The sequence below is a fragment of the Lotus japonicus genome, chromosome 5, assembly GCF_012489685.1.
Source record: "Lotus japonicus ecotype B-129 chromosome 5, LjGifu_v1.2".
In the NCBI taxonomy this organism is placed as follows: domain Eukaryota; kingdom Viridiplantae; phylum Streptophyta; class Magnoliopsida; order Fabales; family Fabaceae; genus Lotus; species Lotus japonicus.
Genome location: NC_080045.1, coordinates 7,196,023 through 7,268,111, shown reverse-complemented (window position 1 = coordinate 7,268,111; position 72,089 = coordinate 7,196,023). Strand labels below are relative to the sequence as shown.

At 37.7% G+C, this 72,089-nt stretch overlaps 5 protein-coding genes, 1 long non-coding RNA gene and 1 pseudogene across 8 annotated transcripts in view; 3 read left to right on the top strand and 4 right to left on the bottom strand.

The window, feature by feature from the left end:
* Window positions 1-1,412, bottom strand: part of LOC130718077 (putative uncharacterized protein YDL057W) — a 3,613-nt gene extending 2,201 nt beyond the window's left edge. The window contains exons 1-3 of the mRNA XM_057568535.1: window positions 1,154-1,412; window positions 882-964; window positions 1-58 (exon numbers count right to left, since the gene is read on the bottom strand). The exon at window positions 1-58 is cut by the window's left edge and continues 64 nt beyond it. Of these exons, the coding sequence (XP_057424518.1) occupies window positions 1-58; window positions 882-964; window positions 1,154-1,282 (270 nt within the window). The 5' untranslated portion in view covers window positions 1,283-1,412. The remainder of the gene's footprint in view (window positions 59-881; window positions 965-1,153) is intronic.
* A 1,688-nt stretch (window positions 1,413-3,100) lies between these two features.
* Window positions 3,101-6,696, bottom strand: LOC130718076 (protein indeterminate-domain 7-like). The gene is made up of 3 exons (XM_057568534.1): window positions 5,988-6,696; window positions 5,147-5,546; window positions 3,101-4,433 (listed from the first exon to the last, which is right to left on the bottom strand). The coding sequence occupies exons 1-3, from the start codon at window positions 6,166-6,168 to the stop codon at window positions 3,440-3,442; spliced, it is 1,575 nt and encodes a 524-aa protein (XP_057424517.1). The 5' UTR covers window positions 6,169-6,696; the 3' UTR covers window positions 3,101-3,439.
* A 16,322-nt stretch (window positions 6,697-23,018) lies between these two features.
* LOC130720425 (beta-fructofuranosidase, insoluble isoenzyme CWINV3-like) lies at window positions 23,019-27,067 on the top strand. Of its 3 annotated transcripts, none has more exons than XM_057571072.1 (7): window positions 23,019-23,344; window positions 23,494-23,502; window positions 23,844-24,706; window positions 25,281-25,443; window positions 25,552-25,780; window positions 26,547-26,637; window positions 26,724-27,067. In XM_057571072.1, exons 1-7 carry the CDS (start codon window positions 23,281-23,283, stop codon window positions 26,925-26,927), a joined length of 1,623 nt encoding a protein of 540 aa, XP_057427055.1. In that variant the 5' UTR covers window positions 23,019-23,280; the 3' UTR covers window positions 26,928-27,067. The 3 variants fall into 3 exon arrangements, with proteins under 3 accessions (XP_057427055.1, XP_057427053.1, XP_057427056.1); XM_057571070.1 differs by having other exon boundaries at window positions 23,491-23,502; XM_057571073.1 differs by lacking the exon at window positions 23,494-23,502.
* Window positions 27,068-35,321: 8,254 nt separating this feature from the next.
* Window positions 35,322-38,387, top strand: LOC130720426 (beta-fructofuranosidase, insoluble isoenzyme CWINV1-like; annotated as a pseudogene).
* A 229-nt stretch (window positions 38,388-38,616) lies between these two features.
* Window positions 38,617-46,145, top strand: LOC130719001 (beta-fructofuranosidase, insoluble isoenzyme CWINV3-like). Its single transcript, XM_057569653.1, has 3 exons — window positions 38,617-38,627; window positions 38,929-39,019; window positions 45,718-46,145. The coding sequence occupies exons 1-3, from the start codon at window positions 38,617-38,619 to the stop codon at window positions 45,919-45,921; spliced, it is 306 nt and encodes a 101-aa protein (XP_057425636.1). The 3' UTR covers window positions 45,922-46,145.
* Window positions 46,146-57,403: 11,258 nt separating this feature from the next.
* On the bottom strand, window positions 57,404-58,190 carry LOC130720427 (glutaredoxin-C6-like). The gene has a single exon (XM_057571074.1). The coding sequence runs from the start codon at window positions 58,051-58,053 to the stop codon at window positions 57,559-57,561; it is 495 nt and encodes a 164-aa protein (XP_057427057.1). The 5' UTR covers window positions 58,054-58,190; the 3' UTR covers window positions 57,404-57,558.
* Window positions 58,191-59,183: 993 nt separating this feature from the next.
* Window positions 59,184-60,366, bottom strand: LOC130720428 (uncharacterized). The gene is made up of 2 exons (XR_009013052.1): window positions 59,885-60,366; window positions 59,184-59,545 (listed from the first exon to the last, which is right to left on the bottom strand). It is a non-coding gene; the product is annotated as an uncharacterized LOC130720428 (long non-coding RNA).
* Between the last annotated feature and the right edge of the window lie 11,723 nt (window positions 60,367-72,089).

Here is a 72,089-nt window from a genome sequence, read left to right as displayed (position 1 = left end):
TCGCAGGTCCTCAACTTCTCTGTAATAGTTACCATACTGAAATGAACCTTCACTTTCCCTAGAAGACAATAATGTGAGCTTTAGCGAACAAATCAATATTTACTACTAAATTAATTTTTTTTTCAATATTAGACAAACAGGCACACCCTTAGATTACATCCAAGGTAGAATTCCTTTTACATTCACTTCTATAAAAGACATGCTACTTAGTTTTGAAAGTGGTTTCATTAGTTTCAGTCCCATTTTCTTTGAGAAAAGTTTAAGACATGAATGGAAGACAATATATTTTTTTATGCATAATAAGACATAAAACAAAATATGATATTATGATAGCAATTTGATAAATATGCTACTATTTGATATAATTGGTTGTAGCAGTTCACTCATGTATCTAATGAGATTTCTTTGGCACAGTAACTGGCTTAGGCTAAGGTTAGGAATTAAGCGCCCGACAGATATCTTTCGCGGGACTGCGCAGCATTACTTCGTTGAAGTTTTCTTTTGTTCTTTGTTGTTTCTGCTTGTTAGAAATGTAATAAGTCGGTCCGGAACCTTCACCAAACTGCTTCAACTTTAAGGATAGTTCGTCAATTAAGAACCCTCAACCTCCAAATTCATTAGTAAATTTCTACTCTAAAAAATCTAAACATTTCCAAGATTCATATCATATTTGTACATATATTCAAAAGTTAAAAAATCTCAATAAATGACCATTCTCGGAGTTCATGCCGCCGCAAGATATGAAAGAAGAATAATTTAATAGAAAAGACATATCATCTACAACCAAATTAAACTAGCAAGAAAAGAATGTACACATTCAATCCCTGAAAAAATCAGTAACTTATAAGCTAATGTTGATTTTCCACTGCCGAGGAACTTACCCATTTCCAGCAAAGTCGAAGCGGAAAGCACTGATTCCATCTTTCTCCAGAGCAGCAGCAAGGTTCACCATTGGGATCTTTTCCTAGAGATAAAATCACACAACAAAACCCTTCAGTTCAATGCAACCAGTTTCAACTTCAACAGATAAAATCATACAATGAAGGAAAATTACAATCCATGATTAAATGATTCTAAAACTATAGGGATTTCAAAAATTAATTAGCAATATTTACAAAACAAAAATGAGAAGAGCAACAACAACAACAACAACCTTGGAAGATTGGAAACCGTGGCACACGACAACAAGTGCAGTTGAAGCTGCATCATGTAAGATTCCGACAAGGTTTTCTCCATGGTGGTTTCGCACTGTGATCCTCCTTTGTGAACGAGAATCGCTCATATCAACCAGAGTTGGTTCGATAACGTGAAATTCCGATACGAATCAAACAGCAATAGCAAAATCTCGTGTCGTAACGCGTGATGATTTTCGATCAAAGGAATTGTCATGCTTTTGCATTTTTTAAAATTAATTTTAACTGAACAATTAATTTGGTGGACCTCTCATATATCTATCTCAACCATTATTTTAAAATTCGGTTCGATCATTAACTCGGCATAGGTACTCAGTCAATAAGTTATTGGTCGGACCAATAAATTAATGACGGACCGCTTGGTTCGATGTATATTAAAATATTTTATCTGTTGAAATATTTGACCCCATAGTAATATTACAGTCAAAATTCACCAAATCACGCGTATATTATTGTAATGATAAGGAAAATATTTAATTTCCATCTGAACAATAAATTGATGTATAAATCACATTACAAGCGACGATGCGTCCTTTTCGACCGTTTTCAAACGTAACTGAATTTTTTAGCAACGCTAAGAATGAAACGCGCGTGAAATTAACTTTGACTTTTATGATCAAATTATTACTTCAATTGGATTAAATCCATCCCCCTAATCATACATAAAGATCATGCCATTAAGGAGCAAGACACAAAATCAGGAAATTAACTAAGTTAATTCCCCTCTATTAATCATGGGTCATACATTTAGCATCCAACATTAGTGTCGGCAACGACACCAACCTTAGCTTTGTTGATTAGCATCGATCAAACCGACACAATGCCAAGGTAAGAAGGGAAAAAATACTCTTTTGTTTACGCCGATGCTAATTTACGTCGACTAAGTAACATTTAACTCTACCACTAGACACAAGCTTTACTTTTATCGTTAACCTTAGCATTGGCTTTAGCCGACGCTAAGGCCCACATGTGTACGACTGGTTTCATGGACGAGAACTCAACGTTGGGTAGATTTCTCTGACAAAGCTTCATTATAAGCTTCTCTCTCTTCAACATTATCCAAAACTTCAATTTCAACATTCCTCTCACCCTTTTTCCGCCGCGCCGATTCCTTGCTTCACCCCTCCTCTCCAACCACCCTCCGGCACCCCTTCCCCTTCACCCTCCTCCGCTGCCCCTTCCCCCTTACCTTCCTCTACAGCCCTTCACACCTAACCCTTTTCGTAGCCCTTCCTCAAACCCTTCATCTGACGTCCCTTAACCCTCACCATCCTCTGCAGCCACTCACCTGACTCACACTTTCGTTCGCCGCCCCTCACCCTCTTCCGATTCTATGAGTCGTCGCCCTCTCTCTTCCTCTATCATTGCCACTCTCATCCTCTCCTTTGGCTCTTCCCTCATCCTTTTCCCCCTCACCTTGTCTCCCTCAGCCACCGGATCTATCTTACTCCACCTCCGCCTCCCGATCTCACTACCGCACTGTCGCTCCACTACCGTTCTGCCACGAGCTACCCTACTGGGTTTTTATCGGGAGCCACCATCCCACTTCCGCTCCCCAGCGTGTAACCCCACAATCGCTTGATCGTCGTTTTTTTTTCCGTGTTGTGCCTAGTATCTCCTCGGCTCATATTCTGATCTCCAAACTCGTTTAACTTGGGAGCCTCAACAGTTTCTGCTCATCTTACATAAAAAAAGTTGTCCAAATGGTACCGAACCTACCAAATTAAGGTTGGTCGAGAGAGAAAAAAATTATTAAAAAAAGGTTCTTTAACTTTTAAAAATGGTTTTAAGATGAAGAGAGATGATGTCCACCTTCCAGTTCTACCAATAAAATTGTGTCATATTGGTATGAGCATGAGATAAATACATGCATGAAAATGATTGCAGTCCGTGTTTTTATATGGTAGTGAATCTGATAAGGAGTGTTTGAATATTGTTTCGATGTTTGAAATGAAAAATTGAAAAGTAGACTTTTATGACCGGTAGTTTCTGGTAGCCAATTATGGCACCTTAAAGGCCAAAGTTGAAGATAATGAATCCATTTTGATCAACACGACTTCTGATACCGAGGTTGTACTCCATCTTATTGCCACGTCAAAATGCAGATCTTTACTCTTGAGGGCCATTGATGCCTGCCATAAGCTTCAAGGATCCTACTCTTTGATGGCAGTCGCCGAATGAAAGTTGTTTTTGTCTATTGTGATTTTGTCATATTTCACCGACATGCATTTAATTTACAAACCCGATTAGCCTTGCCATTGTGCATGGTCATGATTTTGCTTGCCATATGATAAAGAACCCAAAGGATCAAGCCCAGACATATGAGAAAACGCTCTCAGACTCAGAAAATCCCTTGTCATTTCATCATCACCGGCACCACCTGAAGAAACCTTGTCACTTTTACTAAACTGGGGTTGTGTTGATTTGGAAACAAGTTCATATTCGAAGTTACCATCATCAGCATCTCTTGTTGGGTTAAACATTCCCCTCATAAACATCTCTTGAGTAGATTCTGCTGGTTTCGAACCGAGGACCTGTTGATGGGAAACCCTCATAAACATATCCCTCTCATAGGTTTGAGGCACAGTACCACCCATCATATCATGGTAAAGACAAGATGCTTGATCAGCTTCAAAGTAGCCAGAGGTGATTGCAGCTTTATTCCCATAAGAAGCCAAGCCATGAGTAAAATAACCACCAGTTCCTATTTCATCACGTGAAGGCATAACTATTCCAGAAACAGCTGAAGATGAAGCCATAACCATTTCAGGCACGTGAACCTGCTGCTGCATCATCATGTGGGGTCTAAGCATGAATGGTGATGGTGATGGTGTTGTTGTTTTGCTCACTGTTACACCTATTTGTGATGCCTTTTGCAGGAAATCAGTGGCTGACATGTGAGGATAATTCGAACTAGTGGAGTTGTTGAGATGATGAGGAAGCAAGGTTGTACTAGGGTTAGGGTTTTCATGGTGGATAACAAAAGACTGGTCCAAATGGGTTTGGAGTAATGGTGGTGGTGGAACTGATGTAGAGCAAGCCAACCATGAGGGAATTTCTGGTCTTAGATTGAAGTCTTGCTCTCTTTTCACTGGTGGTGCTTGAAGGCCATTGCTACTGTGCATGTGGCTGAGAATTTGAGTGTGAGAGGAGAGTAGAGGGTTCAGTGCTGTGATTGCACTAGTGCTGTCATGTGCTAAAGCATCACAGAAGGCTCTGTGAGTGATAAAACTGTCCCTCCTGCAACCACAAGAAACAAACAGTAAAAAAGACAAAATGGATAGGTAACCTGATTATCCAATATTAGACCCTTGAGAAAGGAAGAGAATAGAGAGCGGTAGTTGATATGATATATAATAAATGTGATAAAAATATTGATATATGGAGAAAAATTAGTCATATATGTTAAACGTCTACACTATTTGTATTTCTAATTATGATTAATACAAAATGGATAATAATACTTGAAGCACTTTTCACCGTGGAAATTGTTGGGGCAGATCCCACTCAATGAGTGTATAGTTTAGAGTGAGAAATTATAAAAAAAATAGAGAAAAATAATAAAGATGCTGTGATATAATAAAAAGTGATAGACAGAGAAAAAAAATGAGGAATGTATATATATCAATTTATATACAGTTTGTTTTGAAATCTAATATTACCTAATTAATGAATAGATTTGGTGTAAGAACTAGGAAGATGAATGTATTTTGTCTGGGAAGAAGTGATTCAATTCTAAAAGATTTTACATGCTTTTTAAGCTTAATTATTTTGAAAGTTTTTCTCACTATTCCTTATGAACAAGTGTGTATACTTACAAATTTTTATATATATGATACTTTAAGCTTATTTTAACCCATTTTTTTCTAATGAAGTTATGAATAAACATTACTGATATGAAGATTTAATTATGCTGTGTAACCAAAATTAAAACTATTGAGATTAATTGTTACCTGGAGAAGAGGGTTCCACAGTCACATCTATACTCTCTGGTGCCACAAACTTTGGAGTGGGCTTTCCAATCTGATTGAACTGCATAACGCTTGGAACACTTCTCACACTTCCATTTCTTCTCCCCATGCTTCCTGAAAAAGTGCTTCTTGATTCCAGTTAAGTCTCCAAGGGCCCTTGATGGGTCATGGTGAACGCATGTTGGCTCTGGGCACACATACACTTTCCTTCTTATTGGTTCATTGCCATTTCTTTTCTTCAGCTTCCATGGCAAATTATGCCCTCTTCTATGAAGCTGCAGATTCTGATCTCTTCTAAACCCTTTGTTGCAAATCTCACAAATGAACCTGTTCGTTGCCATGAGTGTCTGGGGACTCAAGGCCATCACTTCAGCCTCAGGATCTGAAAGGAACAACAGTTGGAAAAAAAAATAATAAAACAACATTATTCATTTATAAAACAATTAATATGCATGTTTGGAAATCTTGCTCCAGTTGATTCTAAAAGAAAAACCAATTCTATGAATAGCTTTTGAGTTCTAAATTAATTTTGATGAACGAAAAATTGATCTAAACATGCTAATGATTGAGTAATTATAAGAAACAAATGTTAATTTTTGCACCAAACAAACCCTTTACGTTCATGTTTGAAAACTCGTTAGGAAACCGCGGTAGAACCAAAATCTTGGCTTGATAGAAACAATTTCACTTAACTTTTGCTTCTGTCCACGATAGTTTTTAGCTTTACGGTGGTTTAATTATTTTTCGAATGAGTTTCCAAATATGGACTATATTATACCATCAATTAAAGAAAATAAAATAGAGTATTGGTCTGATTGATTACCTGGGTGGCCTGGAAGGCTTCTCTTCCTCTTGGGTTGTGGTTCTTGATTTGTAGCATTGGAGGAGTAGAGCTGAGGATAGAGAGAACCGTTTTCATTCCTGATTTCTGAAGAAGCACTTACTTCACTTGATGCTGATGTCAAATTGGACATATTTTCATCCACCACCATACCTCTCTTCATCTTTTATGTCTCAAAATTCGGTTTGAAGGAGAAAATGATTATGAAAAAAATTACTAGCTAGTAGTAGCTTTTATAAAAAGGAAGTGAAAAAGATTAAAAGTGGATCTGAACTAGATGAGAAAGCAAACTAAGGATCTGATCTATATTCTTCAACCTTTCAGATTCTAGATAACACCAGATGGAGAAAAAGAAGAGAAAAAACTGAGAAAGGTGAGGATGGATCCCGAGATGGATATTATCTTCAAATCTATTCACAACCAAATCTAGAAAGCTAGCTAGCAACACTAGGTCTTAAACAGTCACCTCTTTCTTGTAACTAGCTAACATCCAAGTGTGCTTCAAGAGGCTGTAGAAATTTCAGTTGACTGTACTGTGTGTATGAAGGGGCTGGGGAGATACAGAAGAGCATAGAATAATGTGGATGAGGAAATGATGCTTTTGAAGCTCCCACCTACAAGACCAAAACACAAGCCAAAACAGGCTTGTTCTAGTGCACTTTCGGTCTTTTCCTTATTTTTTCTTTTCTATATCATAAATTATAAAACATTCAAACAATACTAATAGTTCAATTATTTGATTGCCGTCTACATCAGGGAATGCCAAGAATCCTTACTCTCTAAACCTTCTTATTATAAGAGAATTTTAATACATTCACATTTACAATTACTTTATATTACACATATCATTTTAACTCACTTATTTCTTCTATATCTCTACTTTTTTTTCTCTACCGCATCATAAGAATATCTCATTTCTCTCTTCTCATCATACATCTAAAGTTGCAGCTGCATAAATAAGTATTGACAAAATATTTTTCTTTATAAAATTTTCGTTTTCAATAATTGCATTATATTACAGTGTGATGATTTTCTACCCATGTGTCTCGACTTTAAACATTATTAGTTGTATATATAAATATAGCTAAATAGTTAATCTGTGACAATGATTGGTTTGTCAAGACAACATTCTCCTCCCTTAAAAGTAGAGATAAAGTAAGAATATATGGTCCATGACCATGAGAGATGATGAGTGGGTGATTATGAACTTTTAACATCGCGGGTAAAAGAAATAAAAACTAAAAAGCAAAACTGCTTTCCTTTCTCGCTCTGCAGTCTCACAGACACTGCCACGCATAGTTCGTAATCACAGATTGGAATCAGCGATGGCAGACAAAGCTCATATGCCCAACAGTTGTCCATTATTCAATAACATTTAGAATAGTTCATTACAAAAACATTAGTTTTATTATCAATAAGGAATAAGCAAGTAGCTAGATAGAACGAGAGTAAGAGATGCAAGAGATAGAAAAATACTCACATAAGATACCCTGCCTGCCAGAGTGAAGTTGTTGGTTCACAAATGAATCCAACAGGCAAATTTGGACTTGATTAGATTCTGGGGTGTGGGGGCATTTTTATTTGATGGATTGATAGTTATCCCAAGTGTAATACCCCAATTTTCAGATGTTATAATAATGACTCAAAAGTGAATTAAACATGTTGCTTATCTTGCCAAAACATATAGATCTAGGTTTTTTAATTTCCTTTCTTTTCTAAAAATATGATCTTGACTTCATGCATTACATATACCCCCATACCTCCAAATATAATCTATTACAATCAACAACATATACGAGCCATATACAAACACAGGCTTTTGTACCATAGTAGTATAGTTTTTTTTGAAAATTACAGCTTTGGGGTACTTTTTTATTTATTTACCAATCTAGTATAAATCGCCATTGTCAGTGGCGATTCTATTTATTTTTTTAAAGAATCGCCAATAGCATTGGCGTTTTCATTTTTTTTTTCGTTTTTTATATAAATCGCCAACCATGTTGGCGTTTTCTTATTTTTTATTTTTTTATTTTTGTTTTTTCTGACAATCGCCAACATAGTTGGCGTTTATTACCTTTTTTATTTTTTTTTAAATCGCCCACACGTTTTTTAAATTTTTTTTGTAAATTAGTAATTGAAATAATATTTAATCAATTGATGCTCACACACAATTTTATGTTATTACTCACTTTTGCAGCACTTTGATAATAAATTATTTGGTCTACCGGCAAGTTCTCGCACTAAGCAGAGGATTTGGCATGCAATTGGGACCTGAGTAAGATGGCCAATACTCTTCATCTCCAACTAAACTATGTAATGCATATGTTTATCTTTAAATATCGGTTTAAATATTTATGATTAAAGTGCTGCAAAAGTGAGTAATGACACAAAATTGTGTGTGAATATCAATTGATTAAATACCATTTTAATTACTGATTTAAAAAAATTAAAAAAATGTGTGGGTGATTTAAAAAAAAAACAAAAAGGTAAAAAAGCCAACATAATTGGTGATTGTCAGAAAAAACAAAAATAAAAAATAAGAAAACGCCAACATGGTTGGCGATTTATATAAAAAACGAAAAAAAAAATGAAAACGCCAATGCTATTGGCGATTCTTTAAAAAAATAAATAGAATCGCCACTGACAGTTGCGATTTATACTAGATTGGTAAATAAAAGAAAAAGTACTCCAAAGCTGTAATTTCCAAAAAAAAAATATACTACTAGGGTACAAAAGCCACAAACACACTCATGCTCAAGTACACTTCAGCGTCATGGACGAATCCTCTCTTTACTCTTGTCTTCTGTTTCAATCATAGGAACTCATCCCTGAAACGGAGATCACTGCTTGTGGATGATGCCCCAATAACATCCACATAAAAGAGTGCATGAAGTTTCCTTTATTTCCTTTACTTCCCCACAGAGTACTGCAGAATTGTTCATATGAAACCCACAACCTTGTTAGGGCTCTCATTGTCCTCCCGCATAGCTAAAGACCTGCCAAAGATGTCATCATGAACCTCATTAGTGTCTGTTTTGATAACTCCAACATTGAGAACTGTAGAGTATTTTCAGTTGAGCCGCCCCCTGAATGGTCATCTTATCTTATTCTTAAGGAATATTTCCCTAAGGAAAACCCATGGTGAACCTTGTAAAAGAACTTCTCTCGTGGGTGGAAAACACATGAAACTTGATATGTCTGTAATTGCCAACAAATCCATTCACTTCATTTTTGACACCTCCAACTCTTTTGGTATGAACAACATATACTCTCAACAATACATAAAGCAATGCATGTCCAAAGGAACACCACAACGACCATGCACAGTTGAATCTTTGCCATGAACTATGTTGCGCGTAGCGGTTGACTGAGAAGAGTTGTTTAATTTCGTTAGTTAACTGTTTTGTGTGAATTGTATAAACTTGTTACTTATATCTTTTCGATGATTAAAGAAGCAATTCTTAAATCGTGTGTGTTTTATCTGTGATTGAACGTTTGATCGAGTTGGAACGTTGATGATGCTTTGGTTTGTGATAAGGGAAGTAGATTATGGATTTCCGAGTAAGGATTTGAATTTGGAAAGGTTTAGTTCGGATTGATTAAGTTATGTCGAAAGTCTGATGTTGGAGAGTGTCTTAGGATTGAATCTTGAGTTTTAAGAAGTTTATGTGTTTTTTATAAGTAATTGATTTTAGCAGATTAAGGTTTGAATCTTTGGAAGTTCGATGACTTTGATGTTATTAAGTGATTAATCGAGGACAAGAACTTATGTCTTGAAGGTTGAATATGGAAAATGAATGTTGTAATCTCTTTCGTCTCAGGTGATGCATTCATGTCGAATCTTTGTTGAATGACTTAAGAGAATATAAGAGTTGTCGCTTAGTGTTTCAAGTGTTGTCTTTGATCGCCCATGATAATAGTGCATACGAATGGAAGTGATGATTATCGAATGGAACGTACATTTTTGAGACTAGACTAGATGGATTACCACATAGTTAGACTCTAGAGGAATAAGTGATGATCAGACAATGATTTTGAATAGATCTTATTTGATAACGATTAGTAAATCGATCTATGAGATGTAAGACTGTGGAACTAGAAGTGTGTAGTTATATTATTTGATCAAAGGATGCACGAGAATCAAGATGTGCCATGTAATTCTCACTGGTGATTGAGGATAGGTTTGTAAGAATGGAATATGAGAATGAATGCTTGATTTGAGGGTTAGATTATAAGAGTGACGTTCGAGGCTTTATGTTGTTATAAGTGATTTGTGGAGTAAGTCATGGAGATAAAGAGAACTGTGGAAGAAATCTTACAAGAGTTTAGAGTATTTACCTTTGGATGATTGTGGAAAGGAAAGGGAAAACACACACGATTTAAGAATTGATTCTTTAATCATCGAAAAGATATAAGTAACAAGTTTATACAATTCACACAAAACAGTTAACTAACGAAATTAAACGACTCTTCTCAGTCAACAGCTACGCGCAACATAGTTCATGGCAAAGATCCGACTATGCATGGCCGTTGTGGTGTTCCTTTGGACATGCATTGCTTTATGTATTGTCGAGAGTATATGTTGTTCCTACCAAAAGAGTTGGAGGTGTCAGAAATGAAGTGAATGGATTTGTTGGCAATTACAGACATATCACTTGGAGATGATGTGTTAATCGCTTTAATGAAAAGATTTGTGTGTGTATTATTGTGAAAGCCTCAATGAGTATCCTAATAGAGACTGAGAACTCTAAGGAAAATAAGAGGAGTAAGTGTTCTTCATTTACATCTTCTATTTTGACAAGGATATAAAGATTTGGTTTTAAAGTCGATTTACTAAGTCAAGAGCTTTTGAAGCATTGAGTATTGTTATTGTTTTGTTGTCATTATGACGACTTGTCTTAATTTCTGAGATTGATCCTAATGGTTTATAACCATTACAGAGATTAAGTTTGACTTTTGTTTTCTTCGAGTCAATTGCTTGAGGTCGTAGCTCTAGACTTGAGGAGTAAGTAGCTGATTAGTGATTTCGTTAAGTATGCTTGCGAAAGGTATGATGAACGGAAGCACCTTGCGTCGAAGCTACACAACGGAAGGAATCGAGCCGACGCATGCAAACAAAGATGTGATCGGATCGGAGTTGAAACTTAGTAAGGAAAACACCTAAGGTGAGGGCAACTTACTTGCTAGTTAATGGTTTAGGCGTCGATAACTTCGACATGCTTATTGCATATGATTCTGGTTATTGAGCTGAATTGGGAAAATGTTTTATGAGGCTTAGACCATTGTTAAACCTTGAGACCTGTGTCTCCATTTTCTGAGGCTTCGGCCATTGGATATTGTTGAGGCTTCGTTGATATGACTTGTGTTGAGCTGAGTTTAATGTTATTATTCATGTTGAGTTTTATGATGTTTTGCATATGCTCTATTGGATTGTACTGACTTGAGAAAATGCATATTTGACGCGATTGCGGAGTGTGGGAAGCTCTAGTTTATGTCATGTTAATGACATGGTTTTGAGAGGAAATCCTGGGCAGGTTCTGACAAGAGGTCTAAGCCTTAGCCCTATTGAGGTTCAAGACTTTTCTTGGGGATTACACTTGGTGGGATTTTGGGAATATTTGAGTAGTTATAATTTTGAAACTAAGAGATAAATGGAACTCGGATTTTGACAATAAAATATATAATGAACTGATTCAACTTAGAACGCTTTTAATAATCAATGAGACCCCTTTAAGGAAACTTAGGAGTTGCAAATGAGTTTGAAAAACGAGAAAAGTCGATGTTCCAAGAGTTGAAGAAACTTAAGTGCGAGTAGTACTTTCTTTTGCTTGTTGAGCTATTTGTTTGGCCGTTAAGAGGACGAGACAATAAGACTAGAACAATCATTAAGTACGGGCATTACTTTCTTTCGCTCTTGAGGAGCTTGTTTGGACATCACGAGGATGAGCCATAGCTTCGCTCTTTGAGTAACTTGTTTGAACATCACGAGGATGAGCCATAGTGACGAGATAAGTCACTGAGTACGATCAGTACTCTTGCTTGTTGAAACTTCAGTCGTAGAGTCGACATTAACCTTCGAGTTTTCTTGGAGTCAATATTCTTAGCTAGACACTTTGTGTTGTGAGGACGATACATTGTTTGGCTAACCATATTGCATCATGCATACATTCGGGGTTGATACAATCGAAAGATCAGGCTTCAGTGAAGTTGAGACGGTCGAAAGATCGGGCTTCACGAAGGTTGAGATGGTCGGAGGATCGGGCATTCACTGAAGAACACCAAGAGTGTCTCTTCGGCATAGCGACGGAAAAGGTTAAATCTGGAGGGGTTAGGGCTGATCCGACTATGTCAGGGATTGTAAGTGACACCCGATCGGAAAAGGTAAAACACTAGGCCAGTGTTAGGACTGACTCGATGGGGCCCAACTCATTTGTCCGAAATGTTTTTAGTACAATATTGCATGACATATCATGCACCTAACTATATTTGTTGATGTGTTGAAGATTGAATTGTTATTGGTGATTTGATAACATGCTATGTATATACACTAAGATAGATCATGAAGAACCTATATATGTATATACCCCCTTATCCTTACATGTTGTTTGTATTATCTACATTATTCTATGAGTTGACATTCACACTTGTCTTGTTTGTATTGTTTGTGTTTGGGCGGTCGACAAACTAGCAGACGACGATAGGTGGCGAAGTGAGCAGATGCTACTCTATGTGGAAGAACTATAAAAGACTCGAAGAATAGAGTCGGGTGTAAGGCTAGAGCCTTTTTGGATATGGAGCTTACCGTTATTGGTTATAGCTTACAAGATTATTTTATGAGTTTATATTTGAGGTTTTGGGTAGGTTTCGATGCATTGCTCTCTTGTGACTCTCTGATGTAGGCATGGCAATGGGTAGGGTCTGGGTAGGGTACTATAGTACCTATCCCCATACTCGGGTTTTCAAAAAGTACCCGTACCCGTCCCCATACCCGCGTGGGTAGCGATCTGAATGCCCGTCCCCGTATCCTATGTGTAACACCCCAATTTCTCAACTGAGGAGTCACATTAGTAACCTAACAAAGTCTAAGGACTAATCTGCAATCCCTAAAAACCAAGGGAATTTTTTTTCTGTAAAACAACTAAACACTTCGGCTAAAAGGTTGGAAACATACCATAACTTTATTTAGATAACTTGTTTCCCGATATACAGTAATAATAGTTTACAATACCATAAGTAAGGTTCAGAATAAACATGCGCACTTTAACAGTGGCGGAAGCAAGACTTTAATAACAGAGTTCTCATAAAGTAAAAGAGACTCCAACATAATCCACAAGAAGAGAAGCAAAGCTGCTTCTCATACCTCTACTCCACCGCTTACAACTCGATCTCCAACTCGAGTAGCTATGCCTCGGCGGAAGGATCTCCATCGCCTAATAGCGTTAAGCGCCCAAACAACAAGTAGCAAATAGAAAGGGTTAACTCCATGCAATTACCATGTATAAAAGAGAAAAATCATGCTGTTCGAATTTAATTACCTGGCATGGTAAATAACTAGCAACATAACTCAACTCATATATCAACAACTTAAACATAAATCGGACTCAGATAATAATAACCTCAACAATGTAACATCAAATCAGATATCAATAAACCAATACGAAAATCCAACAACATAGGGTCAGGTGTTAGTTCCCTATAATGCAACTATATGCTGCTAACAAAATGGATCGATCAATATCGTCTCTCAAGACGGGACAATGATAGGACACACCTCCTCATCGCCACTTATAACGTCATACATGACGGGACAATCATAGGACACACCTCCTAATCGCCACTTAACGTCACACAAGACGGGACAATCATAGGACACACCTCCTGATCGCCACTTAGCACCTCGCAAGATGGGACAATGATAGGACACACCTCCTCATCGCCACTTGACTCAAGCCCTATATGCCAAGTCAGACAATAACAAAGCCCACCCAAGGACCAATCCAAAGTAACCACATGTTCCATCCACTAGGAAGCAGTAACGACAGAAACCAGTAAACGGCCGAAGCCTCTCAGAAAGCATTTTCCAAATTCAGCATAATAATCATAATCATCTGCCAATCAATATAAACATCTTCATCTCAAACACAGGCAGTGCGATAAAAGCATGCAAGACTCAAAGACGCTCTAAAACCGAGTTACCCTTACCTTCGTGAGTAGAAGTTGGGCATGGAAATTGCGAACCTAGAACAAAGAAAACACAATCATCAACACAAGCTTCACTAGGAGCAACACGATCTACTAATACTAATCGAAATCGTAAAGAAAGCCTCTAAAGCTTCAGAGTTCCTATTTAGGCACAAATTGACAACGGAGACTTCGTTCGCTAAAACGAGCATAACTCGAGCTACAGAACTCAGAATGACACGAAACCGGCGCCAAAATTTCGACAATTGAAAGAGCTACGCAATGGCTCGGGTCATAGAGACCCAAAAATTATTTTTGGACACGGTACCCAAGCAATAAGGTTTCGGCCACTATGGAAAATAGGGTTTTCGAACTTTTTCTTCGATCTAAATCAATTCACAAGGTAGTTTTAGGGTAAAACTAAGGCAAAGAAATTGTCGGAACAATTTTCGGACAATCGGGTCGAAATACGACTATCCAGGGGCATTTTGGTCCAAAATAAAGGCTCAAAACTTCAAAGTTATCAGTTCGGAAAACAAATTTGACAGCATTGATCCTCATGACATCCGTGACAACAAATCCTAAAGGCACGAAGTCAGATTACAGCTTTTCGACAATAAAGTTTCGAAATGTGCGACTAATGGGGTTTTGAATCAATTTTTCAGATCTTGGACAACTGAATCGCAATCGGCGATTACTGACAGAGGTTTTAGACTCATGGGAACATAAGGAACATAACCCAACCAAGAAATCAAGGAAATCAGACAATTTTAGAAAAAGCTCAAAACTGTGAGCACAGAAACGACTTCAGAAACGCAACAGAAACAGTAAACAGAGGTAGGATTCATGCTAGTTACCTCAATACCTAGAAGTAGGGACGAACTGCACGAAGATTAGTCAAGTTTTCGCGAAAATTTCTCCTATCCTCCTCTCTCCTTGCTCGCGGCCTTGAATGGGTGAGAATGAAGAGATTTTGCTTTTTCGAGCTATTTATAGGCAGGTGAAATCGCGGGAAAATGAAAATTTCGCGATTCCGATTTTTGCAGCACGTCCACCGAGGAATTCTAAGAGAGATTCTGGCGTCAGAATTCCAGAACTCAAAACAATTATCTATGATTTGGGAAAAACGATATCTAAAATCCCAAAGGCGGTGTAAGTTAATCTGTCCCGTTAAACTACTTTTTGCTGTGATGCTCAGACGACAAAACTTCCTTCTGAAGAAAGATTGGAAATGTCGAAAAAAATCTGGCAACGCGGACGGAAACTTCGTTAGAAGTCCCGAATAGAAAAAGTCTTCATCCATCGCTCGAATCTAGGGTTTCGAAGCAAGGAAATTAGCGTCGTCGGACTTCCGAAAAGTGAATACTATCGTGCGTACAGTCTAGAGTTCCGAAATGAAACGCTGGTCGAAGGAAAAATAAAGAAAATCTTTAAATTTTCCAAGGATTCGAAATCTCACTTAAAACGTTGCTCTAAAGCGAAATTAGCCTATTCTGGACACGCTTGCCATAAGGCGGGTGTGCAGACGACTCGCTCTAATTCCTAAAATGACTACGCAACATTCCTCAAGAAATTCCTGAACTTTCTTCTTCATTAATCTTTCTCAAATATCAAACTCCTGTCACGCTTACACTGATTCTACGCGTGAGTCGGAAATTAGCTTGTTCTGAAAATCCAGGTCTTACACTATGGGTGCCTATATGCCCGTACCCGTGCCCGTTACCCGCAATTTAGTTCATAAAAATTTAACTTTCTTCAATAGAAAATCAAAATATAACTGTTATTATAAAATAAAAATCATTAATTAAAATAAAAATGATCATCCGAGTAATTAAGAAGTAAAATCATTTGAATAAGTATAAATTTTATAAAAAATAATAAGTGAGAATTGAAGCTTTAAATTTATAAATTTAGATTATTAATAAACTCCTAAAGTTGTCGGTTAATAATTTATTTTAAAAATAAGTGAGAATAATTATGGATCATATATATAATATAAAGACTTCACTTACTTATTTTTTAAGAGAAGTTAGGAAGTTATACTTTAAGTTTATTAAAATATACTATCAATTATGTGTATATATATGTATAATATGTGTGCGGGTATGGGGCGGGTTGGGTACTATAGTACCCATACCCTCCCCATTAATTTTTGCGGGTATTTACCCATACCCAACCCCATACCCATTTTGCGGGTTTTTACCCTACCCATTGTGGGTATTTTTTGAGGGTAACCAATGGGTCTTGGACCCATTGTCATCCCTACTCTGATGTGGAAATCGCAGGAAGTATATCGTATTTAAGATATCATTGCATAATATATTCCTTGTTGAATCTAATTCTATTTGTTAGGTTTGTAAGTTGGGTTCATCTGTTGTTACCTTCGACGTACTTGCCTTGTTTAAGGCTGGATATAAATTTATTTACGGTTGAGAGTATGCATGACATGTTTTAGAAATGCTTTGAAGGAAAAAAAAATATCCTCATTTGCGAACTACTTATGAAAAGATATTGCATATTTACTTTAAAAGGTTACTATTGTGACCCCCGAAAGTCGGGATGTTACACTTATCAGCAATGTGGTTGTTCAGACCTACTCTTTGGTTTCTAGCAATAATGGGTCTGGCAGTGCTTAACTTGTAGAAATCCTAGCGGTAGAAAAAGGATCACAACTTGTTTGGGACTTGGGGTATAAGAAGGTACAATGCTTTTCATATTGAATGGACGTTGTGCATGTGCTTACCAGCAATGTGGTTGTTCATATGTTCTCGGATGGGGACTCTATTTTTCGTGTGCAAGCAATGCTTAATTAGAATTAGTAGGTGACTCTATCATCTATTTTTATCGAGTTGAATATGGTTGTTGAGCGTGGACCTGTGATGCTACTAGGGAGGAATCTCTGTTTCGAGTTTGGAGGCTTCCTTCTTTTGGGGTGATCGAGTTGCTATGTATGGATGGATGTCTTCGCTTAGTTGTTTTTTTTTCTCTTTCGTTATTTCCCAATGTCCATATTGGTCTGGTGTCCGGCGCACCAGTTTATTCATATTGGGCTGACCAATCTTATGTAACAAATGGGTCGGGCAACCCATGGAACATTCGGACTAAAACCCAAGATATAAATAAAGGACACCGCCCAAGCGGTGGGGGATCCAACACATTTTTACTCATTCCTTACTTTGTCTTGTTTTACTGTTGTTCTCTATTCGCTTAGCCTTGACCGGAGAGTTCTATACCGGAACATTGGCGCCCACCGTGGGGCCGAGGAATTTAATCCTAGGCTTCTAGTTCACTGAAAATGGTGAATTGATCTGGGGCAAATGGAAAGGAGAATCATGTCAACCTTGACAACGTTACTCTTGATATTTTGCAACGGATCATGGCGGATCTAACTGATCTCCGCCAACACAATCAACAACTACAAACTCAACTTGCTGAAATCAATCAAGTTAGGGGCTTGCAAGAGGACGATCATAGAATGACAGAGACGGTGGTGGACTTCCATCCGTTCACAGATGAAATTGCGAATACGACTGTTCCAGACAATTTGAAAACACTTGTTCTTGACTCATATTTTAGAGATTCTGACCCAAAGGATCATTTAGTGTACTTTAACACTAAGATGGTTATTTTGGGTGCTTCAGATGCTTTAAAGTGCAAGATGCTTCCTTCGACCTTCAAGAAGTCAGCAATGACTTGGTTCACGACGTTACCACCGCATTCAATTGCTGGATTTATGGATTTATCTGCTAAGTTTCTATCTCAGTTTTCAACTAGCCGCACCCAGAAGGTAACCCCAACGACTTTGTTTAATGTTCAGCAAATGCCTAATGAGAGCCTGCAATCCTTTATGAGGCGTTTCAATCAACTGTCGGTGCACTTGGAGGACAAGATGCTAGAGATTTGCATTGCCGCTTTTGAGCTTGGTCTTCAATCTGACAGTTTGAACAGTAATTTAAGCCGTAAGCCCGTGGAGACGATGGCGTTGCGTAGCAGAGTGCAAGGTTTCATTCGAGAGGAGCAAAGCGATCGCATAAAGAGAAACCGCAAGAACACTGCAGTTACCGGCCAACAGCAACAGTTAGATTCGAAAAAGGCGACGGTTAACGATCAGCGTTCGGGAGGAACAGTTGCAAAAGGCGAAATAAGTTACAATAATGCAGGTCGCTTTGATAACCGCTCTAACTTTCGAAATCGTGTTCAGCCTTATGGAAATCGTGGTTATGGACAATCAATGGCGTGGACCTGAAACCAACAAGACAAGTCGGTCCCACTTGCAGTTAATTTAGCCGAGGCTTTGCACATGTGTTTGGAAGCGAACGCGATTCGTTTTCCGAAACAACCGAACACGATTTGTTTTTTAAATGTTGGAGCCTGCACACTCATTTCATTTTCATATAGGGTGAATCAATTTATTGTGGGCTTATTAAAGACACTTTCGTCTTACTCTAAGTCTTAGTGTATTGTGGGCTTGTGGTCTGGTGCCGGGCGCATCAGTTTATTCATATTGGGCTGACCAATCTTATGTAACAAATGGGTCGGGCAACCCATGGTCCATTCGGACTAAAACCCAACATATAAATAAAGGACATCACCCAAGCGGTGGGGGATCCAACACATTTTTACTCATTCCTTACTTTGTCTTGTTCTACTGTTGTTCTCTATTCGCTTAGTCCTGACCGGAGAGTTCTATACCGGAACAGATATGTAAAATACAAATATGATGGAGAAAAAAGTAAAATAAATAATGATAGGCCCATGTCTCATTGCCGATCTTCTTATTTTATTTTAAGTGAAGAATCAGCTAGAAGAAAAATGTTTCTGCGATGACTTAGACTTCAAATTTCCTTTAATAATTTTAGGTAGAAGACTTCGAGATTATAGTCACTAAACACTCAATTATTAAAATCATCTATCAGTATCACATATGCGAGATTGATGAAATACTAGTTATGTAAGCCTCCTATACAATGCATCAATATCCAAAGGTTTTAAACTGGGATTTGAAAATCTGGTCCTTTTATCAATAAAGGTTATTTTAATTAAGTTTCGCTATATTTTCTTTATCTTTTGATCCTTATTTTTTAATTCTTAATTAATTTTTTTGGGTTACATTTGAAAATTTATCTTAAGTACTTTACTTTCAATGAATAAAATTTTAAAATGCAATAAAAAAATGGATAAATAGTGAAAAGTTGAATTAACAATAATTTAATATATCATCAGCTGATAGCTCAAGTTATAAGAGTTATAAGACATATGGGTTGAGTGAGGGAGGTCCATGGATCAATCCCTCGAGAGTGAAATTTATCTTTACAATGTAAAAAAAAATAGTAAATTTTAATATTATGTATTTAAAAAAAGATTAATTTGACTTAGAAGATTTACACTCACATAAGTTTAGAGTCTCAAACTCACTATCCATTGGGAGAAGATAGTATATATGGGCAATGAGACAAATGGCAGATGACATGAGATAGTTGGTTGTATTGGGCTAAATGTTTTTTAAACTGAAAACCATATTCACCTTTGGCCGGAAATGACACTATTACCATTTTGTGTTCAGGTTCAGTACTTTATCCTACCTAATAGACCATACCAGAATCAATAATAATGAATTGGTAAGAGTTATGAGACATAAGGGTTGAGGAGAGCAAGATCCAGAATTCGAATCCTGAAAGGAAAATGTGAAAGATTTTTCAACTTACTAACAACTAACCACTAACATTTGCCTATAAAAAAAATCACAAAACCAACTTTGGTGGTCTTAAAAATAAGGTGAATCTGAAAAGTAATTAAAAAATAGATTTTAACTTCATTTTTTAAAACATGTTTTTTAAAATTTATATTTGAAAACCATCAGCCCTTTTCAGAGCAGCTTCATCCCAGGGAGGAGTACTACTGATAATGCCATTGTCCTCCAAGAGGTGGTCCATTCCATGATGAAGACAAAGCGACGGGAGGGGGATGTGATTTTCAAGCTTGACCTTGAAAAAGCCTATGATAGGCTTGATTGGCGGTTCTTGGAGAGCACTCTTGTTGATTTTGGGTTACCGGCAAAGTGTATCCGTATTATTATGTTTTGCATGACGTCTGTGTCCCTCTTGGTCTTGTGGAATGGTGATAGGCTCCAAGGGTTTAACCCAAAACGTGGGCTTCGCCAGGGGGATCCCCTCTCGCCATATCTCTTTGTCATGTGTATGGAGAGGCTTAGTTCCCTTATTTAGACGGCGGTTGATGATGGTCGATGGAAACCTGTCACAGTGAATGGTTCTTCTCTTAAGCTGTCTCACCTCTTATTTGCGGATGATCTTCTCTTGTTCACCCGTGCAAATGTGGAGCAAGTGACTTTAGTTAGGGACATCCTAGCTTCGTTTTGTCGAGCTTCTGGCCTTCGTGTGAATGAGGGAAAGTCCATGGCTACGGGGCAGTAAAATCTTTCTCCGGTTATGAAGAATACATTGTCCACTATTACGGGGATTGCTTTCTCACCTCATATTGGTAAATATTTGGGTTTTCCAATATTTAATAAGAGAGCAACTAGAGGTGATTTTCAGTTCATGGTGGATAGGGTGAACTCCAGGGTTGCGGCTTGGAAGCATAATCTTTTGAATCGTGCGGGCCGGGTCACTCTTGCACAATATGTGCTTTCCTCTATGTCCACGTTTTGTATGCAGCATACTTGGATCCCCACTGGAATATGTAATGATATTGATGCAGCGGTGCGTCGTTTTATTTGGAAGGGTACTACGAACCACGGAATTCATTTAGTAAATTGGAACATGGTGGCTCATCCGAAGCGGGTTGGAGGCTTGGGATTACGGAAAGCCCGGGATCATAATATTGCTCTTCTTGGAAAGCATGTTTGGCAGCTGCTTAAGAATGAAGATAAACCCTGGGTCACGTTAGTTAGGGAGAAATATGGGGTGCAAGGCAATTTTCTTTCCGTACCAACTAGAAGTGGGTCGAGTGTTTGGCAGGGAATCCAAAAGACTAGGGATGTGATCAAGGATGGCTTTAATTTCAAATTGGGTGATGGGCGGACTTCTCTTTGGTATGAGGAGTGGCTCGGGGGCTTCAAGCTGTGTGAGTTAGTTCCAGTTGTGGACATCCATGATACTCAGCTTTCGGTTCGTGATATAGTGGATGGTGGTACGTGGAATCTATTGCGTTTGTACACCCCTCTTCCTAGTGTGATTTGTGATATGATTCTGAAGCAAGATAGCTTCCTCAATGATCATGTGCCTGATTGCATGGTGTGGACTGCTGACTCCTCCGGAGTGTATACTGCCAGTTCTGGATACCATTGGCTGATTCACGTTCGTCGTGCTCAAGAGACGCTGGTTGATCCCACCACTGCACTTCACGCCTGGAATTGGATATGGCGTATTAAGGGACCTTTCAAGATCATTTTTCTGATCTGGTTGGGGAGCCACAGTGCGTTGCCAGTAAACCATCTGCGGCACTCTCGTGGCATGGCAGTTTCCCCCATGTGTACCAGATGCAATCTCTACCCTGAGACAGTCTTGCACTGCCTTAGGGATTGTTGGTTCGCTCGTCGAGTTTGGCATCGCCTGGGCTTCAACACTCAGCGTGCTGCGTTTAATTCTTTGGAGGCCCGCGACTGGTTCAAGTTCATGGTTAATGAGGATGAAGCCCTCGCGCTTTCAGCGATTTGGTTCATTTGGACAGCGCGAAATCGTGCCCTGTTTGATCACGCAATTCTCCCAGAGGAGCGCTTGCTGCAGGTTATTCGAGATCATAAGGAGTTGCTTCTCCATGCTTGGCCCTCCCAGCCGCGGACTGCGCAGCCTCGGTTGGTGTCCTGGGTGCCACCGGAGGAAGACGAGGTAGCAGTTAATTGTGATGGAAGCTCCTTTGGTAATCCAGTCTGTTCGGGTTTTGGAGGTTGCATTCGGGATTCCCATGGCAGTTGGATCCATGGTTTTCTCGGTTTTGGAAAGCAAAACTCAGTTCTGCATATGGAGCTCATGGCCATTTTCAAAGGGTTGGAACTTGTTTGGACTCTAGGGTACCGGCACGTAGTGTGCTTCTCAGATTCCATGCTTGCCATCAATCTGGTGCGTGACCCTCCGTCTCAGTACCACGTGTTTGCTGTTCTGATTGCCCACATTTGTTAGCTGTTGAATCGTCCGTGGCGAGTGCGTTTGGAGCATATTCTGCGTGAGGGAAACTTTTGTGCAGATTTTGTTGCTAAAGCAGGAGCAAACCAGGAAGTTAGCTTCCTCCTCCTCCCAGACCCCCTCCCTGGAATGGGGGATTTACTCATCGCAGACGCCATGGGGTCTATGGTGCTTAGGCAGTAGTTTTTCTTTGTGTTTTTTCTATTTCCTTTGGTTGTAAGCATCAAAAAAAAAAAAAAAAAAAGAAACTCACAACCGACCCTAAAACACCTGAAGATTGGTCATCTGAAGATAATGGAGATACTCATTCCCAAAAGGATACAGGACGATACCTTCTTAAGTTCTTAGTATTTAGATTAATTACCACCCCTAAAATTATGCTTATCTAAAAATAAAAATAAAATTAAAAAAAAAACACCCCTAAAATTATCGTAGAGTAAGGATTATAAGTACTGTTTTTCAATTTACCGTATCTTTAATAAATGTTAGATACACATCTGAACATGAAGTTTAGACTTAGTATAGTCAAGTGGTGCATGCATTAGGTGAAGGTTTAGTCTTTCTTTGAGTGCTTAATGTATGTTATCTAAACCACAATCTAATACGGATCGAAATATAAAATTCAAAAATCATAGACTTAATATGGTCGGCAATAAATATAATTTTCTGTTGGAATATATCCAAGCTGGGGTAGATTAAATATGTAATTGGTTTAGAATATGGCTCCCGGAATCATGCATATTGTTCATATTGTTCATATCCAGTGCCTATTCCACAAAGTAAACTATCCATTGTGAATTAATACATAATCTTAGTCCTTAGATCAAACCAAAACTCATAAGTCATAACCCTTCTTGCTCCTGTTGACCTTTCCCTTCTTCATGATTGTAACCTGAAAATATTTGCATCTTCCGTTTTTCTTCTAAACAACCTTTGATCATATCAAGTACAGAATGTCTGAAAAACAACCATACCGAACTTCTTATCACTTTCAGCCCCAGCAAAACTGGATGAACGGTATAATCCCCCACCAAGCTTTTTGAATATCTTTTCAGCACCAATCACTAGTGTATTTGTTCTGTAACTTTTGTTCTAAATGATTCACTGACAAGTCTAATTCTTTTCTCTCATTGGACATGTTGAAAATGGATATCATCACCAAGTAGATCCAAATGGTAAGCCTGTGAATTTATTTGAGTATCAGTAATTTATTAGAAATATCATATGATCAAATTGAGGTCGAGTTTCGGAGCAACCGTAAAGTTGATGTCATGCATAGGTTAGAACTGTGAAATTAGTCTCTTGCTAAAGTGCAAAGTAAGACGGCCTACAATAGACCCACAAAGTGAGTCCGGGTTCTTCCAGGACCTCGCGCATAGTGCGAGATTTATAACACGAAATTTGCTCTTTTTTATACTAGAATTAAACTATTTCTTTCAGAAATTAAGTATTCATTTTTGTAAATTTTACCCAAATTATGATATAATGATGAGTAGTGTTGATTTACCTCTTTCAGGGCCTATGTACCACAAAGGTGTTTACCATTTTTTCTACCAATATAATCCCTATGCAGCAACCTTCGGAGAAAAGATGGTGTGGGCTCACTCTGTATCCTATGATCTCATCAATTGGATTCACTTGAATCATGCTCTTGAACCAACTGAACCCTATGACATCAATAGTTGCATATCAGGTTCTGTCACTATTCTTCCAGGGGAAGTACCTGCCATTTTTTACACAGGGATTGATGATAAGAAGCATCAAGTACAGAACTTGGCATTTCCAAAGAATCTCTCAGACCCTTTCTTGAGGGAATGGGAGAAACACCCTCAAAACCCTGTCTTGACTCCACCTGCTGGAGTTGAAGTGGATAATTTCAGAGACCCTTCCACTGCTTGGAAGGGAGAGGATGGAAAATGGAGAGTAGTCATTGGTGCTCACCATGGTGATGAAGGCAAAGTGATTCTCTTCCAAAGTGAAGATTTTATTAATTGGACATTGTATCCAATTCCAAAACCCTTTTTTGCAATAGACAATACTGGAGTTGAATGCCCTGATTTCTTTCCTGTGTCCATAAATAGCACAAATGGGGTTGATACCTCTGTCCAAAATCCTGGTGTTAGGCATGTGTTGAAGATAAGCCATCAAGAAAAACAGCTTGAGTACTATTTTATTGGTAAATATGACTCTGATCACGAAAACTTCATTCCTGATGTTAAATTCACAGGAACTAGTCTGGACTTATGTTTAGACTATGGTAACTTTTATGCTTCCAAGTCATTTTTTGACTATGCCAAGAGCAGGAGAATATTGTGGGGATGGGTGAAGGAAAATGAAACCTCACAGGATGATATTAAAAAAGGATGGGCTGGGCTGCAGGTATATTTTGTTGCATGCTGAGCTTTTTGTTTTAGTTATTTCAACTGCATTAGGGAAATCCTTCTACAATTGAGTTTGTGTTTGAATTAGCATTATCAGAATTAATTTTAGAAATACTTGATTTTACTAAACTTAATTATGATAAAAGTGAGTTAAAATTAAAGCAATTTAAGTTTGGATATGGTTATAGGAAAAATGATTTTATAGGGTTTGTGAAATCCATTTATAAAATACGAATATTAATTGATTATGCCCACCGCGGAAATTACTCTCTAACTTCTCCACAAAATTAGTTTTGGAACCAAAATCAATTTTCTAAGTCAAGTGTCAAACATGTATATAACCACCTAAGAGTCATTTCATTAAAGAGAATTGATTATAAGGCTCCAAAATGCGGAACCAAACACATTGATTCAAAATCCAAGATGAATTCTGGGAAAAACTTGTGTGAGTAGGTTCTTGTTATCTAATTTGAACATGCTAATAACTGTTTTTAAACTTCAAGGCTACATTCATTTATAATGAAATATAATGTGATGAATGATGGTTGATTAGTTGTTAATTGGCAATGTAGTCTATTCCAAGGCAAATTTGGCTAGACAAAAGTGGGAAGCAATTGGTACAGTGGCCAATTGAAGAGGTGGAAAAACTACGTGGCACACAAATTAGTATAAAGGGTGAGAAACTCCTTAGTGGATCAACTCTTGAAGTCTCTGGCATCACGGCATCACAGGAAAGTAAATTGGTGCTACATTTTTTCCAAATTTTCACTGATAAATTTTCTGGTCATGTACAATATTAATGTCAAGTAATTTTTTGGATTTACACATTAAAGGCTGATGCAGAAGTGTTGTTTGAGCTACCTGAACTGGAAAGGGCAGAGTGGTTGGATGCTAGTGAAGTTGATCCCCAACTACTTTGTAGCCAAGAATATGCATCAAGAAGTGGCATAATAGGACCATTTGGTTTGTTAGCCTTGGCTTCAGAGGATCTCACAGAGCAAACTGCAGTGTTTTTCAGAATTTATAGAGCTCCCAACAGATATGTATGCCTGATGTGCAGTGACCAGAGCAGGTTTCTTCTTGCATTCTCCCAACCTAATCTTAAACCATATATATTTCTCTTTTTCTATTCAAAGATTGGTCTTTTATTAGAGACATGTTTGGATCTGGCGTTTGTCACAATCGATTGTAGTACCAGAATTATGTGCTACGCACAATTCTCACAATTAATAGTTATAAAATCTCATAATTAATTATTTTCTACAAAAAGGTGTTTTCTCTAACTTCTACCATAATTCATAATTAGTCTGAAATCAATTCTATAAAAAACTCTCAAACATCAACATTTTCATCTAGAATATATTTTACCGTAGCAGAATTGATTCTGGAGTTTCAAATAGAAAACCAACCACATTCTAAATATAATATAAAATCATACATTTGTTTATATAGCCAATTTAAATTTGGGAAATGGTGAATTGATAATTGATATATAAAATAAAATGGTATTAGAGTATCTCCCTACTACTCTGTCATATTACTAAAGAACTTATTCAATCTTTTAACTAATTCATACATTTCTTCGTAATAAGTATCCTTACTCTTTAAATTTTTATGATAATTTATCTATAAAATAAAATGTTATAAGAGTTATCTCCCTTTTACTCTGTCATAGTACTACAGAACTGTGCATATAATGATGAAACTTGAACCTTAGCGGCCCAACAAACTAAGACTAATGAGCTTTTGGTTAATGGACCGAGTCGATGACCGATTTGATCATTTAATAACATTGTCTTTCACACTCAAGTTTTTGTTTTTAATTGTACACTATACAGGTCTTCACTGCGCAAGGACCTTGATCAAACCACGTATGCAACTATCTTCGACATTGATCCCAATCTCAAAACGATTTCACTCAAAAGCTTGGTATGTTTATTCATAGTGACAAGTGTTCTCCTCCTTGATTCACCATGTGCTTGCTAGTTTGATATACATAGGTTCTTATTATGCAGATTGATCACTCCATTATTGAGAATTTCGGGGAGAGAGGAAGAGCTTGCATCACTAGTAGAGTTTATCCCTCGTTGGCTATAGACAAAGATGCACATCTTTATGTATTCAACAATGGAGTACAGAGTGTCGTGATCACTGAACTCAATGCTTGGAGCATGAAGCAAGCTGAGCTTGGCCATGAGGAAAATGTCGGCAGTTCCTAAGAAGGATTAAGAGATTCAAACAAAATTTATTTTACAATTATTGTGTTTGAGTCATAACTTTTGTTTTTCCTTTTTCACAAAAAGGAAATGCTTATTCTTGCCCTAGGAGGTAGGAGTTAATAAGAGTATTTAATTATTCATACGACGTTCAAATGCGATGGAGATCGGCGCTCACTTTAGATAGGATTTTGGCTTTAATTCGTCACCATTCCACTCAACGTGAACACACTACTATAAGAAAAACGTTGATTCTAACTGCCAATCAGTAAAAACTGTTGATAATGATAGCTTAATTACAAATGGTGAAAAAACGGTAGTTATTAACCTCGTCTGTAATTTTTTTGATAGTTTTCAAAAATTGTCAATAACACACTCACAGTCATTTCCATGAGTAAAATTAGCGGTGATTATACTGGCGGTTGAGATATAACCACTGCTATCTACTTCCTCCGTTCCTATTTATCTATCCAGGAAGAGAAGGTTCACACAAATTAAGGAAAGCAATTAATTATGTTGATTTTCATAAAAATATTATTTGTTTCCCTATATCATCACTATTTAAAATGTATTTTATTTTTCTTCATTTATTGTTTCTATAAGGGTATTTCTTGAAAAAACATCAATTAATGCTCTCTTAAAACTCTAAGTGAACAGACATATAGGAACAAATTTTTTTCTTCAAAATAGACAGTTAATAAGGAACGGAGGGAGTATTTGCAAGCCACATTCAGTAGCCGCTAAGGAACCAACACTATTATTTTCAGGGGCAGTTGAAATGCCGATAAAGCCTTCATTTATACCATGCTAATCACTGTTTTTGTAGTGCTTTGACCATGCATCATAAGCCACATCACATCCTTGGTGACGAAATGATCGAAATGCAATGTCAAAGAAACGTTAGGGAGTAACAATCGCAATAGTTGAGGCACAAAAATTACAATTAAGTAATGTGTTTCTTACACGACAAAGTTGTTACAATCGGTTATTACTAACTGGTGTACCATTATTAGCGATTGTCGTATTTTAGTTTCAGCTTTTGATTCTGTTGTTATTTCTTTTGTTCGACGCACGGGTAATACCGTTGCAGATTTTCTGGCTAGGAACGCTGACGCTTATGCCAATTTGGTATGGGTTGAAGAGGTTCCATTAGCAGTTGTTCCGTTGATTGACACAGATGTAACAAACTCTTTGCCGATTGGCACTTAATATATTTGTTGTTGAATTTCAAAAAAAAAAAAAAACTAACTGGTGTACCATGGACCAATTTTCTTTTTGACCGTGTAGGGTGTAGTTAAATAGTTGGGTTAATCAGTTACTTCTTCCGTTCCTCATCTTTTGTTGTTTAAGGTTATGCATATTGTTTAAGAGTGCAATGATGTATTTGTTGACATAAACACCCCTATTTAATGTTGAAAAAAAGTGAAGAGAGAGACTTATAATAGTTATTGGTTAAGAAACTTGCTATAATTTTGATTGGTGAAGATAAGATGTGGTATGTGAGAGATGTAGTATTAAAAAATGCATTGAGTGTGTAAAACAACAAAAGTTTTGGAATTTAGGTCAAAAGTTAAAACAACAAAAGATCAGGAACGGAGGGAGTAACTGTCTATACAATCTTTGTACTGCTATTATCTTATAATTATATTATATTTTCTTCCTTTTATACTGGGTTGAAGCTCTATTCATTACATTTATTCTATTGCCTAAAAAAAAACTTATAAAATAATAACTTATTTGAGGAAGCTATTGACTTAAAAAAAATTATGTGAATACAGGTGTTTCACTCATATTCTACGAGTGTTTATCCCTCTGTTTTTTCTATTTTGTTGGAGCTCAAACCGCTTTTGGGATGAAAGTTTGTTGTGTTTCTGATATAATTGATGTCAGATCTCATTCGTGATATATGAGGGTGTTAAATTCTATTTCCTGCCTATGGTTGTTAAACAAATCGTTTTTATCCCTCTTTCTAGGGTTGTTCGCGGTTCGGTTTGGACCGGTTTTAGGTGAAACCAAAAACCGATCCAATCAAAATTTATTGGTTCGGTTTCGATTAATTGTTAGCAAAAAAAATTTCAAAACCGAACCGATCCGATCCGATGATGAACGGTTTGGATCGGTTCGGTTCATTGGTTTCATGTAACACCCCCTTTTTCCCATTGTTTTATTTAAAAACGTTTATCAGAGTTTAAAAACATATCAAGGGAGTATTACACTTCTTCACGAAAACTCATTAAAATTAACACTGATTGTGTTTGAAAATTTATAAGTTCATATGCTTTTCAAAGAATGAATTATTCCTGCCAATGAAATTTCTAAACCAGTCAGATATCCTAAGATGCATAAAATCACTTATTTAAATAGGTTTATCTTCCATGATATTCCAATAAAATTCATCATACTCAGAACTGAATTTCATAAGCACTTCGGCTGTCAACAGTACGACATCGCCATCATTTAGAAAATTATTCAACAACTTCCATAAGAAGAGATTATAAAATCCTCTCAACATAAATGTAAAAGTAACGTAAAATATCTAACCAGTGTTACATTACAGAGCAAGACACTTATTTTATAATAATAATAATAATAGCATAAGCTAAGACTCTCCGAAGCTACTCCTCATGAGCCACATCTCTACCTCCTGTACCTGAGCGATGTCGCATAGAACATCATTCCAACAGAAGGGTAAGAACTTACATTGTATAAAATATAACACAACAAAGAGCAAGTAAACAATTCAGATCCTGCTTTATAAACTCTTCACCTTTACTTTAAAATCTGAGTGATTATAATATTTTCTCTCAGGACAGTTTCACAATTCTTATTAATGTTTCGAAAAATTATAAGCTTAAAGAAGAATAATAATTCGACTTTACCACAACAGCAAAACAATTCACCAACAAATCACCAAACACATAAAACCACTGAAAACGTGAAACTTAGTGTGTGAGACTCTAATGTATGCATGTGGTACCAATTGTTAACCTTAGCGGTATCACCGCGTCCACTCCAGACAGTTAACCACCAATGAAGTCCACTCCAGACTTCCAGAACCACGCCAGTTCTGGGACAAACCTCAGTTTTCCGATGAAAACCGACACGTTGCCTCTTGACTAAATGAAGTGTATTTCGTGCAAAAACTCATAAATTAAAACATGCAATTTTGAGACCACTCCAGCCCCAAATATATAACATATTTTCTCACCAAATTCCATAACGGAAATCACACCAAAATTGCACAAAATAACACTTCAATACAATTATCAAATCATTCACTATTCCACTGACAAAATAGCAACACAAAATCATCAAATGTCTCATATCAATTACTAGAATCAGTTTCAGAATCAATCTCAGAAATAAGCAGAAACATAGCAAACTTGCATATAATCCTGGTACTAAATGAGCAGTCCAAAAATTATGAAAATTTTACCAAACATAGCCTTATACGTTAGCTTTCATATAAAATTGGTTTCACCCAATTTGGAATTCTGTAGAGAGAGTTATGGTCTCTACAGCACAGGCTGTTAGGGTTTCTGCGAGCAGAAACAGAGTGAACTTGCAGATAATTCTGGTATTGAACCAGCAATCTAAAAATTATGATAATATTACTCAATATATCCCTATGAGTTAGCTTTCATACAAAATTGGTTTCACTCAATTCGGAATTCTGTAGAGAGAGTTATGCTCTCTATAACACAGGCTGCTAGGGTGTCTGCGGGCAGAAACAGAATAAACTTGCAAATGATTCTGGTATTGAACCAGCAATCGAAAAATTATGAAAATATTACCCAACATAGCCCTATGAGTTAGCTTTCATACAAAATTGGTTTCACTCAATTTGGAATTCTGTAGAGAGAGTTATGCTCTCTACAACACAGACTGTTAGGGTATCTGCGGGCAAAACATAACAGAACCCAATTTTCCCCGGAACCTCAATTTCGCTCAAAATCAATTTTTCTCACCACATGTTAACACTCAACACAGTCTCTCAGTTCTGAATTTTCAAAAAAGATGAGGGTTCCTTCATGTTAAACTCAACCTCTGTTATTCTACAATTATACAAGATAAATTCAAACCCTTACCTCTTGAAGATCAAATTCTAGGTTTTTTCTTCTCTTTTCTCCCCTTCTCTCTTTCACGCTTCTTTTCTTCTCCTCTGCTAACTTCTCCAATTCTCAAATTCTGATTTATCTCTTTCTAATTCACTCATATCCCTTAAATAGTCATACTAATGGGCCCCACTCTCAATTACTCACACAAAAACCTAACAAACTTATTTATCTAAATCTTATTCTATATCACATGAGATTTAAATTATAATCACATAATTCATCAAATTACCATATAGCATAATAATAATTAAGATAAAATAATAAATAACCTAATAACGAAAGGTGGGGTGTTACATTTCACAACTGTTTTTTTAGTAAATATCAATTGCACAACTTTAAATATATAGCAAACACATATGATTCACAACTTAACAATGCATAAAAATGGCAAATTAATAACTCAATTATAGCTTAATCATAAATTCATAATTCATAATTCATAATCAACAACTTAAGTACTTCTTTTTTTTAAAAAGCAACAACTTAAGTACTTAACAATGTAGAAATGCTTAAAGTAGTGTTTACTGTTTAATATTAGTACCATTACAAATTAATAATAGAAAACAAAAACATAATATATCTAACAAACATAAAAAGTCTAATTAACAATATTTCTTCAAAACATTTCTTTAATAAATACACACACATATATATATATATATTTAAATATTTTATAAATAAATATATATCTTCGGTTCGGTTCATCGGTTCATTGGTTTTTAATTTTACAAACCGTGAACCGAACCAATCTTCATTGGTTTTTATCAGTTTGGATCGGTTTTTAACCGAATAACAAAAAAAACCAATCCAATTATTTTGGTTCGGTTCGGTTCGTCGGTTTCATTGGATTGATCCGATCCGATGAACACCCCTGGCTCTTTCTTTTTTTTGACTTAATCGCACTTTTGGTCCCTCACGAAAACAATATGTGTCATTGGGGTCCCTAAACTTTAAAAATCACATTTTTTCTCTCCGATGTTAACATTTGTTAACACTTTTGGTCCCTTCTTAGTTCTTACTATTTTCATAAAAAAAACTAACGTTTTTGGCTTATGTGGGTTTTTTTTATTTCAATTTCTATAATTAATAATTAAAAATAAAAAATAAAAAATCATTTATTAAAAATTAAAATAGGAAATAATTAATTATTAATTTAAAAAAAAATCTTTATTTTCAAATTTCACCTCTCACCTGTAGAGATGGCAACGGGTAGGATCGAGCACGGGTTTTACAATTACCAAACCCAAACCTAAATCCCAGAACCCAAACCCAAACCCAAACACAAACCTTATGGGCGATAAAATGAAATTCATGCCCAAATCCATTGGGTTTCGGATTTACCCGAAACCCAAACCCAAACCCAAACTCATTAGTTATATAGCAACTCAATCCAGAACTTACTTTCATATAAAAAAAAGTGAAATTCATAGAAAAAAAAAACAAATACTACTCATCATCCTCATCCATCATTAAAGTGAGATAACAATAGTTTAGAGTTTATTTTCTCAAACATACAAAAGTACAATTAATCATCAAACACTAAGAACAAAGTTTATAAATATATATATGTATGAGGGTTTTTTTGTAATTTTATGTTTCGGGTATTTTTGGGTTCGGATTTTTTCTTCTCCCTCACGCTCTTCATCTTCATCCTCTCATTCACTCCATCTCTCACAAAAACAAAACCCTCATGTCTCTATCACCCCATCTCCTTTCCACCTGATCAAAACCCACAACCACAACCCTCGTCTTCATCATCCAAACCCTAAATAAGAGGCACCTATAATATTAGTACAAAATAAATTAGTATAGACCTGGTACACTATTACTATAACATATTATTAATATGATGTATGAAAATGTTGTGGGGAAACTGACCCTCTTCATCAACATAGTCGTGCACACCTTCGCTGGGTTGTTTATGCAGGCGTGTGGTCTGTTGTTGGCCACTAGCATCTCTTTTTTGTTGGTATAGCTTTGTTTTCTTTTTTTGGTGTGGTTTGTTTCGGTCCAGCCCTTTCTCTTAGGCTACTGGTGATTCTGTTCCTCTTTCCCCGTAAGTTTACTGTGTATTTTGGATATAGCACCCTTGTGCTATTAATTTATTTATTTATTTTGGCTTTTCAAAAAAAAAAATCAACATCGACCTTGCTTACCAGCAATGTGGTTGTTCATATAGTATGAGAATGCGGCTCTATTCTCCGTGTGTGAGCCATGCTTCATTGGAATTAGTAAGTGACACTATCATTTGTTTCTAGAGAGTGAAATAAGTAAGGAATATATTGAAATGAAGTACAAGGAGTACTTCAACCCAATACAAGGAGAATGAGTATAAAAAAATATGGTTGTTGTCTTGTTGATGTGCTAGCCCGTGACGCTACTAGGGGGGGTCTTTGTTCCGGATTTGGAGGCATCATTCTTCTAGGGTGATTGAGATCTTGTGTAGGCATGTCTTGTTTTTTTTTTTTCCGAAAGCAAATATAATTTTATTGAAATGGGAGATGTATATGAGGACAACCCCTCATTAAGTAGGACAAAGTCATACACAATTTTTTTTGGGGAAGCAAATAATTGAATTAAAAGGCACAAGGCCACCCATGGTAGGACAAAGTCATACAAAATAAATTATCATTTCACACCCCATGAAAGGCTAAAGCATAGAGATAGTGTCTCATTAAAATCTTATTATGAAAAATTCATTGAGATAAAAACCTAATGGGAAAAAAGTACAACAATCTCTATATTTTGCCTATGAAAACAAATCACAACATTCATCCTCCCTGTGAGCATACAAATCCAAGAGTCACAAGACCCCATCAACAAAAAGCACGCATGTTGGAGGAATCAGCTAAAAGAAAAATGTTTCCGAGTAGACTTGGAATTTAAATTTCCTTTAATAATTTTAGTTAAAGACTTCGAGATTATGATCACTAAACACTCCATTATTTAAATCATCTATATCCCATGAGATATTGATTTTTTTTTTAAACCCACATGATAGATTGATGAAATACTAGTATATATATGTGCTTTCTGTACAATGCAGTCCTAGAATATAATTCTAAAATGATCGAAATATACTTTTATAATCATTGTTTCAAAAGTATGTTTTTTTATAGATTAAAAAGTTAATATTTAGATAATAAAATAAAAAATTTAATTGTTTTTTTAAGAAGAAATATATTATTACTTTCAAAAAAAAAGTATATTATTAAACATATAAAAACAAAATATTTAATGTATATATATTAAAAATTATTCTTAATTAGTAATTGTTTTGAATTTTATTTAGTATCTATTAAAAAGAGCTAAGATACGAATTAAAAATTTAACATTATCAATAAAGATCATAGAAAATAAACTAGTTAAGATAATTTTCCAAATGCACCCAAAATAAAGTAACTAAGAATCCAAAGATAAAGAAAATATGGTGATAAAAAATTTAATTAAAGAATGGATAAATAGTTAAAATTGAATCAAAAAAAAAAAGCAATTGGGTCTCTGAGGTTTCTGGTAGCAATGGGCATGGCAGTGCTTTTCTTACAGAAATCCTTGCGATAGAAAAAAGGTTATAACTTGTTCGGGACTTGGGGATAAGGAGGTATTTTGCTTCTCATATTACATTTACGTTGTGCATGTGCTTACTAGCAATGTGACTGTTCATACATTTTGGGAATGAAAATCTATTTTTCGTGAGCGAGAGCCATGCTTAATTTGAATTAGAAGGTGACACTATCATCTATTTCTAGGGAGCGAAAATGGTTGTTGATGTGTTTGCGTTGGCCTGTGATGCTACAAGGGAGGGATCTCTGTTCCGGGTTTGGAGGCTTCCTTCCTAAAGTAATCGAGTTGTTGTGTAGGGATGTCTTCACTTAGTTGTTTTTTTTTTTTGCTGTTGTTATTTTTCACATGTAAAAAAAAAAAACAAAAAAAGATGATGGAGAAAAAATTAAAATAAATAATACACTAAACACGTTATTGTTGAACTTCATTTTTAAGTGCTTGTTGGATGAATCAGCTAAACGAAAAATGTTTCCGCGGAGACCGAGACTATAAATTTCCTTTAATAATTTTAGTTAGAAAACTTCGAGTTGGAGTATACCCAAAGCTGGGGTTTATTTAATATGTAATAATTGGTTTTGAAGGTGGCTCCTCGAATCATTGTGCATATCTGGTGCTCATTATACTAAGTTACAGATCCATAGTGAATATATAAATCATTTTCTGCAATATCCTTTGATATTTATGAGTCTTAATCAAACAAAAACTACAGGTCATCTTGCTCTTGTTGACCTTTCCTTGTTCATGCTTTGCTTCACATCATGAAGATATTTGCAGCACCACTAATTCTTGTGATATTTTCTTTTCTGCTACACAGAGAAAGTGGAGTTGAAGCATCAACAGAGAGCATGGATCATATCGAGTACAAGATTCCTGAGAAACAACCATACCGAACTTCATATCACTTTCAGCCCCAGCAAAATTGGATGAACGGTACTATTTTCCCAACCAAGCATTTTCAATATGTTTTTAGGGTGCCCACTAGGGTGGACAACTTATTTTTTGGTCCACCGGTGGACCATCATTAATCACCGTTGGATCTTGGAATATAAGAATATTCTTTAATTGGATGGATATGATTGGTTGGATGATTAAAGGGTAAAAATATAATTTGATATCCCTTACAAAGAAAATCAATTGGTTGAGTTAATTGTTGTTGGCACTTATCCTGGTGGGAAGAGCTGCATAACCTGCGTTCATATTCCCTCTGCCCTCCTCTTACAAGCTCTTCTTCTCCCAGCTCCGGCGTCTTGCTCCATCGCTGGCCACATCACTACCATCAACCTCGCCAACGCCGACGTTTCCCTCTCCAGCATCCTTTTCCTTCCTCACCCCCATCCCCTCTTTGCAACACTTCCTATTACAAAACCCAGAATCATAAACCAAAGAAGAAAAATTGAATCTTTTTTAGTTGAAAAACAAAGACAAGACATTAGCAAGAAAAATGAAACCCAAAAACCCAGAAACAACAAGAGAGAAGAAATATTGATTTTTTTTAGTTGAAACCCACAAAAAATAAAGACAATGCATCACCAAGAAAGCTGAAACTCAGAAACTTAGAAACATGAATAAGAGAAAAGAGGGTGGTAGATCTGTGTTGTGTTAGCTTTTGATCTGTGCTAGCAAAGAGAAGAAGATGAAAGAAGAAAAATAATCAGAAGAGAAGATGGAAGATAGATCTGTGTGAGCTTTTGATTTTTGATATGTGTGCACTTTTGATTTTGGTTTTTTAAGAGAAGAAGTTGATAGATCTGTGTTATGCTAGCTTTTGATTTTTTGGGTCTCATTTTCTGAGTTTTCTATGTTTGGGCGAGAGAAGGGTGTATGGAAGAGGGAGAAGCGTTCATGGATTGAATTTCCAAGAGACCAACATCACAATTCAAAGAACGATAAATATTTAAGTAGTAGTGTGTGTTGTGTCCAATTGAATCCAAAAAATCAAAGCTCCTCCACGTTTCAATTGAATCAATACAGTTTTAACGCACAAATCCATCTTCCATACACCCTTCTGATTTTGTTTGTTGTGTTCATGTTAGACAATTGAAATTGAAAACAATAAAGGTGATGAGGAAGGACTGTGAAAGTAGGGAGAGGGAAGTGGGAGGAAGAGGGAGAAAAGAGATAAAGTCTGAAGTGCCCTTGGTGTAAAGTCTAATATATCCCTGGTGCACCGGTGGACCAAAAATAAAATGGTCCACCCTAGTGGGTACCCACAAATGGGGTGGATACATCTGTGCAAAATCTTAGTGTCAAGCATGTGTTGAAGATAAGCTATCTAAGCAAATTTCATGACTACTACTTTCTTGGTAAATATGCCTCTGATCAGGAGAAATTCAAACCAGATGTTAAATTTACAGGAACTAGTTTGGACTTGAGGTTTGACTATGGTAAGTTTTATGCTTCCAAGTCATTTTTTGACTATCCCAAGAACAGGAGAATATTGTGGGGATGGGTGAATGAGTCTGACAGCTCCACAGATGATATTGAGAAAGGATGGGCTGGTCTACAGGTATATTTAGTTCCATGCTAAATCTTTTATATTATTTATTTAGTGCATGTTGTGAAATTCTTCAACTGATTTGGTTTGGATCAGTAGTACCGTAATTAATTTTGGATAGAATTGATTTTGTTAAAGTTTATTATGGTAAAAGTAAGTTTCAAGTGAATTTAAAGTAAAGTGAAGTATGTTTAGATACGCTTATAGAAAAACTGAAAAAGTCAATTGCTATAGGGTTTGTGAAATTCAGTAAAAAAATCCGATAATTGATTACGTCCACCCCAGAAGTTACTATCTCCAACTTCTTTGCAGAATTGAATTCGGGACTAAAATCAATTCTCTTAGTGGATTGTCAAACATCTCTATAACCACCTAAAAGTGATATGGTCAATGAAAATTGATTCTAATGCCTTCAAAATTCGAATCAAACACACTAATTATGAAGTTGGAATCAATTATGAGAAGAAACTTCTATGAAAAGCTTCTATGTTTCGGAATCCATTTAGAGAAAATAGAAGTTGGTCTAAACATGCTATTAATTGCTTTCAATTTTCAAGGCTACATTCATATATAATTTTATATCATGAGGTCAATGTGGAAGTGTACCATTTTGAGTTTTGATGAATGATAGTCATTGTTTGGCAATGTAGTCTATTCCAAGGCAAGTTTGGCTTGACCAAAGTGGGAAGCAATTAGTACAATGGCCAATTGAAGAGGTAGAAAAACTACGTGACAAGCAAATCAGAATAACAGGAAAGGAACTCGTTAGTGGAACAACTCTTGAAGTCTCAGGCATTACTGCATCACAGGTAAGTTAATTAGTGCTACATTTTTTTTCCAAATTTTCACTGATAAATTTTCTGGTCATGTACAATACTAATGTTAAGTAATTTTTTGTATTTGCACATTATAGGCTGATGTAGAAGTGTTGTTTGAGCTACCTGAACTAGAAAGTGCAGAGTGGTTGGATGCTAGTGAAGTTGATCCCCAACTACTCTGTAGCCAAGAATATGCATCAAGAAGTGGCATAATAGGACCATTTGGTTTGTTAGCTTTAGCTTCAGAGGATCTCACAGAGCAAACTGCAGTGTTTTTCAGAATTTATAGAGCTCCTAACAGATATGTATGCCTGATGTGCAGTGACCAGAGTCCAGAGCAGGTTTCTTCTTGCATTCTCTCAACTTAATCTTAGACCATGTATATTTCTCTTTTTCTATTCAAAGATTAGTCTTTTATTAGGTGTGTATAATGTTGTGAAATTTCATCATAAAATTTCACAATTGACTATGTGGCACGCAGAAGGTGTTCTCTCTGGATTTTACTAGAACTGATTAAGGTCTGAAATCAATTCTCCAAAATAACCCTCAAACATCCAATATTTCATCCATAATTAATTTTACTCTACAAGATTGATTCTGAAATTTCTCCATAAAAAATCAAACACACTATTAATATAAATATAAAATCATACTTTTTTTACACAACCAATTTAATTTTTTTTATAGTTGATCAATAAATGATATTAGAGTATCTGACGAGTTTAGTCCTTATTACTCTCTTATTTTATTAAGGAACTGTGCATCAGGATTCAGGATGAAGCTTTTTTTTGTGAAATCTAATGATGAAGCTCGAACCATATATAGTTGCCCAACAAATTAAGACCAATGGGCTTTTGGTTCAGGAGGCTTGTTAAAATATGACATAAAGCTATCCATCTATCTTCACTAACCATTGACCCAGTGATCAGATCGAGTCATTGGCTGGTCTGATTGTTTAATAACATTGTTTTTCACACTTAAGCTTTTGTTTTATATTGTACACTTTGCAGATCGTCATTCCGGCAAGACCTTGATAAAACCACATATGGAACTATCTTTGACATTGATCCCAGTGTTAAAACAATTTCACTCAGAAGCTTGGTATGTTTATTCATTTTTTTTTTTGATAAGCCAAAAGAATATATTGAATGAAGTACAAGGGGTACTTCAACCCAATACAAGAGGAAGAGAAAAACAGACAACATAACATGTAAAATAAAAATCGAAACTAAGAGAGACTTAAAAACCCCCGCCCCTTGGAAGCACTTGCTAAATAAAAGGTGCCTCATTAAAACCTCTCCAGGAAAACCCCATGGGAAAAACCTGAAAGAGGAAAAAGAGTACACATTTTATGAAGCCAAAACGATACCTCCAAGTGGAAAATACAAGACCCACCCAGTAAACACCAGAAGTTGAACGCTGCCACCTAGCACCACACTCTCACCAACATAGCCTAAACCAAGCGGTACTCCAAAAACCAGTAGAACATCTTTAAAGACCAAACAGCAGTAGTCGTGGTACTTTAGGCACAACATAGATAGAAGAATGGTAGGAGCACCAATTAAAACACTACTGCCATGCTATTTCCCAGCAAGACACCTTGATCAAGACCACCACTATAAAACTAGAGCTAGCACCGTAGCAGATTGCTTCCAACACACGACTAGTGGAAGAAAAATCAAGTACAGAACCATATAAGGCCTAGTAACCTGTATGCCGCCACTATCCAGCCAGACCCCGCCTTTCAACACAAAATTAGCTTAACTTACAAGCAATCCAAACAAGCAAGAGGATTTGTAATCCATTCAAAGAGAGAGAAACTAAAATTATGTTCCTTTGCCTTTATCCAGCTCCAGGATTTGTATTGGATAGAATCAATAACAGTGGAGGCCTCAAAAGCTCCATTTCTAAACAAAACCGAGTTCCTATTGTTCCAAATGCACCAAACCACCGCTACCCACACAATCCATGCCCTCCTTCTCCGGTGCAAGCTACCACATTCTGCCAAAAACTGAAGAAAATGAACTTGGCTATCCATAGGCACTGCACAGCGAACTCCCCACCACTGAAAAACTCCAGACCACACCTTCCACACAACAGGGCACAAGAAGAATAAGTGTGGGGTGTTTTCCTCATCTTCCAAACATAGAGAGCATCTAATTGTTTCCTCATCAAAACTGACCCCTCTCCGTCTCAAATTAACCTTAGATTGGATTCTATCCAACAGCACCTTCCAAGCTAACGCTGCCACGTTTGATGGGATTTTTAGAGACCATAGGAAGCTGAAAACTCTGTCACTAGCCATAAGGACCGGTCCTTGGAGAAGTTCATAAGCAGATTTCACCGAGTATCCACCTAGTTGTTCTCTGGACCAGAACCAAGAATCTGCTCTACTCACCACAGGGGAAAAAGAGCTTAGCTTCCGCTTTAAGTCCTCTAATTGCAGAATTTCAGATGCCCCAAGGTCCCTTTGCCAAACAAACTGCCAGGACCAAGCTCCATCGAGCCACACACCCATCTCTTTAACAGTGTTAGACATTTGGGTAGACAGCAAAAATAAAGACAAATATTCTTGGCGAAGTGGAAGCTCCCCCAACCAACTATCATCCCAAAACAGGACCTTATCACCCTCTCCAATCCTCCGACGAATCCCTTCTTCGAACCAAGAACCTTCACCATCTCCAAAGCATAGACAATTCAGATCTTTCCACCAGCTAGAAGAATTGTTAGGGACCCTATTCCTGTACTTCGCTCGAATTACTTTACACCAAAGCTTGCCACTATCTGTCATAAGAGCCCACCTCCATTTACCGAGTAAAGCTTTATTAAATTTCCCCAGGTCCCTTACGCCCAAACCCCCCTCCTCCTTCGGCCTGCAAACCATTTCCCAGCTGACCCATGCGATTTTTTTATCTCCCTCCACACCGCCCCAGAGGAAATCCTTCATAAGCTTCCTGCATTTAGACACAACTCCAGCCGGCATTCTAAACAATGAAATAAAGTACAGTGGAAGGGCTGAGAGAACGCTCTTGATGAGGCAGAGCCTGCCACCGAAAGAAAGGCACTTTCTCCTCCATTTCGAAAGACGAAGGCGTATTTTTTCTAATACAGGGGTCCAGAAGTCTACCCTACGAGGGTTACCACCTACAGGGAGCCCCAAGTAGGTGAAAGGAGTAGACATAGACTTGCAGTTCAGTATAGTAGCATACCTTCTGATACAATCATCCTCCACCGCCACACCCGCAAGCTTGCTTTTTGTAAAATTTACCTTGAGGCCTGAGATTAACTCAAAACAGTGTAACAGTCCTTTCAAAAACATAATGTTCCGAACACAAGCCTCTCCAATGAAGAGGGTATCGTCGGCAAACGGCAGCATAGAGATACAAACAGAAGGGGATCTCCCCACCTTGAAAGGAATAAACTTCTCTTGATTAACAGCTTGTTTCATAAGTCCATTTAGGCCTTCAGCTACCACCAAAAACAAGAGCGGTGCCAGCGGGTCGCCTTGACGGAGACCCTTCTTCATGGGGAACTCCTCAGTCGGGCTGCCATTCACAAGTACAGATATAGAAGATGAAACCAGGCAGCTTCTGATCCAACAAATCCATTTCTCCGTAAAACCCATCCGCCGAAGCATATACAACAAGAAACTCCATTTGACGGAGTCATATGCTTTCTCGTAGTCGACTTTAAAGATTACAGCAGGTCTCTTTTTGCTTTTCGCCTCGTGGACCACCTCATTTGCTATTAGTACACTATCAAGCATACCCATCCCGCCAACAAAAGCAAATTGAGCCTCATCAATTAGTCGTGGCATCACCAATTTCAACCTGTTAACAAGAATTTTAGAAACAACTTTAAATTCATATGAAATTCATTAAGAGGTTGGGGAGAGCCAACTTTAGGAACCAGCGTAATAAAAGAAGAGTTAGAACCCCTTGGCCAAGCACCATTCATATGAAATTCATCGAGGAGCCTCTTAAAATCAGATTCAAATAAATCCCAAAAAGACTTGATGAAGGTAAAATTAAAACCGCCGGGCCCCGGACTTTTATCGCCTTCGCAGGCCCATACCGCCTCCTTAATTTCTGCCATATCAAAACTTGATGTCAACACCTCATTATCCCCTGCTGAGAGAGCCTGAAAATGCACTCCATCCAATAGTGGAGCCTGCCACTCCTCCACTAGATACTTTTATTCAAAAAAATCTTTAATACCACTTTTAACAACATCTGGGTTTTCCTGCCATCCTCCTTCAAGATTCAGCCCCACTATTGAGTTGCATTTTTTCCTCCAGTTTACAGTAGCATGGAAAAATCATGTATTGGCATCCCTTCCCTAATCCAACGCAATCTGGACTTTTGACAGAGTAGCGATTCTTGCATATTCGCAACTCTCCAATATTCACTCTTCAATTCCCTTTTCAATCGAATATCCTCTGAGTTTAAATCACCTTCCTCAGCTTTCTTATCTATTACATTCAGCTTCAGCACAAGCTCATTCCTTTTTTTCTTCACATCGCCAAACACTTCCCAGTTCCAATTCTTCAGTTTCAGTTTTAATGCCTTCAATTTTTCCTTCAAGACATACGCTGCCCTCCCGTCTACCTGAATAGCATTCCATTCGTTTTTCACAAAGTCCTTGAAACGATGATCTTGGAACCAACAGTTCAGTACTCGGAAAGGTCTTGGGCCCCAATTCTGATTTACCAATCTCAGGATAATCGGGCAATGGTCTGAGATTTCGCGGTCAAGAACCTCCTGTATACACCCTGGCCACTGTGAAAGCCAATCATTTGAGACCAGCACCCTATCCAACCTACTTGATGTAGAACCGTTTGGCCGAAACCACGTGAATTTTCTACCAACCCTGGGTATATCCACAAGCTCCATTTCATCTATGAAACTATTAAAATCCTCTATATCCCTTCTATTCTGAGATGCATTTGCAGCAATGCCTCTCCTCTCCTCAATCATCCTCACGGCATTGAAATCCCCCAGCAAACACCAATTAGTAACGTCACTGTTACGTCGATGCACTATCAGGTCATTCCACTGTCTTCTTTTCTCTACAGGGTCGCATGATCCATACACATTCACAAACACACACGGGATTCCCTGCACACCCCACAAGCCTTTCATAACAATAAAACCTGACCCAACCTCATAGTTTTGTAATTCGAACATTCCCTTCCTCCAAATGCTTACCAATCCACCACCTCTATTTACTGACGGACACACCGTGAATTCAAAATCATCATCTACCCAGAGTTGCGAGCCTAAATTATAGTCGAAAGATTCCAACTTGGTTTCCTGGCAACAGAATAAGTCCACCTTCTCTTTAGAGATGAGTTCTCTAATCACTCGCCGCTTGACCCGGCTTCCCAACCCCCTAACATTAAGGCTGAGTACCTTCATAAGGCACCCACTTTTTCCCCTTCAGTTTCTGGACCTCTTCCAGAATCTACGCCATTCGCATCCCTTGTATCCAGATTAACCAGTCTTCTGATAATTTCCTCTTCATTCCCAGAATGAGAAACTCCTAATTCCTTAGCAGATTCCCATATGCGTCTAGCTTCGATCTCTTTGTTCTTGATCCAAAACTTATTGTTACAATTTTGAATCCCAGAGTCAGAAATAGAGTTACTTATTGGGCCAGAGGTAGCTCGACATGTTTTCTTCCTTTCTGATCTGCTGATAAAACGCCTAGAACTTGACTCACATGAATGGGTAGGATCCCCAGAGTATCCGACGCTAGGTGATGGACATGGGTCAAAAACCCCAAGCTCACTTCTCATCATAGCTGCTTGGCCTTGTTCATTGAATACCACCCAAGAACCAGTGCTCTCCAGGGGGCGAGAGCTAGATCCCAACATTCCATCTGCTTCTCCTAGTGGTGGCAAGGAGTTACCATTGTCTGGAGCCTTCGCCAAGACCCCTTCTGTTTGAGTCTCAATTAGAACCACCTTCACGCCAGCAATTGCAGATGTGGTGCTTAGTTTGGTAGGCCCCACTAGTGGATCACCGCCAGTTGGGTCGACTAACGATACATCCAACTCTACTAGACTGGTTGTGGGTATTGTTGTAGTTTCTAAACCCAAGAAGTCCCCTTTGTTAAGTTGGCCTTCCGGCCCACCAACAAAATCCTCCTGGCCCAGTAAGATTTCACCCTCTAACGAATTTGCTGCCACCGTTTCGCCTTCACTTAAGGCTGTCTATTGACTATCCATGCTAGCACTTACTCCTTCTTGGGTCCCACCACCCGCCGCAACCTCATCATTGCCAATTATTTCTCCTTCCTCGGGAGGACCCATTTCACACATACCCATTGGAGCATTAATTCCACCACTAGGGTTCACCGCAACCTCCTCGTGTGGAGGAAACTCTTGGCCTCCCACCTCCCCTCCGCCGTCACCATCAACCAGGGCCGCCTCATCCCCGCTATCAGGCCAGATCGAAGAATCTCGATCACCCTCCGAAGAGGACCAATTCTTACATCTACAGCACATATTCATCCCATGCAAATCAAACGGCACCATTTCCTCCATAAAACGAATACGAAAAGGGCAGCTATTCGGTCGTACTATTCTCGAGTTGGAGATGAACTCCGAGCGTTCAGTTCTGATTTTCACCCTTGCAATATCAATCTTTGAGAAGGACAAAGTTTCTTCATCTATTTCCACTAGGTCACCAAATTCCTTGACTAGAACCTCAAAGCATTCCTTCTTCCAGAAATGTAGAGGAATGCCTTCACATCTCAACCAGACTTGTCGGGCCCGCGGGACCTGGAGAGGAGTCCACGGTTGGATGACTTCAAATAACTCATCAGTTAGTTCCTCGGCACCCTGCAGGATTTCCTCAAGATCTTGTTTCCCAACTCCAGATAATAGCACCAAATTGTCCCCCAAGTAGCGCAACCTCACAGAGTTGAGGCCATCTAATAGGAATAACTCACGAACAAGCTGCAATTTATCAATGCTTTTCATAATCCCCACCATGCTCTTATCTAACCATTCCTCCACCTCTCCTTCCATGTTTAGTTCCAGTTCTTCACTTTGCACTTTCGTTGTATTTGAAGGCAAATTTTGATTGTGTATGGCCTGATGTTTCGCTCTGTCGCCTGTTTTCCTGCGTCCATGCACTAGGGCTTGTTTATACTGGTCTCTTCCAATTTTCGTTTGAAACGATCTCATCTCAGTTTCCCGCAATGCATGCCTAGCACCATTCGATACCACCGCTGTCCGGTGCACAACCGATGAATCTGTAGCCCCCTCCTTATGAATCGTCCTTGGGAACCTTGGAGAATTGACATGAATTTTCTGGCTCCCAATGAGCAGTTTGCCAAGATGGAATTCTAACTTTATCGGATCCAACACGTCCAGGAAGCGGACAAAACCAAATCTAAGACCTGCTTTATCCCTTTTTTTAGGAATAAAAACGTCTCATAATCTTCCCCAACCAGTGCTCCATTTCTGAAATGCGCTCCACATCTCCCGTTCCCCGAAGTTATCAGGGAAGTGATTGAAAAAGAAGGACGTGACATTACCTCCATTGCATCGCTTTCTCCTTATCACCTGGTGCCAGTCACCACCCTCTCCCCACTCCCTACCGCTCTCTCTCTCTCTAAGGTCTTTCTCTCTCATTCTCACTCATGAAGTGAGTGTCGTTTCTATAGTGTTAGGTCGTGCCTCAGTGTGTGATTCAAGATGGTATGGTATGTTTATTCATAATGACACATGTTCTCCTCCTTGATTCAACATGCACTTGCTAGTTTGATAAATATAGGTTCTTATTATGCAGATTGATCACTCCATTATTGAGAATTTCGGGGAGGGAGGAAGAGCTTGCATCACTAGTAGAGTTTATCCCTCGTTGGCTATAGACAAAGATGCACATCTTTATGTATTCAACAATGGAGAACAGAGTGTGGTGATCACTGAACTCAATGCTTGGAGCATGAAGCAAGCAGAGATTGGCTATGAGGGAAATGAAGCCAGTACCTAAGAAGGATTTAGAGATTCAAACAACATTTACTTTAAAATCATTGTGTTTGCGTCCTATATAATTTTGTTTTTCCTTTTTCGCAAAAATGGAATGCTTATTCCTACCCTAGGCGATTCAAGTGAATAAGAGCTTGCTCGTTTTAATTTTTTGGCTTAATTGCATTTTTTGTTTTTGAAATATCGTGATTGTGCAATTTGACTACCTGATCTTCAAAACGAGCAACTTGGACCCTGACATTTAGTTTGTGAAAATCAAGTCCCTCTATCTTATTTCCATCAAATTTGGTAATGAAAATGACTGAGATGACATTTTTATTAAAAAATAATAATTTTTTCCACTTAAGCATTAAATTTTATTTTTTTCCACCTATCTCCTTCAACCTCCATCTATCTCCTTCTTCTTCTTCAACTTGCATCCTCTCCCTTCAACATCAATCCAAACTGAAAACCTCAAAATCATCAATCCTTCTTCGTCTGGGATCTGGGTGCGGCAAATCGTCTGGTCATAGCATGGTCTGTCCTTGCCTTTGCCCTGTAGGAGGCTGGGGATGGATTGTCTTTTGTAATCATTATCCCTTCCTCTTACGTGTCCTATTCTAGGACTTTCCATGCAAATATCTAAGGATGATTTAGAAAGTCGAAACATGGGTTATAGGCCAAGCCGACCTCTTCTCCAAGGTCTGTTTCAAGTAGTCCAACTCTTCTTAAGTTATTTGTAGACTTGATGGGCTGGGTCAAGCCCTAACAATATAACTTTGGGCCAATACATGAACACTCCTTAGCCCAGGTTGGAAAAGTTATCATAACAATATTTACATAACTCAACAATTACTTAAATGAGTGTCATTCATTGTTCACAAAAATGTCTTCGGTAAGTCTCAGGTTTTTCTCTGCCTTAAGAACTCAATGAACATGCCTGTGCAAATTCTTATGACTCCTTTATATAGAAAATGTCTCTTGAATGGATATGTGGAGGAGAGGATCGTGAGAATACAATTATTTGGGGGAAAGGGAATTGTAACACCCCGATTTCGGTGGCGTCACTTTAGTAACTCAAAATAAAATAAAGCCGAAAAGCAGGTATTTTTTTTCGTTTTGTTTAAATAAAAAGACTTGTCGAAATAAAGACTCAACCCAATCGCGATTAACAGCGATTAATATACAATACAAGCACAGCCCTCGCTGCAACTAAAAACATCGTCACGAGTGACCTCCAGTGACGGAAAGGTAGTGCCCGTGGGCAATTATGTACAAACTAAAACAAAAGGGCAAGTATTCTGAATACAGTCCTCCAACGAAAGTAAGTCGGCCCAAAACGGCCTCAAAAGACTTCCTACGTCCGACAAACTCCCTGTGATCCTCATGGAAGGGAATCACACGAAAAGCTAATAGTCGGGGACCTGCCCTGCCCCAAAATAAGGAATGACAATCAGAGCTATGACTCTAACAACCAACTCAAAGACTCTAACCACCCATATCCCACACTACTTTCATCGACCCTTCCTCGATCAGGCCTGAAGTCCGGGTCCTCGTCGAAAGCTTCAGTAATAGTCATTACGCTCCTAGTCCTCCTCGAGTGACGAGTCATCACGAATCGGCTGACGGACGCCTGGAAGCAGGCCGACCACCCAAACACAAACATACAAACAAAGCCAAGGCGCTAGGGTCAACTTACAGAATACAATAGATATACAACCAACATGCGATAAAGGGGGTATATATATGTTGTATATATACATATAAGTTATGCGTTGCCTACCCTAAGGTATATACATGACATGTTATCAAATCTCTTACACAATTCAATCATCAAAACACATAACGATGTTTATCAACATCAAATCATCAAGTCTCAACAATTATAGTTAGAGTGCATGATATGTCATACAACGGTAATCATAATAAGATGCATGGTGTGCCAATGCAGAATATGCTGATACAAACCCGAATAACGTCACTCTGCTTGGCGACGGGACAAACCAATGGTATTGCCACTTAAAGGCTGGGCACCTCGAGACGGTCGTAACACTGGCCTCGTGTTTAACCATTTCTGCTCGGGCGTCGCTTATCACCTTTGGCTATAGTCAAGACGATCCAACTCTACATGGTTCGACCATTTCTGCTTGCTATACCGGACATCAACAGGCACGATACAACTCTACATGGATGATCGTTACCTCCTGTTGTGCCAGGTATAGTCAGGACCGATTCAACTCTACACGGCTGATCGTTGCTTCCTGCTATACCGAAGTACTCCACTTGGCACTTCATCGCGTGTATGCATGGGTGCAATATGGTTAGCTAAACAACGATTCGTCCTCACAGGTAAAATTGGTTCATTGACCAAAGGCATCTACAATGAGAAACCTAGGCTATAGTCAAGTCGGTTGTGACCCCACGGGTTTAACCATTCTGCTTGCTACGCCAGACATCAACAGGCACGATACAACTCTACACGGCTGACCGTCACTACCTGTTGTGCCAAGTGTACTCTACTAGGTACCTTACTAACGCCCAGACCCTTGGCTAAAGCCCGTCTTCAAATTCTTTCCCATAAAATGAGTTCCCTTAAAACAATAGTTCTCTTATTAGGCAAAATGTTCCATCGTGAATTAGTCCATTATGTCGTTAATTCCAAAGTTCAGTTTTTCATTTCCAACACCTTTCAAAATAAAGTTCCCAAAGCTAGGATCACCGACCCATTCCCGTTTTCCAACTCACTTTCATTCCTAAGTCTTTTCCGTTGAATCATCGTCATTAATTAAAAACATTATATTCTTAATAAATATATTATGGATTTATTTACATAAAACAGATTATGATTATTTTCAGTCCAAAACTCTATAAGTTCAAAGTTTCCATCAAACCCAAACAACTCCCCGAGAAAACACTAGATCCCCTAGAACAATGAAGGTTCGAACCTTGGTCCGACCTAACAAACGTTCCCAAAACAAACCCGTCCTTGTCATGACGAAGGTAAGTGTATTCTACACTCCAAAAGTGGCATCAAAATGCACGAATATAGTCAGCACAATTTAATCATAAACGCAAATACATCAAGCTCTATCGAGCGATGAATCAATATGGCAGTGCTGTAAACATAACCTTGTCATATCCACTAGAAAGCGATAAGACAGAAACCAGTAAACGGCTGAAGCCTCTCAGAAAACGGAGACACACGTCTCATATAAGTTCACCCGGCCGAAGCCTCCAGAAAACATTTTCCAATTCAAAGCGATAAACAATATCCAAGCAATATTCAATATCAAGCAATACTCAAGTCGAAGTTATCGACGCCTACAATACAAATAGCTAGTAAGTAAGTTGCCCTAACCTCGAGTTGTTCTAGTCTCGCGGTGCAGGTCTCGCTCACAAGCTTGCTCAGTCAATCCCAAGGTTTCCACAATTGAACCTTTGAGCAAACAAAGCAATAATGAATCAACACAAGTCGATACAGTCGAAACAATCCTAACTAATGGTCGACAAAGCTCGAGAAGCTTCAGAGTACAACATTTAGGCACGAATGGAAGGGCTTCCCCCGAATGGATGAGTTTTGACTCGATTCAAGTTTTGTACAAAAACACTTTATTCGCTAAAACGTGCATAACTCGAGCTACAGAACTCGGAATGACACAAAACCAGCGCCAAAATTTCGACAATTGAAAGAGCTACGCAATGGCTCAGGTCATAGAGACTCAAAAATTATTTTTGGACACGGTACCCAAGCAAATAGGTTTCGGCCACTATGGAAAATAGGGTTTTCGAACTTTTTCTTCGATCTAAATCAATTCCTAGGTATTCTTAGGCGATATCTAGGCCAGGGAAACTCTCAGAAAAATTATCGGGTCGAAAACTGTCGCAGGGGTATTTTGGTCAATATTTTTAGCTCGGAAACTCAAAATCAGAATTTCGAAAAACAAATTAGATGGGGTCGATCCTAACGACATTTATAACAACTAATCCTACTAAAGCTAAGCTCAGTCGAGAGTTTTTGATCCAAAAAGCGGAACCTCAGCATAAAAATGGGTTTTTGAGCAGAATTGAAACTCGGCGGCAATTCGGCGAGATTCAACAGAAAACAACTGGATATTCATGCTCTAGAGCACGTAGGCAATAAGTTTAGACACTGAAATCAAGTTATTTGGACAGTTTTACAAAAAACTCCAAACTTTGAGCTCAGAAAAACATAGAAAAAGTCGACAGATCTGACGATCAGAAGTGAGGGATAGTAACTATACCTCGATGTCTTCGATTAGCAACGAACGGAACGACGATCGGTCAAGAATTGGAAAAAAAACACTTTTCCTCCTTTCCTCCAAGAGCTCTCGGCCGTGTGTGTGTTTTGGGATTTTTTTGTTTTTTTTTTTTCATTTTTCATACTATATATAGGAAATGGAAAATGCGGAAAAATGAAAATTTCGCAATTCCGATTTTTCCTACTGATTCCAACGTATTTTAGACACGATATTCTTCCCGCTGAATCTTCTAATTCTTCAAAGAAATATCAGTATGATTTTTGGTTTTCGAGGCTTGTTTTTAATGCTTACCGGCATTAAAAATGCACTTTATGCATTTTATGATATTGACCTCGGATGCAGAAACTTCCTTCTGAAGAAAGATTTGGAACGTCGATTAGAGTGGGCGTATGCGGATGAAATCTTTATTTGAAGCTCCGAATAGAAAAAGTCTTCATCGTCTGTTGATTTTAGGGTTTTTCAACTATCAGGGATTCCGTTTCGGCAAACTTCCGAGAATTGGAATTTGACGTTCGTACATTCCAGGGATTCGCATCGAAATACTTGTTTATAGACGAATAAGAGAAATTCTAACATTTCTCTGAAGATTTTTGGAATTAGTTTCCATCGCGTCCTAAAGTGTAAATTAGCTATTTACTAGTGTCTTTGACCTAGGCTTAGGCGAATATTAATCGTGCTATAACTCTTATCGGTTTTGATACAATCCTTGAACTTTTCCTGAACCTTCTCCTTCATAAATTTATTTCATCCAATAAAATCTTGTTCAGGTTTCCCTTCACGATACATCGAACTTATTCGTTAATAAGGAATTCACTAATTTATTTTAAGCTTAAAATCTTGGGTCTCACAGGAATTGTGTAATTACGTTTATATGGATTGAGGAAATCAACGAAACTTACTAATGGGGTAAAAAAAAAAGGATACATGTGAACAACAATCCCACCGATCGACCAGCCAACTTGTTGCTCATGTGTCTCTCTTTGTGTTGGGCTAAAGTTGTTTAGGACATCCTAATCTCTTTTTGTTTGAAAAAAAAAACTCATAATGATCCAGTGGTTAAAACTTAAAAGTGGTTGTTTAAACCCCTTCACCACACCCGTGTCGGAATTGCTAAAGCAAATTAATAGAAAATAGAAAACATAACTCAACAATTAAATAAACTAATTTGCATTTATAAAAAGGATAAAACTTGAGTATTGTTCATTGGTTGCTGGTTGTGTTGTTGACCAATAAAATATTCAGCTATGCACTAGCTTAATTGTGGTAAATTTCTGAACTACTCTTTTTCAACTTGTGTGTCATGTTTTAATTAGACAAGAATAAAAACTGCATATATGAAATTGAACTTAAGGTTTATCCTTATAAAAAAAACTTGTTGAGCTATTTAATATCCACATTTAGGGTGGTTCTATGTAGCCCATAATTAAATATTAGTTTACTTATGAACCATATTTTTACAATTAACATTTAATACTTGTTATTTACAATATGCTACACAACTAACTTGCAAATAAACTCTTTTATTTTAAGTTGAGAACTTATTACTTTTTTGTCAGTATAGTACAGAAAACTATCCGTTTATGTGTGTATAGAATTGAGTCAATTTACCTCATGCACTTGGAAAGAAGCGATAATGGGGGAAAAGGAAAAGTTTGTAACACCTGTTCATGGTTGTGTGTGGAAGAGAATCAATAGAAGATTCTTCTTAAGTGAGGCTGTAAGATGACGAAGGCTTCGGTGGGTGTGTTTCAAACTGAACCACCATGGTTCAGTTGCATTTATATGGTGAAGAGACCAAAATATCCTTCATTCCTCAAAATTTTCCATCTTTCTCCTTCTATCACTAATTCACCACTTCCGTTCAACGCTACACTGCTTCCATGACGGTGGCTGAACTTAGCGGCGGCGATGCCGACAACAGTTTCCGCAACAGTCTCCTTTTCCGCCGCCGTACCGCCGCCACCACCGCTAGGAAGAGGTTTCTGGAAAATTATGCCAGATTCATCATGTCCCTGTTTTCTTTGTAGCAATCGTCAGAATCTCATCAATTGGGGAAAAATTGAATCTTGGAGATTCAGATCGAGGGATGAAGAAGAAGCACTGCGATGAAGCGGGAGGGATGAAGAAGGAGGTGAAGACGAACCAGAGCGATTCCACCGTGAGCCTCCCCCTTTCATTCAATGCGTTTTCTAGGATTAAGTTTCTGTTTGGGTCTCTGATTTGAGGTGGTGATTCTGTGCGATTTGAGAAGGCTCACCTGGGAGAGTGTTAGATCAAGAGGGAGATGGAGGTTGAGCTTCTCGGCGGTGGTTCGAACCGTGGCTTCTACGGCGAGGGGCGACGGTGCGTGGTTCTGGCTGGGAGGAGGAGAACGAGCCTCCACGACATTAGAAGTGGAAGCGGAAGTGAGATTGAAAGCTTGAAGGCGGAATCTGTGGCCGAAGTAGCAGCGTCGGAGTGCCGGTGAGGGCGGCGGCGGCAAAGTGCCGGTAACACGGGGACGGGCTGTTGAAGACGATGATGGATTGAAATTAGACAAAAGGATATTTTAGTATATTCAAGTTTTAATACATTTAATCTTAACCATCTAATTTTAAATTATTATATCAAATGGCTGTGGTTAAACTGAACCACCATGGGACAGTTTTCAACTGTCCCACCGAAGCCAAAACCCTGTAAGATACTGAAAAGGGACCCTCCAATATTGCTAAATGCTAATCAATGCCATCATGGCATGCATGCTGGGTCTGATTTTGTATTAAAGAAAGCCTTACAATTTGGAAAAATGAATGAAAACACACCCACTAACACATCACTATGGACTCATAACTCATCACCCTTTCTCCTTGGATAGTGGCCGTCGTTGTAGTGGCTGATATCGTTGATGTCGTCAGCTTGCCGTCTTTTCCCAACCTAAAGGAAAAACTAATAGGGTCCCACTTTGTTGGAAGTGGAGTTAGGACTTTGCCATTGATTTTCAACCTTTCGCTCTTTCCTCCTTTTCCTTAATTGGAAAAAAATCTTCCCGGCCTTGTTTTTTCCCCTAATTTTTTCACCTTTTTGTCACAATACCAATAGTGAGTTGGTATTTTTCAAATGTTGTTAGAAGTTATATATTATATTCGTGAGAGATATGAGATAGATAACTTTTATAAAGGTATAGTATAATAGTAACCCACAACTCTAGAGCTAGCCTTTGGTTATGTTGGCTATCCTAAATTCTAATATGATATTAGAACTTATCATATATATCTAATTGTTGGTGGAGACTTCTCATATTTGGACCACACCGCAGATGTCTATTCCTGCAAATTTGACGTTTTAGGTGTTCGGCCCAGAGTGTGAATGTGTGTGTTAGAAGTCTTACATTGGCTAGATATGATATAGACAACTTTTATGAAATGTAAAACAACCCTTCAACTCTTGAGCTACTTTGTAGGTTGAGTTAGGTCTCTCAAATTCTAATGAAGGTTAATTATAATGCACAATATAATAATGGGTCAAGTGGAGGTGTAAAATCTTAACCATCATTACTATCCCCGCTTACAAGTGAAGAGATCTTCTTCTTTCCTATAAGCTCCTTCTATATTGTTAATTGAACTTTATTACTTTAGCCCAATCAGGCAAGCGAGTTGTCTCTTGTAACCGGGTAAGGACTAGGTGAGTAACCTTTAATGAATTTGTAGGAGCGGAGCTCGCGATATACTTGTCTAGAGGGTGGGTCATCCCGGCCGACACGGTGGGAGAGAACACATCCCCAAGAGGGTGTGTGCCCTGGGTCGACCAAGTGGCGGCAGGCTACAATTTGCATGTTCGAACAAATTTCTACAATTAATTTTGGGGAAAAGCATTATATGTTTAGATTAGTTTTTTTTTTCCTCATAATCAATTTTGACCGCCAGAAAAAAAATTCATAAATTTCTCCGCATAGTTGATTATGGTTTGAGAATTTACTGTAGAAGGTTTTCCGAATGTTCTCACCGAGTAATTTCTAGTGGTTAAAATTGGTTCTAAGGAAAGAAGCTGATTCAAAAGCAAATGCTTATTGTCTTGATTTTAAAAAAATAATAATAATCTCCCAGATTTTTATCTGAAATTACCTTAAACTAATTGTTTTTTAGCACTTTTTGGTGCAAAAAACATATTCATGTATGATTATTAACAAACAGGCAGAAAGCAACAAGATGCTCCTGTGTGGCTGTACTCCAGCTTCTAAGATGCTTTGCTTATCAATGAATCAGCACCAAAGTGGCTTTTGTTTAGACTATCCACAATGGTTTCAACATTCAACACCTTCAACACTCCACTTTTTCTCTTCCCAACACTCCACATCACCTTCTCTCTCCAGTTCAACACTTCATTCAACTTTTACCCACTCCAATGGTTTTTCATTCAACACCCTACCCCCTACCCCACCACTTTTATTTCATATTTTGATTTAATTTTATATTTTTCTTTTTATGATTTCATAAAATTAAAATTTACGATAAAAATTAAATTAAACAAACTATTATCGATTTAATTTAATTTAATGTTTTTTTTATTTATTTAAATTAAATTAAATTAACGTAATATTTTTTTAACGTAAATTAAATTAAAACACTTAACAAAGGGGATAGTAGAAAGATTAAGATGAATAAGATGATGGAAAACTTGGTTTTTTTTTTCTGTGTCCAAATCAAACGAACCAAGTCTCTATTTATAGAGAAAAAAAAATCATGAATTTTGGTAAATTTTTTATATTTTTTAAAATTTTTTTTAAATGAAATAATTGAGTTGGAAAGATTAGGATAAAAGAAAATCGCCCGGACCAATCAACGCGTGACACGCGTCACTCATCAGACCGTCTCTCTCTCCTCTGACGCGTGGCACGCACGGTGCCCAACCGACGCGTGCCACGCGTCCCACCACCGGTCCGCCTGGGACCCGCCTGCTGCCACGCCCTGCCCATAACGCGCCTTGTCCGCGCGTGTGTGGCACGCGCCTGGCGGTCACCAGCCAGGCCGTGCCACGTGTCCCATGCTGCAGGTTTTACAAGTGTTGAAAATTTTCAACACCTCTCTCCTCCCTCCAACTTTCAACACTCACTTTCAACACCATTAAACCCCACTTTCAACATTAAACTACCCACATTCAACACCATTGTGGGTAGTCTTATAGCAGCACTGCGTAAGGAGTGAGAAATTAAAAAAGCAGTGGCACTGCAACTTGGTGCAAATTAACCTTTTGTTTTTGTTTTTATTTGAGGTTTCAGCTTGTGGGGTGGGCTTGGCGTATATAGGAAGGGAAACATGAAATATGCTGATGGTGGTCATGTGGTTGATACTTTTCTAAATTATAGCATTTTCCGACAGTCTTTTATTTCCTCAGAATTAATTTTAATACTTAGAAGTTACTTGAAGAATTTATTTTCAAAAATTGATTTCGATTTCAGAGTCAATTGCATAATAATTTAAAAAATACAGTTACATAGTATTTAATTGAGACAGCAGCTAGCTGAGGTTTGGGGATGAAGTCATGTGTGGCATCAGGGCTGTCCCTTAGCATGATGACATTAATCTAAGCTTTGAATCTATCTGGGGGACTTTTATCTTTTGTGAATGCTAGATTCAATAATGATTAATTATTAAAATATTTCTCACACTGACCACGCCAATATGTATTACACATGTGTACTATATATTATTTTCTCAAGTTGCAACTTAAATAAACCTAATGGAACCAGGAATTTTCTAATCGGGTGATGCTTAGTTTACCACCTTGGCATTTGAAAAGTGGGGGTTTTGGTAAAAGTTGAAAAAATGAAGTCACTATCTATGGTTATTCTTGAAAAGAAAAAGCAAATTATACTGATCTAGTCAAAGGGAGAAAGAAGAATATAAGAAGCAGGAGCTGGGATTGCAATTCCAAATTCGAACTACTTTTTGATGAAATTGATTCCTTCTTGACGATAACAGCACATTTAACGAATGAACTGTGCCTAAAGTAGTTGCTTTAATTCCATTTTAGAGGTACACAGCAATGGGGATTTGATTCCAAGGGTGTTTAGGTAGAGAAAGGAAGAAACTTAAATCAAATTCTTATAAAAAAAAGAAAAAAGAACCGTGCCGGATTCAACCTTGTAGTTTTGTAATAATTGGAGTTCATGGAAAAAAATAATTCCCTTCTCCTTCACCTTTGGTTGATACTTGTGTTTGGATACTAGTTCAAGTGCAAACGGACACTAACACTTCATTCAAGATGAAATTCTGCTATATGTAAAGACACACCTCTATTCTAAAGTATGGAAATCCCTTTCTTCCTTAATGGCTTAATTAACCCCTAAAGGGAACAAGTGAAAAACCAGAACACAAAAAGCAGAAAAGAAAAAAAAATCTCATTTGGACTTCCATGATGGTCCCTGTCATTAGTAGAAAGCAATGGTCACACACCCAATCAAGACCAAACTCATAAAAAAAACAAACAAATTGGAAAAGCATATCACATGCATAGATCAGAAGATTGAGCTTAAGGTTCCAAACTGTTGTCGCGATTGCGTGATGGATTTCACAGTCTATATATTGGCATCAAAACCGTAATTATGGCCATAATTGTGTGACGAATTTTTAAAATTCCTGTATTTATCTGCAATTCCGCAACACAACGATAACCGCATCCAAAACCGCAATTGATCAAATTTCTGGATAAGCTTATGAACATGATCCTTCAAGCACAAATGGCAAAGCTACCACTCACCTACCACTCTGATGACATAATAATTGAGCGAAAGGGATCCAAGCATAGTCCTAAATTTTGAGATAATAGACCTAACTCCACTTCATAAAATAACCACTAAAGTGAGAATGATCAAAACCTTTATAACCTATATTGGTTTTATCTCTTTTTTTTTTTGCTTTTTTTTTACACATATTAAACTATTTTACATTATTTCACTAATGTTTTTTTTCGTTCACAAAACTCGAACTCGAGACAGGAAATCAACCATGTAACACTTGAACCAACTATCTCACTTATATATATTAAATAGTAGAATTATATGAAATAAAATGTGAATATGATTGATGAAGTTTTACACGACATTACACGAGGTGGAGCATTGCTCAGGGCCATTGATTACAGATGCTTCCATTACACGTGTCACGCCCAAACCATACTCTCAGATTGATTCGACCTTCTCTTTATCTATTTGACCACACTATGCTAACAGAAAATATTCAGAAATTGAAATTGAGATAATGAAATTTCATTTCACAGAATAAAGAAGAACTAAAATTATAGTACAATTAGTTGCATAATATAATTTTTTTTCTTTTTTTTTGAATAATAATAATAATAACATATTTATATTTATGGATTATGGATATAAATAGAGTGATATGAAATTAATTTTCATACCCCCAGAGAGCGCCGACTTGGACGAGTTTGGGGACAAGGTGGCCGCTGACGTGGAGCGCGACAAGCGACTCAAGCCCGCCGACGCAGGCACCGCCGATGAACACGGCGGGGGAGCGGCTGCGGAGCAAAGCAGCGGCGGCGGAGGTGGGAGATCGGAGGTCGTCGTCGACGTCGAGTGGTAAGGCGGCGATCTCGGCGTCGTCGAATTCGATGACGGTGGGGTTGACGCCGATGGTGGCGAGAAGCTTCTTCATGACGTGGCACATGCAGCAGGAGGATCGGGTGAAGATGATGACAGGATGCTCCGATATCAGCCGTTGGATTCGAGATTCCGTTGATTCATCAACATCGATTGATAGAGATGAAGATGAAGAAGAAGAAGAGTTGTTGTTGTTAAGGTTGTTGTTGTTGGTTGTGATTGTGGTGGTTCCTCCAAGGTCGAGTTCAACGACGTCATTTGAGTACCGTCTAAGCCCTTGCATAGTTGAAACTTGAAAGGGGGGTTTTGAATTTTTGTTTATTTTTGTTCTAATAATTTGATTGGAAACTGGAAAGTGGAGGAAATAGGAGAAGAAGAAGAAGAAGGCAAGTTGAGAGCGTGTGAATGAGAAAGGGGGAGTGTGTTTTTATTTATAAATGAAAGGAAGAGAGGACTTGTTGGATGGTTGCTTACATCAGTAAACTTGTGTATTATTTCCTCGCTCTTTAACACTAGCTCTAGGTCTTCCCCACGCGCACATGGAGCATTTGTCTTTATGTTCTTTTTTTACTAGTAAAAGGAAAATATATTACAGCCAAATAATTTAGTACTGGTATGTACTCTACTTGGGAAAAAAATATATAAAGAGAGATTTTGACGTTTGGAAGAATCTATCATCAAATCCACCGTTGAATTGAAAGTAATTATCCTATAAATCATATTTATAAAACTTTACTAGGGATATATTTGATTAATATCATATAAACATTTCAAAATAAATAAAATTCAATCGGTGGACAACTCTTCTCAAGGAAATTCTCTGGCGATCCTATTTAGGAGTATCAATTAAGCGGTGTGTTGCACCCTTCGTCTCTTAGTGGTGATTCATGTACTTGGAGGGCTATCTCTAATATGAAAGGTAAAAAGACCATGGTGACACAACAAGGGGGTTGTATTGTATCCATGTAATCTGACCGGGATTGACTAGATTCTTCTTCTTCTTTTTTTTTTGGTCAAAGAAAGCTTCTTCTTCTTTGAGACATGGCTCCTCCACTGATTGGATCAAATCTGCTTGCGAGGGCTCATGTAAAAATTGCAATTCTCAACAAATTGGGAATGCTCCCCTCAAACTGTGCATTTCATCTTCTTCTTCATCTTGTGAACAAGATGCATTTGGGGTAAATAGCCAAGTTGGTCCCTGAATGTGTCACCCGCCTTCAAGTTGGTCCCTAAACTTTCAAAATGCATTCCGCAGTCCCTGGATGTGGCTTACGCCATTCAAATTAGTCCTCGACGTTAAAAAAACAAACAGACGTTAACAAAATCCTTTTTTTAATTCTTTTGCCTAGTTGGATTGTCTACGTGGAACTGGAGTGTTGGGAAAACACTTGAAGTCAAATTAGTCCCTGAATGTGGCAAACTAGTCACAATGTAAGATTCACAATTGGATTAAATATGGTTTCCCAAACTCAAGAACAAGAACAAAAACCTGGAAAATTAAACTCTCAAATCCAGAAACAATAAGCAAAACGCAAAAAATTAAGCCCCCATCTTTTTTTTCATAAGCAATTAGATGGTGCCAATTACAAGAAATGAAAGAAGGCAAAGACAAAGCAATGCAAGAAATAGAACATTCAAGAAGAAAGAAAAGAAAACAAAATCCCACCCTTACTATCATCCTGCCTTCCATCTTAAATTCCCCAGCGGCAGTCAAAGCACAACCCGCACCTAGCCATCGATCAAAGAGCACTTGGATTCAGAAGGATCATTGTTTCCTACAATCACCATTTGTAGACAAATAACCCATAAACACAAAAGCAAACCACACCCTTCCTCCGAGGAATTGAAACATTAAAGAATCAAAAAGACAAAATCACACGAAGATTATGTAAGTGCTGTTGTTAAACACCTGAAGTTTCATTAAGAGGAACAGAGAGAGAAAAAAAATTAACAGAGAAAAACCCCCAAATTGAAAACCCAAAAAATAACAGAGATATACAATTCAAATCCCCTCTCTTTCAACCACCAACAACCTCAAAAAATCCAGAAATCCAAGACCCATTAAGCAATTCCGATAAATCATGACACTAGTCAAAATCCTTACTGGGTCTCACCTCCCAGTCGATTTCATGAAGCAAGGAAACACAAGAACCAAAAGCATCCACTGCAACATCAACAGAATAGGAAGAGGAAGAGGAAACGAATGTAATGAAATCAGAGCACCGCGCCCGATCTGTTGGGTTTTCAGTGTTTGGAGAGAAAAGCTTCAGATCGGTGATGAAGGGGATTGATTTGGGAAGAGAGGAGGTGGCTGAGCGCGATTAAGGTCGTGGTGATGAAGGTGGCGGCGCGTTTAATCCAGGAGGAGGGGAGATACGGTGCTGGTGCGATCTGGATGGAGGGGAAGCGATGGTGGGATGATCGAGCTTGACGACGGAGGAAGATGGTGGTGCTAATTCATGTTGGTTCTGGTGTGGTGTTGATGTGATGATGAAGACGGTGAGATGATGAAGACTAATTTAGGGCTGGAGTTTTTTTATTTTCTAAAATTGATTTTATTTTTTATCTTCTGGGTTTAATTGAAAGAGGGACTAAATTGAAGTTTATCTTTTTTCCCCAAATTTTACACATGGACACTCCAGCATGTAAAAATAAATCCATGTTAGCAGTTCCGTTAACGTCCGTCAACGATTTTAACCCCAGGGACTAACTTGAATCTCTTTTGCCACATTCAGGGACCGCAGGAGGCATTTTAGAAGTTTAAGGACCAACTTGAAGGCGGTGGACACATTCAGGGACCAACTTGGCTATTTACCCGATGCATTTGACTTTCAAGCTTTGGCTCACGAAAGCATGTCTGAATATGACATTGAAAATCATGTTTTCCTCTCTTTTCTTTTAATCTTTTATTTTCTCTCAGTGTTTCTCTGCACATTTGATTAAAGGTGGTTCGAGATCTCTAATAGAGTGGAGATTGACAAACTTTTTCCTTCAACTGCAATGGGTATTTATATTAAGTCTTTTGAATATAGTCGTTGTGTTTAAAAGACTTACTTTGAATGTGCAGTGAACTGTTGAGGAGTAGAAAAATAGTCGTTCTGATCACAGGTACATGTTGTCAGCTTCTAAGCTTAGTGTCATGTAGATGAAGACTTCAGTGTTACAGAAGAGTGCTGAAGCTTGGGTCTTCATCGTCTAAGATGAGTGTAGGATAGGCTCGGTTGACTCAACATATCACCCTTAGACTTGGTTTAAATCTTGTAGTCGTTGGCTCAATGGAGCATGTGTTTGACAAGACATCTTCTGCTTTCGGCAGGTAGGCGCTCCTTATAACTATTTTTGGAATGATGATAGTTGAGTTGAATTTTTGGAATCAAATCCCTTTTTTATATATATTTTACTCCCCACGAGCAGAATAGTTCATCATATTCTTGTAGCGTTGTTGGATCTACACATAAACGAGATGTACAACGCCTTTGACTTTAACTCTCTTTCTTTTACAATAGAAGGAGTTGTCATGTAATGGTTAATTGCATCATCAATTTCACTCACTCAGGTTTCACAATCAATTATTCACTAGGATTATACCATCGACTCTGATACTACTATTGGTGCAGTACAAGCCCGACATGAGGGAGCTAGCTAGGAGTTCACAATCCACATTAGACTAAGATCTTAGTAAGTGAGTAAGTAATTTGAAGACATCGTCCACATACTTTTACAATAAATTAAACTTTAAAACAATGAGTAAGTGAATCATTTAACATATTTATTGGTCTATAGTTATTTTTTTCATCAAATGTAAAACTTCTTTTATCTATGCTTGCACTTTAACAATTAATAAGTATTTGTATAAAGCTCGTTTTCTTCAAATATTAACCAGTGTACTATACAATTGAAACTCTTTTTCTTTCTTTCTTTTTTCCATATAATTTTTCTTACTTTTGTCCTAGGCTTTGGGATTTGTTAAGTTGTCTTTTTCTTTGGGATTTTGATTTCTACATGTCTAGACTGAGTGATTTTTAACGACCGTAAGTATCACGTCAAATTCAAATACTATTTGAATCAAAATTCAATCTAATTCACTCTGTTTATTTCTAATTACTTAATTAACATGTAAGGTAATTGGACTATAGTCAAGTGAACAGAGTATATTGTTTTCAACAAGTGGGGATCCATTCCTCTCACTATGTAGTAACAGTTTTTTTTACTTCAATATAATTTAAATTAAGGGGTTAGTAGGTATTCTACTTCAAGGCCAGCCAGACTATGTTAATTCATTTCTCCTGTGTTTGATGAACTGGTTACTTAAAAATCGTGTAAATTTTAAATCAGAGTTCAGAAATGCACTACATAGTTTAACGACGTAGAAAAATGAATTTAAAATTTAATAAAACATTATTATTAAAATAAGCTAGTTAAAGAATTACTAACTCTGAAACACAAAACTACTTTGATATTGAAAAAGCAATGCATAAACGTGGGATACAACAAGTACAGGTACATTCGAATCTCCTTTTTTTATTATATGCTTTCAATAACCGCCGCACAAAAAGGAAAACATGATCGCAGAGGGAGAGGGGCAACGACCTGCCACGGTTGTTCAATGGAGGTTCTGAGCGGCGGTTTCAAGCATGAATCTTGGGGGACTTGAACCGCAGTGTTAGAGTCTCACATTGGCTAGAAATGTGGCTAAGTAATTACTTATATATGGTTGTGTAAACCTTAACTCTTGAGCTAGCTTTTGGGTTGAGTTAGGCCTCCTTCATGGTATCAGAAGCTATTTCCGATCCTATGATCTAGTTTTTATTTTTCTTTTATTTTTATTGTTATTTTATTGCTTTCCTGGCCGCCGCCGCCGCACCTTCTCTTGAACGTGTCGCTACCGCGCTCTATCCTTAGAGCGCAGCCGCCGCCGCTGAAGTCGTCGTCCTCTATCCTTAGAGCGCAGCTGTCGTCGCCGCCCTCTATCCTTAGAGCGCCGCCGCCGCCGCTGCTCTCACGTGCGCGACCCTCGCCGTGATTGAGCCCCCGCCGCCGCACTCTACTCTTAGAGCGTCGCCGCTTGAGCCGCCGCCGCCGCCACCCTCTACTCTTAGAGCGCCGCTGCCGCTCGCTCTCACTTGCAATCCTTGTCGTGACTGAGCCGTCGCCGCCACCTTTTTTATTCTATTTATTTTTCGTTTCTCCCTCACCTTCTTCTACTCTTCTTCTTCATTAAAAAAAACACTTACAGTCGCGCGTCACTGCAGCCGCTGCCCACCGCCGGCACCCAGGCAGTAATACAAAAACACACACAAAAAAAACCCAGCTTTATTTTTTTATTTTATTTTAATTTTCCCTGATCATCCTATGGCCGATCACACTCTGATCCCGGCTCTCCGACGCCAACGGTTGTTCTGTACGCCAACAATGGTTCCTCCTCTTCAGGTTACTCATAGTTTTCTCCGGCCGCTCTCGCGCTTGAAGAGTATTTTATTTTCACGACAGGCCTACCTTGAATCCTTTTTAGTGATTTTCGTTCCAATCTCAGCATCAGTGAGCCTCCAACTTCAACTGTGGGGGTGTGTTAGAATATAATAGAATATTATATTATAATGTTCTTTATTTATTTATCAATGTAATTAGGTTTAGATTTGTTTAGCTTTTATTATTAGTCAACTATGTAATTGTATAAATAAGGTGTTTACCTAAATAATGGTTGTTTGACCATGGGCCTGGGTCCCTATCCTAGATCCATTTGTTGTGGAGACCTCCTGAAGGAGGGTCTAACTCAACCCAAAAGCTAGCAAGAGTTAAGGTTTGCACAACCATATATAAATAATTGCTTGACCACATCACTAGTCAATGTGGGACTCTAACACGCAGCGGCTCTTAACGGTGGTCAACAGTGAGTATGCGACTGTCGCCGGGTCGTTGACGAAAATACTACTGATTTAAGATTTTACTCGATCTGTAGTTATCTTTTCTTTTTAATTTTCTAAAAAGCCAAGTGAAACAGATGTCCCTGTCTTGTAAAATTTTCACAGTTTAATTGCACATGGCAGTACAACAACATCACCATGTGTTTGATGCATCCATAGGATAAGAGAGTCAAAATCTCCGAAGATTCCATGTTCCCAGTGTTTCGCTGCGCACGTTTGGTCCTCGATCAAGAAAGAAAGAAAGACCATGAATGAATGAATGATTGAGAGAGATTGGAATCCACGACTTCACATGGCGCGTGGAGAAAAAGAAAGAAAATGAGCCGGAGAAATAGCATGGAGCGAGCGGTCACATGGCTTCGTGAACGACGATGACGTCACATTGACTTGGACGTGGAACGGTGAGATTGCACCGTGACGTAGCCAAAAGTGAAAACCCAGTGGTGTGTAGTAAAACTAAAAACAACACCTAAAAAGGCACCCATGCTGACGTGGATGACAGAGGGAGGGTACTGGGCCCCAACCCGTGACATAATCATCGGAGAAAGTCATGCTTTCCTCGTCATCATGGTGACACGTGGCGGGATCTTTTGCTGCTTTCCTTGGGGATGGGGCTTGTGTGTGGGCTTTAGGATTGGGCCCACAGTGCTTTTGGGCTGGGCCCGAGGGAGGAGATTGGCCGGCGTGGGAGGTGGGGACCACAATCATGAATATTAAATTAAAGTCAGTCATAGAGGGACTCACACACTGAAACGCCAACCGTTGATGGTGCTAAATAAGTAAATATGGTGTCTGCCATATTTGGTGTGTGATGACTACGGGGGTTACGTCACCCTTTTCAAGGGGCCCTCTTCACCTCTTTGACAAAATATGCTTTCTTTAAGTTTGATTCACATTTCACTTTCTTGGCTTCATTTACACTTATTAAAAAGTGGATATAGAATGGATAAAAGAGAGGTAAGAAATTTAAAGAGACAAAGTAAAGTAATAATGGATATTGTTTGTAATATGATTGAAAGAGTACTAGATAAAGAGTTGAGTGAAATTTAATTGATAATGTGAATGAATCATATCTATTTTCATCCACACAAAATGATAAAAATAGAAGAAGAATAAACAAAAGATAATTATGTGTAATGTAATAGGGAAAAATAGATAAAAATAAAAATTAAGTGAAAATAATATGAAAGGAGAAAATGATATGTTAATTCTGTCAAATTAAGTTGGACATACTTAAAAAAAATCAAGCCGGACATAATTCACTATTAAAAATGTTCATATGATTGAATTTGGTACAATTGAACCGAATCCATATATATATAATATATAATATAATATTAAATAAAAATAAAAATCCACAATTTTACACAATAAATAAAAATGACAAAACATATTCATAACAAATTCGTTTTATTGTTACGTAACATAGGTTGCTTTTTGTTTTTTTACTTTCTTTATTGGTGATGTATTTAGTCCTTTCTCAAGATGACTTTTTTCTCGACTCTATGTTAATTCAATAAAACTTTTGCTTTGAAAAAAATTCCAACCCGATACATTTTCTTTTTTGAAACATTTTAGTGTTGGGCCAACAAACCAAGTGACTTGCCCAAAACAAAAAGTAAACAAAAAAAATTATTTTTTCATGACCTAATATGTTTTCATTATTTATTGACACATTCTAGGCGACCAGCTAAAATGGAAACAGATAATATGCAGGTTTTTGTATGAATTGTTCTAACATATCAACCACCATTTTATTAATTTGATTAGTTCTTCTACGCTCCGTTTATCGGGTTGTTCCAAACTAATATCTTCCCCTAGTCCTGGTTGAATCGGTCAAACCAGCTAATCTGATCCAATTTTAACTACCATGGTCATAACCTTCTCTATAAAAAAACAAAATAAGATAAAACTTTAAGGATGCGATTATGAGGTAATGTAATTGCGCTTCCATGACAAGACTGTAATGTTGCCCAAATTTCCTCCTTCGAAAAGGGTTCTTCAAGCCTCCTCCGGGGAGCATAACCAATCTTCTCCAAATTATCACATCGCAATTTATTTTTCACTAGAAGACCTCTTCTTAAAAATGATTAGAAGTAGTTGAGAATGACTTTCTTGATTGCGGTGGTAGCTGATAAGATTTCACCATCAAAGCTTAGGTTTGCCATGTTTTCCTCAAAGTCTCTAACTTTGCACACCTTGTGGAAATATTGAGAATTTCGATACCCTGTTTTTAACCACCTTATTCTAGCCTTTTGTAACCACATTATTTCTTGCAACCTATACTCCTTCCACAATTGATTAACCACTTGCTGCCAGTTCTTTCTTAAATCTTCAAAAATCCCCTCAGTTTCCATTCTATCCATAACCACTTGCAACTCATCTTCAAGCCCCTCGATTTTCTCAGACTCCCACATCCCTATTTTTTTTTCCAATCCCTAATCTTGAAACCCGACCTTTTTAATTTATTTTGGAGGCTGAACCCTTACCAACTCTTCACCACCATAGAGCACTACCAATCCTCTACCAAAGTCTTGAAACCATCACCCAAGAGCTAGTAATTATAGAAAGAAAATGGCTTGTGGAAAAAATCTTGAGAGCCCAAAGTTGGGGAAATGGCTCTATGATCTGATAACCCCCTAGTCTTTTGCGAATTGACAAGCCCCATTGAAACTCTGAGTGGCTCTATCATTGAGAAGCCTTCTATCTAGCTTGCTCCATAGACCATCATTCCTCGAACCTCTCCAAGTGAACTCCCCATTGATAAAGGCCATGTCAACGAGAGAGAAGTCCTCCACAAACCTCTTGAACACAACATCACTCACGCTATTCAACCCACTTCCTCTGCGTTCCCATCATTGAGGATTGTGCTGAAATATATCCTATAATAATCCATTTCCCCTCACAAGCATCCAAATGTTCCCCTAAAGCCTTCTTCTTCGGCTTCCAATTAGGTCAGATGATTAACATCGATATCATTGCCATTACCTCTGTTATCGGATATAGATTCCAAGGGAATACTCAGTTCGTCATTGGCTGGAGACCCTAAGGCCTTCTTCTTCGGCATCCCTAAGGCGGTACACACTCACGATTGAAGTGATTCTAGAATTATCTTTGGAAATGTCATCTCTTCTTTCACTGATTTCTGACCCAAAACCCTCCTTATTAGATCCACTTACTACAACATCGTTCCCCTCAAGAGTCAACAATTTTAGGACACTTTGAATTGGATCCACTACCTCTAGTTGTCCCATGTCCACGACAAGGGAACATGAAGGTAGTTTGGTCTCCTCCATTAAGGTATGACATGTATTGGGAGACCGAGACTCATCATCCCTAGGTTTTCTGTATTCCTTATGCAAACATGAGATAAATGACGTGATTCCCTTGTGTCCAGGGGAAATCCCAATGCCAAACAGATCTATCGTTGACCTTTTATCCCACACATTGAAAAATGAGTTATTGATGAACCCGCCGGTAGCGTCTAATGAAAAAGGATGACACAATAATACTACTTTAAGGATAACATTTCTCCCCAATCAAATGGTTCTAGAAGTTGGGCTAGTTTTGATGACCATGTCTTTGTCCATATTCATATGAGATTTGAAATAATTGCCCATATTGGCAATTTGGGAAGCACCAATTCTGAATGTGGCAGGCTCTATCATCTGTTGTACCCTTGTAGCAATCACCTATAGGTTAAGGTTAACCAGACCTGGAGCTCCTTCTACGACGTGTTCCTCGGCGTCAGCCACTTCCCCTAGATCCTCCGTTTCTTTGACCATAGTGTCGAAAGACATATCATTGGAGACGTGGTTCCCATTTCTAGAGCAAGAGTGAGATATATAACCTGATTCCTCAAATATATGATTGGGTTGTTTGTGATATCTACAATAAGATTCCATGTGCACTGACACGCCCATCACTGTATCGTCAATCCTGAGTTTGAGTTCACAATCTTGGATTTTGTATATAGATGAGCTTATAAGTACTCTAGCAAAATCAAGGCAGCTTCTATCCCTCATCGGATTGTCCATTCTGATCTATTCGCCTTAGGTAGTAGTTATGGTATGGTGGTAGCGAATTTAGTACTCCAGGCACTAATGGGCATTTTCTTAAGCCTTAGCCACATGAAATGCTTGGTTGGAACCGAAAAATTGGATGCTAGTTTTAAGTGTTCGAATTTTTGACCCAAAAAGTCTCCTCCTCTCTGTCCAAGAAAGCTAGCATTTCCCCTCTACCAGCAAAATCTACAGTCATCTCCTTCGCCCCCTTTGAGCATATCTTAACTCTGCTAAGGCCATTAACCATCATGAAATTTTGCAAAGATTCTAGGTTCTGGACCCCCCTAAGTGAAGCAATCACCATCTATTCTTTTGAGTATAGTTTTGTAGCTATAGTTGAAATCTTGCTGGTCCATATTTGCCTCCTGTTTTAAGAATAATGTGTGGTTGATCATGTTTCACCCTTGTTGATGATTTCTCTAATTGCTCATCTGTTTCTTTTGTATTTCTATTTTCCTGAGTGCGAGTGAATTTAAGGTTCATGTCATATTAAAGTTGTGAGTAATAAAGATGAGATAAGTAGCTAAAGAGAAAATCTCATCTGAACATCTAAGCTACAAGTTGATTGACTTTATTTGTAACACAAGCTTTATGATGATTGGGCGAGTGGATTCTGAAATCAGTGGGAATAAATGACATGGTTTCGTAGAGGATCCAATAATGCATGATGGATCTTATAAGTGGACCAAAAGGTTTCTTCTTCTTGTAATTACCCATAGCCTTTGTGTGTGGAAGCGGCACTCACGGTCTTGGTCACCATGCACACAGTTCACACATTTATTATTATAATTCCACTTTTAACCGTCACTATTTTTTTTTTCATATTTTAAATAAGGGAAATAAATTTATAGGTCCACGTGAATCTTAGTTTAAAACTCGATCCGGAGTCCACACAGTATTCTTAAAAACTACTCAATATTCTTTTTTTATAAGGAAATCTCATGTGACGACAAAAAGAATTTGAATAATATATATATATTTTTTTGAAACTGAATTTGAATAATATATAGTAATATATATATATACATTGTAAAAATAAGGAAACGAAAAATTCATTTAAAATAAAAGGAAACGAAAGTTTCATATTTATTATGATTATTTCATATTTATATGATTATATCTATGACCATGAGGGTGTTATGAAAAATAAAACAGGTGTACCATGCATGGCATTTATGATATAAATGAAAAAAACAATTGTAAGTTAAATAGTAGGGTTAAAGATTAAATTAGTAACTAATTTGTAACTGAGTTTAATTTTAGTCTATCGGCGAAAAAATGACGTTTAGAGACGTTCAAAAACAGTCAGTAACTACAAAAATGATCGTCACTAAATGTAATTTTTCCGCCGAATGACTAAAATTAAAATTACTTACAAAATTAAGAATTAATCCTTAATAATTTTAGTCATTTAGGAAATTGTTTTATTTTAGATACAATTAAGTTTTTTTGAAACTAGATACAATTAAGTTTCATAATTTTTTTTTGTTGCATAGTAAAATAAAATTTGATAGAAATAAGATTAAAAGAATAAATTTATGTTTTTGGAAGTGGAGTCTTAGCGTGTATAATCTTATCAAATAAATTATCATACTTATGAAATTAAATGACATTTAAGTATATCTTTCCATTTTAAATTTTAACGACTTTTTTTTGTCTTGATCAAGGTATCCCCACAGTCGACAGCCGTGAGACTAATCTTTCGCCCCACGGTCAGCGCACTAAGCAGTAGGGGGCTGGCCAATGAGTTTTTTCTATTCAAATTTTAACGACTTTTAAATTCAAATTAAATGATAACATGATAAATTAATTAATTTTAATTGAAAAAAATGTGTACAATTCTTCTTTTACGTGGATGGTAATAGAACTTAAAATTATTTTTTTTTACATCAGAAAGATAAATTGCATCCGCCAGTAATCGACCCATGAACCTCCCCTTACCCAACTCATATGTTCTCAGCTCCTATTGAGCTATCCTATCTATAATCATATTAAACATATTTTTAAATTTTTAAAATAGACTTTAACCTAAAAAAATACACAAATAATATGGCATATATTACGATGCATGTGAACACATTTTTGATGAAAATGGAAAAAATGTATCTAAACAAATTCTTAGTCGTAAACAAAAGAATAAAAGATGTATGTGTGCGGAGTAAAGTTTAAAAATTATGATCTCGATGCATTTTACTCATTAAACAATAGTGATGTAATTAAGTGCATTTCAAACAACACATGCATTGCATTATGTTTGGATGATTTGACATAATGATCATAGTTTAGGTACCATGGGGTTCCATAATTTAATGGGCATACCTTGGCACCTTGTGCTTGCTCCCTCCCTCCCTCTCTTATGATGCAAATCTGTCGGCGCCGCGGAATGGTTGGAGTGTTTGGAGGTTGATTTGAAGAAGATGTAAAATTAAGGTGGTTGACTAATTAAGGCAATAGTGGGTGTGACTGACACATGGGTGACGCAATCTGAAATGACACTGTCATGTCAATATGACTTTATCGTCTGAATCTTTGTCGCCTCATGTTTATAGCATTACTGTTTGTAAAATTTAGGACACCTCTTACGGTGTGTTTGGTTCAATGGAGAGGAGGGGAGGGGAGAGATTTTAATGGAGGGGAGGGGAGGGGAGGGAAGGGGATGGGAGGGGAGGGATTTTAATATTTATTATGTTTGGTTCATAGGAGGGGAGGGATTTCAATATTTATTATTTATTATTATCAAATTACTTTTATATCCATAATAGAATTCCATAAAATCACTGTATAATAATAATCATTTGCTAAAAGTTTGAATAACATTGGTAAAAATTAAAGTAAGAAAACAAAACAAGGGGTTTGTGAGTGTATGTCCATGTTCTAGGAGATAAGGATATACGACCAGTGGCAGCAAGGTGGCGTGCGTGAGAATGGGTCCGTGCGATTGGCGATTGCATAAAAATAAACCAAGAGAAAATTAAGTTTTGGTTTGATAGATCTGACGAAAATTAGAAGAAGATGAAGCCTTCGCACAGGGGAGGCTGAGAGGAACGGCAAGGATAGATGAATAAGGCATGAAAGTAGGCTTAGGTCGGCAGAACTGGAATTCTAACTATGTATAGGGATATTTTTGTCCAGTAATTTATTTCCCCTCTAAATCCCCCCACTTTTGGAGGGGACAAAAAATTGGGTTAGGAGGGATTTTGGTCCCCTCCCCTCCCTTTCTAAAAGTTGAACCAAACATATTAAGTTTTAAAAAACCCCTCCCCTCCCCTCCCCTCCCCTCCCCTCCCCTCCATTCCCCTCCAACCAAACATTATGTTAGGCTCTTATTATGGTGCCCACTAGGGTGGGCAACTTTGAAACTGGTCCACCGGTGGACCAAGGGGTTGTTTAGTAATTTACAACAGATAAACTGGTCCTCTCTCGGTCTCTTCTTCTCTTCACCTGTCATCCTCTCCGCCGCCATCACTTTCTTCCTTTTCTTTTCTGCACTTCTCCGGCCACCACCTCCGCCTCTCTCTTCTTCTTCTTCTTCTGCCCTCTCTTTTCTACCCTCAATGTTGGTAAATCTACAAGTGTACGAAATTCACCCGGTTTTAAATATCGAACCACAGGGATTGTGAGTGACTAAATTCAGCTTAAGCCTTGAGAATGAAGGTTTGTTTTATTGAAACAAAGATATGTCGAAGTAGTAATAAGGAAAAGGAAAATATAAATTCAGAAATGAAACAGAAAATGAAAAGAAAGAGTGATTTACTTTGGGTTCTTGCTCAACTAATCAATTCAAGCACATCATTCTAAGCACATGTTCTCATGAATCTCTCCTTGATGTTATAGCCTAAGCAACTACCTATCGATGCCTCGCATAGATAATTCTTTCAAACCAAAAGATAAGCCCAATTCCTTGTGTACTTAAACATTTGTTTGAAGCATAAAGATTATAAAGTTCAGGCCAACAAACCCCAACCCTTCCTCTATTCCTAGCAGCAAGTATAGAAGAGGTAATCCCATAACAAGTCCCTAATCTATAACAAACTTCCGTTCTATAATAGAAAAGCATAAAGCTAGCACATGTTCTAACTTGAAACATAAAGCATGGATATGGGATTCAAGGAAAGAAGAAGAACATGTGGGAAAGAACTTAAGATTATAACTTAAAAGGAAAAGTCCTACAAGAAATCCAAAGTAAAAGAAGAGAGATTAGCCAAGCATGGCTGGCTAAGAACCTGAATTACAAGCTTGGAAGCCCTCTCACACTCTCCTAGATGATCCTCTCCCTCTGAATTTTACAAAGTATGAAAAGATATCAAAGATTACAAAAGAAAATGACTAAA

Coding starts and splice junctions, on each gene's coding strand:
- LOC130720427 (XM_057571074.1), bottom strand. CDS start 58,053: ATGCAAGGGCTTAGACGGTACTCAAATGACGTCGTTGAACTCGACCTT.
- LOC130720425 (XM_057571070.1), top strand. CDS start 23,281: ATGTCTGAAAAACAACCATACCGAACTTCTTATCACTTTCAGCCCCAG. Junction 25,444..25,551: donor CATCACGGCATCACAGGAAA/GTAAATTGGTGC, acceptor AGGCTGATGCAG/AAGTGTTGTTTGAGCTACCT. Junction 26,638..26,723: donor CGATTTCACTCAAAAGCTTG/GTATGTTTATTC, acceptor CTTATTATGCAG/ATTGATCACTCCATTATTGA.
- LOC130719001 (XM_057569653.1), top strand. Junction 39,020..45,717: donor CAATTTCACTCAGAAGCTTG/GTATGTTTATTC, acceptor CTTATTATGCAG/ATTGATCACTCCATTATTGA.
- LOC130718076 (XM_057568534.1), bottom strand. CDS start 6,168: ATGAAGAGAGGTATGGTGGTGGATGAAAATATGTCCAATTTGACATCA. Junction 5,547..5,987: donor AAGCCTTCCAGGCCACCCAG/GTAATCAATCAG, acceptor TGTTCCTTTCAG/ATCCTGAGGCTGAAGTGATG. Junction 4,434..5,146: donor TGTGGAACCCTCTTCTCCAG/GTAACAATTAAT, acceptor TTGTGGTTGCAG/GAGGGACAGTTTTATCACTC.